Source organism: Monodelphis domestica, chromosome 7 (assembly GCF_027887165.1).
Source record: "Monodelphis domestica isolate mMonDom1 chromosome 7, mMonDom1.pri, whole genome shotgun sequence".
NCBI classification, from domain to species: domain Eukaryota; kingdom Metazoa; phylum Chordata; class Mammalia; order Didelphimorphia; family Didelphidae; genus Monodelphis; species Monodelphis domestica.
This window is the reverse complement of record NC_077233.1, coordinates 177,998,570-178,070,658: the sequence shown is the minus strand read 5'-3', so window position 1 is coordinate 178,070,658 and position 72,089 is coordinate 177,998,570.

The following is a 72,089-nucleotide window of genomic DNA, read 5'->3' as shown; positions in this document are numbered from 1 at the left end:
TGAATGAAAGGACTGAACAAAAATTTACTATTAAGTTTATGCTTTAAAGAGATCAAAGAGAGAGAAAACGGACTCATCACAAAAATATTCATAGCAGCTTTTTTAAAATTATAGAATGGGGTGGAGAGTAGGGCTGTACATCAGAGATCATAGGACTGTAAATTTAGAGTTGAAAGAGATCTTGGAGACCATGTAGGCCAGGGTTTCTTAACTTTTATTTATGTTATAGAACACTTTGGGAGTTTTATGAAGCCTTTGAATGACTACTTAGAATAATGTTTTTAAATATATAAAATAAAGTACAGATGGTTACTAAGGAAACCAAATATGTTGAAATTCAGTTACCAAAATACATCCTAAAGTCAAATTAATGGACCCTGGAAACAGATTCAGAGATGTCAGGGTCCTTAGACCCCAGGTCAAGGTTCTTAATCTAGTTAAACTCACTCATTTAAATATTTTTATTTTGTTTTTTTATTCCCAATTACATGTAGAAGCAATTTTTTACATGTTTTCTGACATTTTGTGATCCGTATTTTCTCCCTCCCTCCACTTCCATCTCCTCTCCCCAAGACAAGTTATCTGGATTAGGTTATACGTATGCTATCATGCAATACATATTCCATATTCATCATGTTGAACTCACTCATTTTAAATATAAAACAAGTAAACCCAAAACAAGTAAGTCACCAGTCCAAGCTTAAATAGCTATTAAGTTGGACTATGGATTGGACTAGAGCTCACTGAGGGCATTTTCCAACTTTCCCCTCCCCAGCTTCATGGACCTTATTAGGCGTGACTCTGGATGCTATTCTTCTACGAGGGTAGCAAGTTCTTGTGTCATGTATGTGTTTCTTTGGGATTCGTCTGGAGTTCATAACTGAGCCCTTTACTGCTTGGGATCCAGGATGTAGACTAGAGCCTGGAAAGAATCATAGTGATGAGTGAGGATTAAATGGCTTTTAGATTGAGTCACAGGCGCTTCATGATGAAGTTCTATCCTCCATCACTAGGAAGATCACAGGATGACCATGAAAGCAGAGATGAAAAGGACCAGAGAGGCTTTTAGTCTGATTCTTTTATTTTATAGATGAGAAAAATGAGATGCAAAGAACACACAGGTACTTAAGTGTCAGAGGTAGGATTTGAACCCAAGTTATTTGATTCCTTATCCAGTATTATTTCTACTGTACTAGTCTACCTCCTTAGGATAGACAGGGTAAAGTCCCTGGACAGAACCAGGCTACTGGCATTGTTATCATGCCCTCTTTCTGATGCTGAATGAGGGATCATTTGGGCTTGAAGGTTTTCATTAGCTCTTCTTGGGTTTTCTTTTCTCTTCTGCCCATTCTATTTGCAGTAATAAAACATTCCTCTGCAAATTCTTGCTCAGTAGGAATAAGAGGAGAAAGTAATACCCCCTTGAATGAGTGAATGAATGAATGAATGAATGAATGAATGAATGAAGCATTCATTAAAGTACTTAATGTATCTATAGCATTATACTGAACATTGGAGATATAAATTTTTAAATGTAAGAGAATCTCTGCCCTGAAAGAGCTCACATTCTAATGGGGGAAACAACACATATTGGAGGATTTAATGGCAAGTCAAGTGGAAAGGTCCCATGCTCTTTAGACTACATCAACAAAGTAGATGGTAATGCCCCTTCTTTAATGTCATTTCCATTGATAAAGAAATTCTCTCAGGAGGCAGCTAGGTCGCTCAGTGGATTGAGAGCCAGGCCTAGAGAGGGGAGGTTCTAGGTTCAAATCTAACCTCAGACACATCCCAGCTGTGTGACCCTGGGCAAGTCACTTAACCCCCACTGCCTAGCCCTTACCACTCTTCTGCCTTGGAACCAAAACAGAGAATTGATTCCAAGACAGAAAGTAAAGGGTTAAAAAATTCTCTCAGCATCTGATGTTGAATCATTTCATGGCCACAACACCTTTGGTGATGAGAATTTTCTTTTCTGATATATCAGTAGATGTAGATTGTCCCAGTATTCTGAATGGAGAGGAGAAGTTGGGAAGCAGGGGAAAATCTGCACTATAGAAGCTCCCGACTCAGGTCCTTCACATAAGGGCTTGCCTCAGCCATATGTCCCTGCCACTCTCTTTTTCAAAATTTTCTTCTGTCATAGAATCAATGTTGTATGTTGGTTCCAAAGCAGAATAGTGGTAAGGGCTAGGCAATGGGGGCTAAGTGACTTGCCCAGGGACACATAGCTAGGAATTATCTGAGGCCAGATTTGAACCCAGTACCTCCCATCTCTAAGTCTGGCTTTCAATCTATAGAGCCCCCTAGCTATTCCATTGATGCTCTCTTTCAAGGTGCCCTTTAAAAATGGGAAGAAAATCATAAGATCCCAAATTTCAAACTAATCTATATAATCCAGACCTCTTATTTTACAGATGAGGAAATATAGACCCAAAGAAAGTAAAGAGCTTTGCCCAAGGTCAGTCATATAATAAATGGCAGTCAGGCTTTGTACCTGCCTCCTGAATCTCCAAATCTAGAGATCATTCCATTATAATATTCTGCCTTCCAACTTAAAAAATCCATAGAAAATTAATGCAACTAGAGGGCTTACATCTGCAGTCACTAGAGCTGGGTAGAATATAATCAACTGTTATTTCATAGTTCTAGAAAGTGTCACATTAAAGTTGGGGCCCGGTAAGGCCATGTAAAACAATCACAGCCAGAACCTCAACTAATATGCTGCTAAAATACTCAGGGGAGAACATTGGGAAGACCGATTCCACCGTTCACAGCTTGAAAACAGAGAGTTCTTGATGGTCAGAAAAATTACCTGAAAAAATGACTGCTTGGAGTTGTGGAAAATGGTGCAATAGGACCCCTGAGTGCAGGCTGCTCAGGAGGAACACAATTCACCATCAGATCACACACAGCAGCAAGAAGGAACTGAGTTTTCTCAAGATGGGCAGTCATAACATTTGAAGTAAGCAAGGACATGGGAGAGCAGCAAGTTCCCCTTCATGCTTTCTATATAGAAAAATAAATTTCAGACAATTGAAGTATTTTGCCCAAAATTACAATCTAACCCCAGTGAGCAGAACCAAAGAGCTCTGGAACCCCTTTTCATGTTAATAATTTTACCAACATTTTACCAAATGATGACAACTTATTTTGTAAAACCTCATATCATCAGACCTGATCCTTAATGGAATATATTTATTTTAGGTTGGTGTCCATTTTACTAAAATCTGGGCTATGGCTTGCAGAAACCTAAATGGCAAGTAATATAGAGTGTGAATTATTATCAAAATAACACAGTTAATATTGCAAGAATTTGCTTGTGAATAGATAGATCTGTGAAAGATCTCCTATGCCTCTCCTCCCACCCTCTCAGTTGAGAACTTTGCCTATTATTTTCCAGAAAATATTGAGGTCATTTGCCTTGAGCTCTCTCTTCTCCTTTCAGATCACTCATATACTTTCTGACACTATCTCCTCCACCCATAAAACATCAAGATTCCTTACTGTTTCTGCAAGCCATAGCCCAGATTTTAGTAAAATGGACACCAACCTAAAATAAATATGTTCCATTAAGGATCAGGTCTGATGATATGAGGTTTTATAAAATGAGTTGTCATCATTTGGTAAAATTATTAACAAAACACTCTATGGGATCCCATTCTATCCCCTCTCCTTCAACAGAAAGGGGAGAACATTGGGAAGACCAATTCCACCATTCACAGCTTGAAAACAGAGAGTTCTTGATGGTCAGAAAAATTACCTGAAAAAATGACTGCTTGGAGTTGTGGAAAATGTGCCCCCTCTGTCCTTCCTTTTTATCACTAATCTTCAGTCTCTTGTTTACTTGTTCCTTCCCTGTTGACTACAAATATCTTCATTTCTCATCCTCAAAAAGCCCTCAATTGATCCTTCCATCCACCATTGTCATATCTTTCTTGACCTTTGTGGCCAAACTCCTTGAAAAAGGTGCCTCCACTTTTTCTCATCCACTTCTTAACTTTCTTACATTCCAGGTCCAAATTTCATCATTCCAGTGAAATTGATCTCTGAACTGCCAAATCCAATGTCCTTTTCTCAGTTCTCTTTCTTGGCCTCTGTAGCCTTTGACACTGTTGATCACTCTCTTCTCTTTGATACTTTCTTCTCTCTAGCTTTTCAAAACATCACTCTTTGTTTTCCTCTTACCTATCAGTTTTCTTGGTTATATCATGCCCTCTCACCATAATTGTCCCAAGGGTTCTATCCTTCAACCTCTACTCTCCTCCCTCTATCCTACTTCAGTTGGTGATCTCATCAGCTTTCATGGATTTAATTAGCATCTCTATTCCGATTATTCTGAAATCTACTTGTCCTACCCTAATCTCTCTGCTATTCTCCAGTCTCACATTTCCCACTGCCTTTCAGATTTCTCAAACTGGGGGTTTAGTAGACTCCTTAAACTCAACCTTCACAAAACTGAACTCATTTTTCCCTAAACCACACACCCTCAACTTTCCCCTTACCGTTGTCCCAGTTCTTCAGGCTCACAACCTAGATGTCATCCTTGACTCCTCAATACCTCTCACCTGCCATAACCAATCTGTTGCCATGGTCTTTCAATTTCAGTTTGGCAACCTCTCTGAAATAATCTCCCTTCTCTCCTCTGGTCCCACCACCATCCTGATGTAGCCCCTCATCAACTCATGCAAGGATTATTGCAATGACCTGCTGGTTCATTTGTCTGCCTCAGGTCTGTCCTCTCTGCAATCCATCCTCAATTCAGTTGCCAAAGTGATTTTCAAGCATATGTCTAACCCTGTCAGTCACCTACTCACTAAGCACCAGGGACGCCCTATCACCTCCAGGATCAAATTCAAAATCCTCTGTTTGGCATTCAAAGCCTTTTATATATAATCTTGACATCCCCCTCCTACCCTTTCAGTTTTCTTATCCCTTATTCTCCACAGCGTACTCTTTAATCCAGTGACACTGATTCCATGGCTGTTCCACAAACAAGACACTCCACCTTCTGGCTCAAGACATTTCATCTGGTTGACCCTCATGTCTGAAATGCTCTCCCTCCTCATCTCTACCTACTGGATTCCTTAAAATCCAAATTAAAGTTCTCTCTTCTACAGGAAGCTTTTCATAATTTTAGTGTCCTTTGAGAGCCAGACCCAAAAATTGGGTTCAAATCTGACCTCAGACAATTCCTAGCCCTGTGACCCTGGGCAAGTCTCTTAATCCTAGCCCTTGCTACTGCTCTTTTGCCTCCAAACCAATACACTATATTGATTCTATGACAGAAGGGAAGGGTTTAAAAATTTTCTAGTGCCTTCTCTTTTAAAAGCATTTTCTATTTTCCTGTATATAGCTTATTTGTAAATATTTGCTTGCTTCTTGGATTAGAATATAAGCTCCTTGAGGGAAGGAGCTGTCTTTTCCTTCTTTTTATATCCTGAAGGCTTAGTACAGTGCTTGGCACAAAGTAGGTACTTAATAAATGCTTTTTGTTTGTTTTTAAACAAACTTGTACGTTCTGTATTAGTATCACTTCTAAGACAGAAGAGCAACAAGGGCTAGGCAATTCAGGTTAAGTGACTTGCCCAACATCACACAGCTAAGAAGTGTATGAAGTCATATTTGAACCCAAGTCTTCCTGACCTTGGGCCTGGAAATAAAATACTTATTGATTGACTGGCTTATCCCAACCAAATTTGGAAAACCATTTAAGACCATTCAAAATGATTAACATTATTAACTCCTTCTTGATGCAAGTAGAATCAGGGAGGCAGTATGGCATAGTAGAAAAAGTACTATGTTGGCAATCAAAAGTGCTCAGTTCAAATCCCAGCTCTTACAATTAACTATTTGGGTGACTTTTAGTAGCTTCTTTAGTGGCAGCAAAAGTAGTGGATGGATCATTGGACTTGAAATTAGGAAGACTAGTGTTCAAATTCTGTCCTAGACATTTCATACCTGTATGACCCTGGGCAAGTTACTTCTAATTCCTATGGCCTTTGATTCTCTCATCTCTAAAATGAAGAGGTTGCCCTAAAAGATTTCCAAGGTCCTTTTTATGGCTAAATCTGTGACACAATAAATACAAAATTATCTTACCCAGTAGAAACTAGTTTAATATCACTCAAAGGACAGTTCTTGAAACATAAATACATCTGAAAGTCAGCATGGAACCATGGAAAGCATGCTGGCTTCAAAATTGAAGGACTTGAATTTCAATGCCCTCTCTGTTCTTTATACCTGTGTGACAAGTCAACTCACTTAGCCTCTTTGGTCCTCAGTTTTCTTATCTGTAAAATGAGGAGATCGGACATAGATGTTTAAGGTCCCTAACAGCCTTATGAATCTATGATCCGTGTACCTTATAATGTGTTTGGAATTATACTCATAAGCAATAGGTTACTTGAGAAACTAGGTGGTACAATGAATAAAGTACCAGACCTGGAGTCAGAAAGACTCATCTCCCTGAGTTCAAATCTAGTCACAGATATTTATTAGCTATGTGATCCTGGGCAAGTCACTTAACTTTGTTTGCCTCCATTTCCTCATTGGTAAAATAGGCTGGAGAAGGGAATGGCAAACCACTCCAGTATCTTTCCCAAGAATACCCCAAATGGGATCCCAGAGAATCAGACCCCACACAAAACAACTGAAACTTTATATTCATATTCTAAGAGTTCTTTTTAAAAAATATTGAATTTTATTTGTTTTGGGAGGTCCTCAATAATTCTCCTCTTTTGAAACAAGTCTAATTTGAGCATTTTAAGACAAATAAGTGCCTATCTCTGTATTGGCCACCCACAATGTGTTTATGCCATTGTTTCAAGTAACTAAGTTCAATAGATGTGTTCATGGTTAAGGTCTTTTTTGGATTCTGACTGCCATCCCCTATTTTAGTGATCCCTTCTAGTTTTGTGTCATTTGCAAATTTTATAAGGATGTGATCTATACCTTTATCAGAGTCACAGATAAAAATTATGAGCTGCACATGACAAAACCTAGATTCCTGAGGCTTTTTAATAGAAACCACCTTCCGAGGTGATATTGAACCATTAATGACTGCTCCCTACAACCACCTACTCAAAGAGTTGCAAGTTCTCCTAATTGTAACTCTATGGCCGTGGGTGAGTCATTTCCTCTATGTTCCATTTCAGTTTTCCTACCTCTAAAATGACAAGTAAGGACTAGATAATTTATTTAAATTCCTTTCTTTCTCTTAATCTATAATCCTGTGGGAAAGTAAATTGCCCACTTTATTTCCTTGATTTTATCCCAGGTTTAAAATTCATCAGTACATGATAATAAGGAGAATATGGTACTATATAGTAGGCTTTGTGAATACTGTTTTAAAGACTTTTTTTAAATTGCCTATGATTCTTAGTTAACTTTGTACTTCCCATTTCCAAGGGCCCTCAAGGATTCTATGTGTGCTTACGGCAAGATATGTAAATCTATACTAATAATTAGGCTGATTAAAAGAATACATGAAATGTCTTAATAAAGTAGCAAGCATTGAAACTAACGACTAATTTTAAGCAGCGTATGACATTAACCTATGCTCCCCAAACTATGTTAGGATTTTCACAGTATAGCACTTTCCACAGGCATACAAATGGTGTCCAATTTATTTTAAATGGCATTCCCGCACACAACGTCGGTGACATAATTAAGAAATGTATTCAGCCCATTACTAATTTAACAGTTCAGCGTTATCATCAGAAAGCTGTGTGTGGCCCACGGTGTCACAACCAAATTTATGCATTGTAAATACAAATATATTTTATTCATAGAAAAGTCTTGCAACTTCAATTATGCAATGAGTATTTATTTGGAATTCATTCTTTTTCTAGTTTGATAGCCATCATTAATTCATGTGCAACTGATTAAGCCTGCTGAAGAGCTTTAGCGAACATCTTAAAAGACAAAATCGATTTGTAGGGGTCTCCATTTTTCACTGCCTTCCACATGGAGAGAACTATCTCTGTCATAGATAACATCACTACTGATCATCTGAAAAATCATGAAGTAGGCTAGACGTGACATACACTCTCCACCTTCATCTTCCAGCACTTTTTATTCCTCCCAAAACTTTCTTCCCATCCAAGGTGTCCAGTGACCTCTGGCTACCACAGACAATGAAATGACACATTAATTATTATCAATCTCAACTCAGATATTACCTTCTGAAGGAAGCCTTTGGTTCCTCCAGCTATGAGTAGCTTCTCTCATCATTTACCTTTCATCTACATTTGCCCCTTTAGAATGTAAGTTTTCTGAGGGTAGGGATTGTTTTTCTATACTGATTACTTAGCACACTTCCTCACACAGAGTAGGATAGAAATAGAGGCTGAACCTGAAATTTCATTGCTATAGGGAATTCCTGGTTGAGGAAACTCCCTTAACCGACACAAATAGGGCATTTCTCTGCATCTTAGCATCTTCAAGGGTTGCACTGAGAGCTTTAGGGACTTGCCAAGGTCACATAGCCAATAGTTGTCAAAAGCAAGACTGTAATTCAGGTGTTCCTGGCTATAAGGTCTACCCTCTCTGTCCTATACCAGGCTGCTCTCTCAGCACATAGTAGATAATAAATACTTATTAACTGATTCAATATGTCCCTAAAATAAATCCTAAGTGCCAAGGGCAGTGTCTTGTACCTTCCCCTCCCTGACATTAGCTGAGTAGAGGAATATAGAAACTCCATCCCCCAATGCAGATCAATTTAGAGTATTTTTTAAAGCATGAGGGGGACACTGGGTAGCTCAGTGGATTGAGAATCAGGTCTAGAGACAGAAGTTCCAGGGTTCAATCTGAACTCAGACACGTCCCAGCTGTGTGACCCCATTGCCTAGTCCTTACCACTTTTCTGCTGGGAACCAATACACAGTTTTGATTCCAAGAGGGAAAGTGAGAGTTTTTAAAATAAATAAATAAAGGATGAGAATTGTCTAGAGCAAAAGAGGGGAGACTTGCTCATAATCACACAGTAAGGATATATTAAGAGGCAAGATCTGAACTTAGATCTTGCTGACACCTAGCCCACATTTCCTTTTGGGTGTTTAATAAGAATTTATTGAATTCAGTTGAATAGGAGAATTTCGGTCATTATTCTTTAGGAGAGAATGTGGGGCAAAGGGCGTCTCATTTATTTGCTGTGATTATTGTTCAATCATTTTCAGTTATATCCATCTCTGTCTTCCTAGAAACCACGGGATAGTGGGAGATGTGGCATGGGTAGGATTATAGACAGGCAGCTCAATGGCTCAGTGGATAAAGCCCTGGGCCTGGAGTCAGTGAGTTCAAATCCAGCCTCAGACACTTACTAGCTGTGTGACTCTGAGCAAGTCACTTAACCTCTAATTGCCTTAATCCACTGGAGAAGGAAATAGCAAACCGTTCCAGTATCATTGCCTGGAATACTCCAAGGACAGTATTGACATGTATGGTCCATGGGGTCACAAAGAGTTTGATATAACCAAATGGTTGAACAAGAGTAATAGATAATCACAAAAGATTTTGTTTATACAAACTGGGTCATAGACAACAATTCTCACAACGACCCAATGAGATTTATTATTATTATTATTATTATTACTATTATTATCCCCATTTTATAGATGAAGAAACAAAGTTCAACAGAAGTGAAGTGACTTGCTTAGGGTCACATAGCTAATATCAAGTCTTACTGATATCACAACCAGAACACAATCCATTGTACCATCTAGTTTCCTAAATATAAAAGAAGCATTCATTTACATCATAAAGGGACCTCTGAGGCCATCTCAGTCCAATAACCCCATTTAAAAGATGAGATAATAGGCATCAGAGGTTTGAACCCAGGTCTTCTGACTCTAGAGTCAGTGTTCTATTCACTAGTTAGATTGCATCTGAAAAAAACATGTTGATTTCTGTTAGAATGATCAAACTATTTTTCTTCTTTCTAGTTAAAAAGAATCTAGTATTTCACCCAAGTAATTTGTTAATAAGCTCAGAAAAGCCAGCAATCTTTAAAGAATTCATCCAAGTTTTTTTTTTTTATGCTCTCTTCTCTCTTTCTCTTTCTCTTTCTCTCTCTGCTCTGTGTCTCTGTCTTTCTATCTCTGTCTCTCCATCTCTAATTCTGTTTTTCTCTTGGTCTCTGTCTCTGTTTCTCTCTCTCTCCCTCCCCCACCTTTCTCTGTCTCTCTGTCTGTCTCTCTTTCTCTCTTTGTCTTTCTGTGTCTCTCCCTCTCTTCTCTGTCTCTGTCTCTCTGTCTGTCTCTCTCTTTCTCTCTGTCTCTTTCTTCCTCTCCCCCTCTATTTCCTAGAAGCTTTCAGGCCACCTAGTCCAAGTTCCTTTTGGTTGATTTCTCTCTTCACCAATGTTCAGTAACTATTTATTGCAATGTGTTTACGAGAAATGGGTGTGTTTTTTTCCAAGGTGCCAAGAGCCCTAAGCTTTATTTGTTTATTGCTCCTCTGTGCACTGGTACACGTCTCTTAGATTCAACTGCCAGTGTAAGGGATTAAGGGGCTAAGTGAGTCTGACTAGAGCAGGAATCTTTCAAATGTTTTCCTCTGGCTCAACTCTTTTACAGGCAATTTTTATTTAACAAACAAAAAAAAAAGTCCCTTGATACAACACAGTAACAAAACAATTACATCTCTCAGGCGCCACTCAATCTCTCTGTACCATCTTGTGAGAAAAATTAAGGTGTTCCTTTCATTTAAGAAGGGGGGGAAAGTCAAGATGAGCCATTAGACAGTAACCTTATTTCTCTCTCTTGTTATTTGTTACCCAGAATTCATTCAAATGTGCTGATGTTAAACCTTCCCTGAGCTGGCCCACCACCCTAAAGCTCCCACGATGACAGCATACCCTGCTTACAGGGAAATCAGTTGAATTACCTAAAAATCACTTTTGCCACATGTGGTTCTGTTCCAGCCCCAGGTGACAGCTGGATGCAGCCTTCTCTTAACTCAATAAGACCCTAGAGCAAGGAATATGTTCACACTCAGAGCTGGGGCAATGAGGAGCATTCCAATCAACTCAGTAATCAAGAAGGCAGGTTAGTAAAATGGAAAGCAGATCAGTCTGAGAATCAGGAAACCCAAGTTTAATGTCAATGGCTTCCAGATACTTTGCTCTTCAGAGTCTCAGTCTCCGCTACCACATAAGGAGGAGATTGGAAGAGATGACTTCTAGATCTAGCATTGTATACATGGCATCCCAATGATGCAAAGAATTAAAAAATTAAAACAACAGAACTACACCCCAAAAAAGGCTGAAGTTCTAAATCCTGTGATTCTCCCAGTTCTCATCATTAACAATATAGCAAAGGATAGTTACCTGTTGCAGAAAGAACCTCATGATTAAAAATCATAGAATTACATAACTTGAGAATTAGAAGGGACTTTAATGGCTATCTAGTCCAACTCTTCACAAAAGGTAATCTCCCAAACATCAACATTGCACCATTATAATTCCATCATTAATACCATTATAATTCAACCCTTTGAATTTGGTCCCTTTAAAGCCCTTTCAAAAGTCCCCTTCAAAAAAGCAAAATATTTATAGAAACACTTTCTGCAATAAAAAATGGAGTGGAAACAAAATCTATGACTATTGATTGAAGAATGGTTAAACAAAATGTTATGTATAAATTATTACATAAACTTGGAATATCACCACACCATAAAAACCAATATGAAGACTACACAGAATCATAGATAGGGTATGAACTGATGAAAAGTGAAGGAAACAGAACCAGGAAATAAACAAAATGAATACGAAAATGTAATATAAAGAACTATAACAACAACAACCAAAAGATGAATAATTATAAAAATCAAGCTAGGTTCCAGAACAGAGTTGAGAAAGTCAACCTCCCTTCCTTTACTCCAGAGTTGGGAGTATAGGGAAGTGTAGTCATTATGTATACTGTCAAAGGGAAGTGATATATTAGTTTTGCTTAAAACAATTTTTCTTTATTTTTAAATTAATTATTGTAAATCACGACTAATTAACATAGGGGGTGTATATATTCAGAAACAAATGTGTTGTTAAAATGTTTTGATGTTGACCAAAAAAAGAGAGAGAGAGAAGTCAAACTGTACAACAGATTAGGTTTACAGGCTATAAAAGCAAATAAACATAGCATAAAGTTCAATAAAATTAAAGAACCCAATTACTGGAATAGGATTCATTATTTAATAAAAATTGCTAGAGAAATGGAACTGCAATCTGGCATAAATCAGGTTTAGACCTATACCTCATGACATACACTAAGATGAGTTTCATAGGGGTACATACCCTTAACATAAAAGGTCATGTTAAAAACAAAGGAGAACACTGAAGGAATGATCTTCAGATCTATGGCTAGGGAAAGAGTTCATAATAAATGATGGAAAGGCTCATATAAAACAAAATGGAAATTTTTAACAATGTAAAACTATAAAATTTTCTGCAGACACAAATTTAATGTAGTCAAAATTAGAAAGGAAATGGGTAACTGAGGGAAGATCTTTTCGGAATGTTTCTCTCATACATATGTGTCTATAAAAATATTCATAGACATATAATATATTACATATTTATATGTTAGTATGGAAAGTTTTTAATTATTCATTGCCCCTGATTGTTCCCCATTAGAAAAGACATCATTTGATAAAAAGATATATGTGTAAATAAAACTATTTCTTACTTCTATTTATCAATTCTTTCTCTGGCAGATATATATGTTATCCTTCAAAGAATATTTCTGTTATTGTAGATAATGTTATCTCAGTTCTTCTTATTTCACTCTTTATAATTCCATGAAAATCTTTCCATGATTTTCCAAAATTATATTTAGCATTTCAACACAATCAGATACCATGACTTGTTTAGTCATTCCTCAGTTGATGGGCATCCCTTCAATTTCCAGTTCTTTACCACAACAAAGAGATCTGCTACAAATATTTTAGAACATATAGTTTCTTTTTTTTTTCCCCTTGGTCATCTTAGGAACTAAACCTAATAGTGCTATTACTAGGTCAAAACGTATGCACAATTTTATAACTCTGCATAATTCTAGCATAATTCTAGACTGTTCTCCAAAATGGCTGAATCTGTTCACAGTTTCACCAACAATATAATAGTAACCCTGTTTCCCCACATCCCCTCCAACATTTGTCATTTTGCACTTTTATCATTTTAGCCAACCTGACATATGGGAGGTGCTATCTCAGAGTTGTTTTGATTTGCATTTCTCTACTTAATAATAATTTAAAGGGGGCAACTAGTTGGCTCAGTGGGTTGAGAGCCAAGTCTAGAGATGGGAGGTTCTGGGTTCAAATATGACCTCTCACATTTCCTACCTGTGTGGTATAATCCTTTCATTGCCTTGGCTTTACCACTCTTCTACTTTGGAACCAGTACATAGTACTGATTCTAAGATGGAAGACAAGGGTTTAAAAAAATTATTTAAGGAATTTTTATATAGTTTTATACATTTTAGCTTTGATTTCTTCTTCTAAAAATTACATGTTCATATATTTTTACCATCTATCAATTGGGAAATGGTATATATCCTTATATTTTTGACAATGCTTTCTATATATGTTAGATATGAGACCTCTATCCAAGAAACTGTCTATAAAAATTTTCCCCCACCTACTTCTTTCCTTCTAATTTTGACTGTTAGTTTTATTTGTATAAAACTTCTCAAATTTACATATTCAAAATTTTCCATTTTCCATTTAACAATGCTTTCTATTTCTTGTTTATTCATAAATTCTTCTCCTATCCATAAATGACAGTTAATTTGTTTCCTGCTCTTCTCATTTTCCTTATAATGGTTTACTATATGCCTAGGTCATGTGCCCATTTTAATCTTATCTTTATAAGTGGCCTACAATATTAGCCTCTATCTAATTTCTGCTAAACTTTCCAAAAAATTTTTTTATGAAATATTAAATTCTTATTTAAAAAACTTGGATTTTTACCTTTTTCAAATATAAAAAATATATAACTTAATCTTTTAGAACTCCGTCTGTATGTCTATTCTGTTCCATTGATCTACTTTTTTTTATTATTTCTTGGATAGTACCAGATAGTTTTAATAATTACTACTTTTTAATATAGTTCCAAAGCTGGTAGTGCTAACCTCTTTCTTTAACATTTTTTCATTAGTTCTTTTGACATTTGTGACTTTTAATTTTTCCTAATGAATTTTTAATTTTTTTCTGGTACAATAAAATAATTAGGGATAGTTTAATTGCGATGGCATTAATATATCAAATTATATAGTGCAGCTAATTATATCTAATAATATAATTAAATGCCTATATTTCTTAAGTGTATAATACAAAATATATAAACATATGATATATTTACATATATAATCAGTCCCATAAACATGTAATTGACAATTTATTAAACTGAGTCATACTCCAATAGATAAATGGTCAAAGAATGTGAACAGTTTTCAAAAGATGAAATTTAAGCTATCAATAACCAAAGGGGAAAATGTTCCAAAGCACAAATAATTAGGATAATGCAAATTAAAACAACTTTGAAGTTCTACCTCATACCTATTAGACTAAAAAAAAAAGCAATAAAACAGGAAAATTACCAATTTTGAAGAGGCTCTGGGGAAATAGGTATTGCTGCAAATTACCCAGTCATTCAGGAAAACAAATTGAAACTAGACCCAAAAGGTTATTAGAATACATATACTTTTTATCCAAGCTTTACCACTATTAGCTTTATTCCCCAAAGAAAGAAAAAATAACTTATATGTACAAAATTTGTTTATAGTAGTTTTGTTTGTTCTTTGTTGTTTTTGTTTTGTTTTTTGGAGATTGCCAAAATGGAAACTAAAGGAGTATCCACTGACTATGGAAAGGTTAAGTAAATTGTGTTTATGAATGTAATAGAATATTATTATATCATAAGACATGACAAAATGGAAAGTTTTGGGGAAAACAAAGACTTTTTGGAATGGATTACAGAATGATTAAGAATTAGAAAGGTCTATATATACAATATAATAGAGAATAAAATTTGAAAGATTTTAGAACTGATCAACATGATGATAAAACATGAGTATAATAGAATGAAAATGAAATATACCAATAATCTGCTAGAGAATTGGTGAACTAAGAATGCAGAAAGAGTCATGCATTTCTGACTTGACCAAAGTAGGAATTTATTTTGCTTGGCTATATGTATGTATTAAGTGTTTTCTTTTTCTTTTCTTTTTTCTCAGTGGAGGTGGAGAGGTGTCAGAGGGAGGTCCATATTAATAAAAAGGGAAAAAAAGTTGTTAACTATAATTATGAGTAGCAATATTACCAAAGACATCCAATTTGTGGAAAATTTACCCCTAAAAGCAAATTTATCTAATGCATTATGAATATTGATATTTAAGACATTATCAATATCTATGTATATTTTATTTTATATAAGATTCTTTTATATGATATAAAAGTTTTAATTTTTAAATAAAATATTTTAAAAGAAATTAATATGTTCTAAAAACAAAGGGCATTAATAAAAAGAAAAAATGAAAATGAAAGGGGTATGTGGTTAATAATAATTCTTTTAAAGTTTTTATCAGCTAATTTCCTTATTAATCAGTTAACAACTAAGCTAGAATTAGATGACAGCCCTCTAGGAGAAAGAATGAAAACGAGAATGGTTTGGGGGAGTTGAGAAGCATGGGAGAGTGGAATCCATGTATCTAGTTGAACAGAAAAGTTTCAAAGAAGGAAGGGAAAAAGAACAATTGACAGTTGGAATTTCTACCTGCCCTCCTCACCCCAAATAAACTTCACCTCTTTTACTTAACTAACAATCTGGTCAAGGATTGTCTCTGTTTCTTCAAGTCCCAAAAGAATTAACTTGCAGTTAATGTTTTATTTATTTACTTATTGGTCTGTTTATTTATTTTGGTTGGGGAGTGGTGGTGGAAGGTAAGGGCCAATACAGAATTTTAATTCAGCTCGGTACTATGTGTGTCTAATGGAGATACTGATTCTTGGGCAACCACTAAATAGTCAATGGGACTATGATGAGAAGGAAAGAAAAAAATGTATCCCTTTCACCATCTCTTTCCTTCTGCTCATCCCCTAATCCCAGCAATATTGCCTTCCCACCTCTACTCCATTTTATTTAACTAACCAGAAACCTGGTCACACTAGAGAGGTTTTTATTTTCCAAATACAAATAATTCTACATATCTGAGAACTGAATTATAGGCTATGAACTCTGAAAAAAAAATTTATTTGAACTTTAAAGACTTCTCATCACCTCTTTACCCATTTGTACTACCTTCCCTTGAACTCTTTACAAGTGTTCCCAATCAATCAGCAAGCAATGGTTTGTGAGGTTCACAGTGCTATGGGGTAAATGAAAGAAACATAATTCATTCATGCATAATATTCCTACATTATTAAATTGGATCTGAAGTACAAAAAATGCCAGAATTACAAAAATGAATATAAAGTATAATTGGATAATTAAAGATACAAAAAGAACAGAGGACTCCAAGGAGAGAAAGGGAAGCAGAATATTAACACATGCAGGAAAGAGTAACAGTTGTATTTATTAAAGCTACGAAATATGAGTCAGCCCTCTCAAGGAGCTTACAATCTAACTACAGTAATGGGTTGGTGTAATAAAAGAGAGAGTATTATGGAGTACAGGGTCATTTTGAACCACAAAGATCTTTCCCAGGGTCCACCTCACCATTGTGGTATGGAATATCACAAAATGATTGTTGGGAATAACCATACTTTGACCTTTTGATTGTAGCACCTCATATTTTGTTTCACTGCTAATAAAAATGTTCACTGGAAATCACTTTTGGTGAAGAATTTTTACTTATCCTTGGAACTTTATCTTGGAAGATTTTTACAACAACCCTGTAAGGTAGGTCCAACAGAAATTATTATTGCTATTTTACAGAGGAGTACCTGGCATGATTCAAATTCAGGTCTTTCATCTTTCCAAGATCAATGTTTTGGAGTCTACCGCTGTCTCTTAAGATAACTTTGCTGTTTTTTTCCTTGTTTACAGCACTTCTTTTCCCCAGCATTGGGTGAAAGACCCTTCAGTTACTGGGTCAAAGTGACAGTTATGAGCAGCAACTTTCATTTTTCAAACTCCAAGGGGAAATTACTACGTCTCAATAGCCTACCTTCAAATAGTATGGGTAGATGTCACATGATTATAGACAATTTACTGATTGTTCCTTAAGGGTTTTTAAGTTGATGGCAGTTCTATGAAAATTTCTTGTTCCAGGTCATTAAGACCCAGTTGTGAAAAGAATAGACAGGTCTATGTTTCTGTTTCTTTTCTTAAACTATCATAGAATAGTAAGAAGGAATTATTCTGCCTCAAAATTCTGCACCATTTACTAGAAGCTAGCATTTCACTCCATTCCCAAAGGACTGTTAATTAATTGAAGAAAACTCTAGTTAATCATGGAACTGTATTGGTTGCAAATCCAAAATTAGCAAATTGGCTGCAAACACATAGTTTTCTACTAATTGAGGAAGTTCATTCACCCAGGTAACTATCTCCTTCAGGAATTTAACACAAATCCTTAAATTCACTAGACAATGGAGTGTGTCCTAGGAAATACTATGTCAAGATCCATCCAAACTTTGCTGTGAAACTTCTAACATTCATGAAGGAAGAACTCAAATCCATTGCTTTCTAAAAGTCCCTAATCACTGAAAAAGCTGATGGGCTGCCTGGAGGAAGTAAAATAGTATACTGGTGGAGAGATACTAGTGAGTCTCCTGCCATTATAGATCTTCAAAGAGAGGCTGGATAATGCCTTAGGATGAAACTGAATTGAATAATTGCTAAGGTACCTTCTGACTCTGCAATTCTATTATCCCCCGACATTTTTTTTTTGATGCTCATAGTAGAGGCTTAAAAGATTCTATCAAAGAAATGTGTGTGTGTGTGTGTGTGTGCAAAAGAAGATAGATTTTGAGGGGAGAGTGAAGGATAATCAATGTATTATCTACATGCTCCCATGGTATCCATTCAATGTCAAGAAAAAGCAAAAAAAGGCAGCCAACTTGTTGAGTAGATCCTGCCCAAGGTAAACTTAAGGGATGGCCTGGACAGTAGTTGCACATTGTACAAGATAAGCAGACAAGTATGGGCTTGATCTTCATCACTAAAAGGATGAGATTGTACATCCATTGAAGTGTTTGAATGAGCATTCCTCCCACCTCAGCAAATTGAACAAAGCGGGGGGAGGGAGGGACCCAGAAAATTTGTTAGACACAAATGGAGTTGCATGGTAGCAGAAAAGCATCAGAGATGGAATAAGAAAACCTGAGTTCGAAAAACATGGAAAAACCTATATGAAATTGTGAAAAGTGAAATGAGCCAACAACAAAATTATTGTTTGAAGAATGACTTATGTAGGTCCAACTCCAGAGAAAGAATTAATAAATAAAACCAAGCAATATAATTTTATATATTACATATATATGTTTTTGTTAGATAATGCCTTCTCTAACAGGGGGGAGGGAAAGAGAGAGGGAAAGACTGGGTATTGTAATGTAACAAATAAAAAAAAAGGGATTAAAATTAAAAATTGGGCTTCAAATAATACTAAGTTTTCTATATCTCCATTTCTTCATCCTTAGAATTAAGGAGTGTGACAAGATGACCTTCCCAGCTCTAAATTGAGGATCCAGTGGTCCTGTAACAATTCTAGTGAAAGTGATATTTTCATTTAATTGACTCTTTTGTACACCCCAATCTCTCCTCTTGGCCTTCAAACTTGTAGTACCTTTTCCTGCCCTTCAGCATCTATCCCTTGGTGATCAAATACCTTGCACATTAATCACATTCTAAGAATTAAGAATTTCACACAGCTATCTAGAAGTCAGAGGTATAGTCAGAGGTATGACTGCTAGAATAGGATTCAGAAGAATCAATTCTGACTCTGCTACGGATTCATGATGTAGCTTTGAATACGTTATTTAGCTTCCCAGGGGTTCAGATTCCACTTCTGTAAAATGAGGGAGTTGGGCTCATTGGAGGTCGTTCCACAAAAACAAAGCAGCCACTAATCTATCAATTAGGTTTTAGAGACAAGTTTTGTGAAAACTAGATAACCTTAAGAAGCCTGTGAGAGTTTATGACTTGCCCAGTTCTAGGGCCCCTCACAGCTTTAAAGTTCAATGATCCTAAGATGCTATTTCTTGGATGTTTGTTCTCAAAGACAGAAATAGCCAATGAGGTAATGTTTCTTGGTAGTTCTTAGTTGAGTCACATTTTTCCTTCCACTCATTTGCTTCCACCTCTGATTTTTGCAATCAGGGTATAAACATTTTTTCCCACTCAATCTTATCTCTGTGATTATGTTAAATGATCACTTTCAGATGCTCACAACTTGTTGACCATGAAAGGTAAGTGTCTAAATTATGCATAAAATCAATTTTGTCACATACTTTTCCATGCACATGGCCCTTCAATGCAAAGTAGAAAATTCATTGATCTTAAAATTATACCATATACTATGTGCAGAACAACAATTACATGCTATAGAATGTGTGGAATTAAAAATGGGCACTGAATATGAGAGTTTGACCAAAAAAAAAAGGAAACCTTTCCTTCTTGAAAATAATTTGTCGTGTAGTAAGCACATGTAGAACAGAGAACTATATATATGCAGTTAAAAACCTGGGAATCCCAAATCATCTTTGCAGAGTCTCTTGGAGAAAAGAACTTTCAATAAAATAGTGTATCTCTCAGATGACTTTAGAGGAAAAATATCAGTGATTACATTGTTCACCCCTATAAAGAAGGTAGAAATGTGGTCTGTGCTTGGATCATCATGTTCAATACTTAAATAATAACAGGTATCCACAGAGAAAACAACAGTGAGTACAACTTGTCATTTTAGTTTTTGGACAAAATGGAGAAAATCTCAGTATCATTTATTCTAGGTAAAGAATACATCAAAAATGTTATGACTATGTAGATGTGGTGCCTATGCAGAATAGGCAATTAGCTAGATGGCCATCTGAAAAAACTGCTGAAGCAATGCAATGATCCGGGACAATTCTGAGGGACTTATGAGAAAGAACTCTATCCACAACCAGAGAAAGAACCCTGGGAGTAGAAACACAGATGAAAAACAACTGCTCGATCACCTAGGTTGATGGGGATATGATTAGGGATGTAGTCTCTAAACAATCACCCTGGTGCAAATAGCAATAATAGTGAAATAGGTCTTGATCAATGACACATGTAAAACCCAGTGGAATTAATCATTGGCTACAGGGGGGAGGGAGGGAGAAGAACATAAATCATGTAACCATGAGAAAATATTCTAAAATTAATTAAATAAAATTTTTCAATTAAAAAAAAAGGTGAAAAGACTGCTGAGAAAAAGTTTCATCACCAGCTATTCATACTGGCTAAAATCCTGAATATTAACTTTATTTCTTAAGGATTTTCCTAAGGAGCTTAGCACTTTAAATTGGTCAAGGAATTAGAAGAGAAATTCCATATCTCTGTAGAAAGGTCACCAGTGTTGACCTGAGTTTAAGCCCTGTCTCTGATCCATCATTGCTATATAGCCACAGTCAAGTCAATTAACCTTGAAGTACACCCAGACATCATCCTAAAATCATCATTTGCAAACTATCATTCTACATAGATGGAGTCAGTTTCCACACTGGGAGATTAATACAAGGATAAAATTATGGATCTGGACCAAGTTGGAAGCAGGGGAAGGCACTAGAAGCAAGAGTAGCCTAAGAGTCAGAAGACCTGAATTCAAATCCCAACTGAAACATTTGGTAAATGAGGAATCAGAGGTACATCTTTTAATCTCTCTAAGTCTCAGTTTCCTTATCTGTGAAATGAGGGTAATATTTGCATTTTCTTTTCACAAAGTTGTAAGAAAAGCACTGCAAATGCTAGATAAGTGAGTGATCATCTTGGAAAAGGAAAAAAAGAAATAGGAATTCATATATTAGTTAACCATAGTGAGTATATAATAAATGTCTATTGATTGATTCATTGATTACCACTCATCATCACTTAACTCATAGCAGCTTCAATAGATTATGGGTCTAGAAGCAGGGAGGGGCCTCATACACTATCTACTCTAATTTCCTCATTTTTCAGATGAGGAACCTGAGGCCCAGGGCAATTAAGTAACTTGCCCAAGATCACAAAGGTTAGTAAGCTCCAATGATGAGATCTGAACTCAGCCCCTCTGATTCCAAAGCCAGTGGTTTTCCCACACTGCCTCTATTGAGGTGACTTTTAGGGACAAAAGAAAAGAAAAGAAAAGAAAAATTAATTTCAAAAAAGGAAGTATGGGGAGGGTTTGGAGAAGTCCAGGAAAGCTGTAAAAGTGGGGGCTTCAACATCAAGCAAACATTATAAGGTAAAAGGGTAAGAAGAACCAAGAAGTCTCTAAAACCAGAAGTAAATTCTCCCCAAAGTAAGCTTCTCTAACTTCACAATTTTGCCTTGGCCTAGCCTTTTACAGACAAAATCACAAAGATGAGCACCAATATGGACATGTACATACCAATTTCAGAGGATATTTTCATTATTAAATTAAAGAGAAGAGGTTAGAACTTTTAAAAATTACTGTAAACTCAAGGCTCACAGAAGATACCAAATAAGGCCTGCTACCTGTTAGATGATAATGGATTATAATGGATTAAATAACTAAACCAACTACTTACATTTTAATGAAATGAGACAAAAAAAAAACATTACATATTACATCTGAACAAAATAAAAACAAACAAAAGAAATTGTTCTGTGACCCCTTCCAAATAGATTATGTCTTGAATGGGAAGTGAGAAAGTAGATGGCTATTACATATAGCTTTCTGTAGAAGTCTAGCTATGAAATTTTGGAGAGATAAAAATCTTAAGGAGATGACCCAGTGAAAAGAAGGTTTGTTTTTTTGTTTGGTTTGATTTTTAATGGCTAGAGGAGTCTTAAACATGTTTATAGATGACAGGAAAGAAGCCAATAAATCAGGATATTTTGAAAATTAGAGAGAAAGAACAACCAATGGGAGAAATCAGAAAGTAAACGAACCCAAGAAATGGGTAGTAGGGTTAGCCTTGGTGAGTAAAAGGACCTTATCTCATCTTTTGAACAAGAGCAAAGGAGGAGAGAATGGATGAAGATAAAGAGAAGTTTTGAAATATGAAATATAGATGAGGGTGATTGCAATTAATGACCTCAATTCTCTCAGTAAAGAAAAAAAATTCTGCTAAAAAGTAGTGATATTGTGGTAATGTTGGAGACTTGAAAAGAGGAGAGAAGGTTTGGAATAGACACAGTGACAATTTTAAAAATTCAGTCAGTATTTAAAAAGCTGTATTGCCTGTGGTTTTGTATGTATTGATATTATAATCTTCCTATGAATCTATAATCATGAAGTAGAAGGGACTTTCTTCTTCTCTTGTGTGTAATTCATTTCCTATATGACACAAAGGAAAGAGCAATGACTTTGGAGACAGAGGAACTAAGTTCTAGTCACGTCTCTGATACTTATGATCTTAGAGAGTTCTGACAAGTTACTTTATCTCCCTTGACCTTCATTTCCTTCATCTATAAAATGAGGGAGTTGGCTGGCCTGGCTTATCTCTGGGTTCTCTTCTAGACTGAGAGCTATGAAGTTCTCTTAAATTCTCCAAGAGAATTTAATTTATTTCTTCTGGATCTTTTTTTTTTCTATTTCATGGATGCTAAAGCAGATGGAATAGATCTGTTCATTCATCATATTATTCACTCTTGCTATTTGGTCAACCCAATTTCTTTTCCTATGATATAGTCCTTGACTCACAACTTAAAAAAAAATTTTAACATGTAAACACAATGTGTGATCATTATTTTCTGACACTTTTTCAATCCATGTTCTCTTCTTCTCTCCCATCCCTCCCACTCCCCAAGAAAGCAGGTAATATGATATAAGTTATGCAAGTATTATACAATACCTATTTTCATGTTCATCTTGTGAAAGAAGACACACATACCACTTACTTTTAGAGAAAAATTCATGGAGTGAATTTTGGTGAAGTGAAGAATAATATGCTTCAGTCTGCATGCAGACTTCATTCAGCTCCTTCTATGGCAATGGATAACTTTCTTCATCATGAGTTCCTTAGAGTTGTCCTGGATCTACCATTGCTGATAAGAGTTAAATCATTTACAGTTAGTTATCATACATTATTGATGTTACCGTATACAATGTTCTCCTAATGCTGCTCACTTCATTTGGCATTAGTTCATGTAAGTCTTACCAGGGTTTTGTTTGTTGGTTTTTTTTTGTGTGTGATTATCCTGTTTGTCATTTCTTATTGCATAATACTTTTCCATTATATTCATATACCACAACTTATTCAGCCATCATGAATTACTGGACAGACCCATACCTTTAATAGCACTTCTTGCACAGAAGTCTTGGTTGTTAATTTGCTGGAGTCCCCCTATGTTCACCATGAATGTTTCTCACTTGCTCTTTGGGTCACCCACATTTTAAAAATTCTTTTAAAATTCTGGGGTTTTGTGATTTGCACTTCAATGACATTCTTAGGAGAATATTGCCTAAATTACTGATTTTTGTGTCAGAAAGAATCTCGGGATCATTGGAATCACTGTCCACTTCATAAAATGAAATCCAGATTACTTTTTTCTCTTCCTTTCCAATTAAGGGCTGTATCACTGGCTATATGTAATTTCTACCAACATCTATATGTACTATAGGACTAAATAGAATGATCACCTAAGTTTCATAGCATGATCTCAACAGTTATTTCACCCATTTTTTCTCTGTAGATTATTAAGTTGAACTCTTCTGAGTAGACAGAGATCTCAGTAATTTTCTGGGCCTTCATTTAGTCAATACAATTTTATCTACCCGTAGGAGCATTTGGAAAAACCCTCATCACCTATAAGGAATCCTTTCCTTCTAAACACTGTGTTGGACAGTGTCAGATAATTTTTGGTGAGAAAATCTATTCTGATAGTATTTTGCCTAGACAAAATTATCTCTGCAGGGGAAGCTATCAGGGAATATTTTATGATCTTAACATAATCAATAAGAAATAATTTGTTGGGAGACAACTAATAAAATCATTCTACTCTAACAAGATCAAATGAATTTTGGGAATTGTTGTCAATACATATGATCTTATTTTGTCAACTTGTTTTATATCGCTTCGCATGTCTTTCTTTCCTTGTTTCTGTTTATTGAATATATACCAAATCTTGATAAACAGTTATGTCCAAGAGCTTAACCATACATGCTTGCTGTCCATTCCTCACGTAACATTGCCAGAGCAATGTGCCCTGCAAAGTACAGAATATTAGATGTAGTATTTGTAGATCCAAAATTCGTTCATTTTCTCACTTCATTCTTTAGCCTGGATATTTATATAAACTTTCACCACTTCCAAGGAGAGAGTTTTCATTAGAACACCTGTACTCCTTCAGTTTGCAAAAGGGAGAATTGTGGTCATTTTTTTCTGAAAGTTATGAGTAAAATAGTATGATCATGAGGCTGTAAATTCAGGACTGGGAGAGACCTTAGGAATTATCTGTTCCAATTTTATAGATGAAGAGGATGAGACAAAAGAAGGGTTATCATCTAGTTAATAAGTCAAACAACTACAAATTTGAACTCAGGATCTCTGACTCCAAAAACAATGCCCTCCTCAGTGTACCATGATGTCTTCCCCAGACTTTGAAGCTAATCTTTCTCAAAAAGATCAAAAATAACCTGGAGCATAAATGACAACATTTTTAATTAAATCATTCTTCTAGATGTGCATAAAAGAGCTTCTTCACTGAAACATTAAGCTATTATTTAACAAATAGATAAGTAGGGCTGACCTATTTAAGAGTTTCAAAGGGACCTCATTCTAATAAGGATATAACCAAAAAAGCAGCATGTCTAACTTGATGTATGGCCCAGAAAAAATGTTGGCAGTTAAGAGGTTAAAAAACAGCAGAATCCTGCAACCTGATGACAAAAGGAAATATATCTGTAATAATTGTCTTAGGTTACTCCCATTAACAAATCAGATAGATTGTGTGTCTTATAATTTATCTAACTGACTTAGAAAATTAAGTTATTCATGCTGAAGAATGTGTCAGCCTTCTAGATATCTGTCAAGATCAGGGCCCAACAGGCCTCAGTTTCTGCATAAAGATTATCTAATCTCCTGTCATTTGTAAAAAGCTGTTGTGTTGTTGCTCATTAAAGATCTGTTTTACCCAAGCCATTTTCAAAGATCTGAATATCATTATAGCTTTTTTTTAATCCCTCTTTCAAGGGCCATATCTCAACAAGGCACTGCAAGCCCTTATTTCTTCATCTACCCTAAATTTTCTCATTGGAAATGGGCATTAATCATGTCAGGCCATCCCCCATGTTGATAAATACCTTAGGCAATGTTTTAGAACATGATTGTTGGTTATGGCTCAATTATTTATACAATTTCAATCAGAAAATTTGATAAAGGATATTGTCAAGTTATCTTCTATTCCTATTTTTCCCCTTAAGCATTTGTGGTAAAAAAAAAAAAAGTTTGCCCCTTTGCTGAATGTTGGAGTTTTTCAGAAATAATGCTCCTTTTATAATAATGAAAAATATATTAAACTAGGTCAAACTATTCAAACCCATTGTTTTTTCCTCAGACCAAAGGGACACCAGGGGATGATGACTTGAAGGGCAAGACAGTTTTTCTTTATAATATTCACAAGAAATGTTCAAGTTTATGAATGTTCCACCTAGAGAATCTTACTGCTGATGGCTCTCTGGAGTAAACATTGGAAAACCCTGTTCCATATGTGCTTCCTTTCATCCTAAAAGAAAGACCATTCTCTCAGAAGTCCAATAGAACAGTTCCCCCTTCTCCCATCTCCCAGGGCAAACTGAGAAGAAGAAGTGATAGCACAATATAATGTAAGAGGGAGAGGATCTTTGTTCAAATAATGATCTTGCCACCTACTACCCATGTGATTTTGCACTTACCCTCTCTGAACCTCAACTGCCTTCTGGTTTGAAATCTGTGATCCTAAACTGGAGGTCTCATCTAGGACTTGTGATGATACAGGCAGAGAATAGAGATAACCCCAAACATGCTAGCAATGAGTACCTCCAGAGGCTGGTCAAGTCAAGAATTTTTTCTAAGCCCAGGAGAAAGCAGCTAGGTGAGTCTACCTAATAGGGAGATTCCAGAGAAGCAATATTCTAGCAAGAAAATCAAGATCAGGGACACAAAAGTCTTTGACCTTTTCACCAGTTATAGAGACACTTTGCCTTTACTAGGGCCTATTGAAGGGTAAACATTCTGACAGAACTTATTGAACAAACTACTTTGAGCAGAAAGAAGAAATTGAATTTATTCTATATTTTTTTTCTTACTCTTTTATTTTTTTATTTTATTGGTCATTTCATTGGTATTGGGAAACCAGGGTAAGGAAAACCGATCTACCAATGAAGATTAATAGACGTTATTCAACTTACACAATTGTATAAGTTACTAAAATGTTAAGTGATTTGCCCATGGTCAAATATATGTCAAAGATTGAACTTGAAGCCCTGTATCTTGACTGTAATGACTTGCCTTCCTATGCATTAGGCCACAATGTCTCTCTACTTATTTCTATCTCATTTAAAAGTTTTACTGGTATTTGATGTTATTTTTTTTCATCTTTCATTTTCAAAGGGGGGCAATCACATCATAGGTTGATGTTGTGAATTCTAGTTTTACTCCACTCTGCTTAGTCTTTAGAATTCTAGCAACCAGGCATGTATACACCCCCACTTAAGGATTAAATGTGGGGAGAATGGCCTATGACCAACATGTGCTAGCAAGTGACAAATCAGAAACATCTGACAGACCCCCTGGGCTGCCCTAAGTAAAGCTTAAGCTACCATTGGTACATGTGAGACACAGGAAGGAATGTAAAGAACTGCCTATTTATTTCAAGTCACTTCCTCTCTCTCTTGCTCTCTTGGTGATGTTGGGCTCTTGTGGTGGCATTGGGAGCTTGCTCTGGGACATTGGGAGCTCTGGGCAGCATTTTGGCATGCTTGTGGGTTTTGGTTCTGTAGCGTGGTTTAGGTGAGGCATCTTCCCTGAGCAACCTTGGTAAGTGGTAAGGTTCATCCTTTCCTTGACCTCCTCCTAAAAAGCACTATCCTCCTAGGCAGCCCCTCATCTCGGCAGAGGCCTTGTGGCTGGAAGCTGAGCTAGATTTAATCTTCTCAGAAGGCCCCTTGGCTGAGGCCTCTGCACTTCCCTTGGCTTAGGCTAGGCCGGAGAAATTCTATACACTTTCCTCTCTCTCTTCTTCTTAATTTCTTCCTTCTATTGTAATTAAACCACCATAAAAATCCCAAACTGACCTGAGTATTTTATTGGGATTGAATTTTTAAATCCCTGGCAACCACTAAATAATATATTCAGTCAACAACCCAAATTTTACCCTTAACAATGTCTTTGTGGGAGTCAGATTTAAGTGTGGTAGAATTGTACAATGTACTGTTTATACTGTTGATACTATTTCTTGCCTGTGTCTATTAATGTGGTGAACAACTGAAATGTGAGGGAACCACTGAGCCAAACCAGGGATACTACCATTTAAAAAAAAACTCAAGATTTGAACCTAAAGTCAATGGGGATCCAGAAATTATTTGAATGCTAAATGATTAATTACTTTCAATTTCCCTTCATACTGGAACTTTCATCCATGAATTTATATTTTACCAATTCATACTTCTTGCCTTTACCCTTTTTGGAATAACAGGTTTTATAAACACTACCTTCTGAGAAAAAGTGCACTTTCTTTAAAATTGCTAAAAGCAGGAAAAGTATATGGATGGGGGGGGGAGTTCTTTTGGGAGAAGGAAGTAGGTGATAATTCTTCTTTTCTTCTATTTTAAACCTTTAACTTCCATCTTAGAATCAACATTGTGTATTGGTTCCAAGACAGAAGAACAGTAAGGGCTAGGCAATGCAAAATAAGTTACTCGCCAAAGGTCACACAGCTAGGAAGTATCAGAAGTAAAATTTGAACCCAGAATCTCCCATCTCTAGACCTGCCTCTCAATCCACTGAGTCACCTAGCTGCTCTGCCTTTAATGACTTTCAAAGACAAAGTGAGCATCTCTGCCTCACTTAAATACCCTTAAGCAGTAAATCTCCCCCTAACTTACCAGATTGGAAGTCTGTTGTTCACCCTCAATTTAGTTTAACTTATCTGCTGGAAAGGTTTTACCAAAGTGTGGTCACTATACATATACCACAGCTTCTTGGAGTCATAGTTGAGAGTTGAGTGAAAGACAAACACCAAAGATGGATCAGCAAACCCTGGCACTGGAGGTGCTATTGTTATTTGAGTACATATTTTGTCTCCCCTAAAAAGTAGTAAGATTCAAAAGGATGAGGGCTACGTTTTAGTCTTCTTTTTATCCCTATCAGTGCCTAATATAGGGCTTTACACAAAGAAATATTCACCAAATGTTGTTGAATGGAATTGTTGACTTATTAATGACTCTATGATTACTTAGATATTTTTTCACAGCATGAAGCAGTAGCTCTGAACCTGATTAAGAAATGAAGATTCTGATCTGGGTTGAAGATGAGATACACATATAGCCCAAATGATTTAAAATGCAGCAATAAACAAGTACATGAATCTGAAAATACCAAGACAAGAAGAACTGAAAGTTGGCCAAGTCAACTTGTCAAGTTTTGAAATAGTCTCTGCTTTAAAAATACAGTCTGAATGTCTGCATATCGTGTTCTTGATGAAATGTTCCATGCCTTTGAACATGTTGTGCCTCTTTTGACTTACTAAAATGCCCTCCCTCCTCACCTCTCCTTCTTCCATTTCCGCCATCCTTCAAAGCACAGCTCAAGTACTCAGTCCCACTTAAGCCTTTCTCTAATAGTCCCAGTTATTCATTCTCTTCTTGTCCTGAAATTGCTATATATTATTTGGTATAGACATTGTAAAAACTCATGGGATACATATGCCGTCCTTCTCTCATCCCAGCAGATGATAGCTCCTTCAGGGCAAAAAGTGCTGGTTATCTTTGTGATCTTAGCACCTAGTACTGTTCCCTGCACATAGTATTAATATCTACTTATTATTTTTATTATTATTTGTCAAATTGAATTGAATTCTTTATGAGGGGACATGGCTGGAGACTGTTGGTGAACATTATTTGGATAGGTGACAAGAGATAAGAATCTTTACTTCATCACAGAAACAGTTCTCAAAATTTTGTTTTCAAGATCCTTTTGTAATCTTGAGTTTTTTGAAGAACCATCCAAAGCCAAAGTTTTATTTATGTTCATCATACCTATTGATATTTACTATATTAAAAATTAAAATGTTTTCATATTACTATAAAATAATATTTTACCTCATGGAGCCCCTGAAAGGAGCCATGAAGAGTATCTGGACCACATTTTTAGGCACCACTACATGAGAGAATTTTTTTAGTGTTTCTTGCTTTTCTAATTCTCCATCTTAGCTCACAGTCTCATGCTGTACATAATACTTCAATAATTTAAGGATCCATGATTTTGTCAATTTGGAAAATCCAGCCTCTAATGGGGTCCCTAATGGAGTTATCAAGTCCATCAACCAACTCTGGCCAACTCTTTACAAGTTTCTGTGGCTACTATTTAAATAGACTTATTCATTTAGTGCCATATAACCTATCAAACTACCAAGACAATATCTTATTTTGTTGTTCAGTCATGTACAATTCTTTATGACCTCCCATTTGGGGTTTTCTTGGCAAAGATGCTAGAATGGTTTACCATTTCCTTCTCTGACTTATTTATAGATGCAGAAACTGAGGCAAGCAGAATTAAGTATCTCTCTTTCCTCAGGTAACACAGATAGTAAGTATCTGAGACCAAATTTCAATTTAGGTCATCCTAATTCCAGGACTGGCACTCTATCTATTGTGGCATGTAGCTGCCCTCGATTTTTATACAAGTATATGTTATATTTTATACAGTAAGACATACTGGTAACAACATTTATTTGGAGAAATAGGTTTAAAATAACAAGAAAAATTAGAAAGAATGCATGAATAGAGGGAAAATAGTACTTTTAGACTTCAAAGGACGTTATAAAACAATAATCATCAAAACTAATAAAAAGGTCAGTGGAACAAAGTATATAATATGTAATAAAAAAAAACACCAAGCAGTAACCCAGCATATGATAAACCTGAGGGAAAAAAATAATAACCTAGCATTGCTGGGGAAACCAGAAAGCATTTTTCAACAATTAGGTTTAGACCAACAAGTAATACAACATACCACAATAAATCAAAACAAACATGACCTAAACGTAAAAAGTTAGAACACTAAAAAACATACAAGAGAACAAAATCAACTACATTTCATAATTATAGCCAGGCAGAGAATTCTTAACCAAATAAGACAAGGAGATCATAAAAGATAAATCTCAGTCACATAAAATTGAAAAGATTTTTTGATAACAAAATAAATGCATGTACAATAAGAAGGGACATTACCATTTTGGGGGGAAAAAACATATTTCTTACCATCAAATATGATGACAAAGACATATAAAGAATTAACACAAATAGTTAAGACCAAGAACCATTTTCTAGTGTATAAATGGTACAAGCATATTATTAATCTTCAACTGAAGAATTATGAACTGATAAAAACCTTATAAAATATTTCTCCAAATCTCTAAATAGAAAGAAAAATTTTCAAAACAACTCTAAACTTTTATATCTTACCCAGACAATGACAAATTTGACAAATACAAAATTACTATGTTTGAACTGTTGTGGAAAGGCCAGTATACTAATACACTGTTGATGAGGCTATATATTCCAACCATTGTAGAAAGCAATTTGAAATTATCTTTAAAAATAAATAAAATGACCTACCCTTTGACCAAAATACTGCTCTTTGGTACATGAAATATAAAGGACATCAAATAGGAAGTTTCAATATGCACTAGAATATTCACATAAACACTTTTTTTCCTAGTAGCAAAGTGGAAAAAAGTAGATGCTCATAAACATTTTTTCATTACCATAAAAGCTTGTTTTTGTTTGCTCCATCTCCATCTCCTTAATCCTTCTCTCTGGGTGAAGTACAGCTCTTGGCCAAGATTTTGCAAACAGATTGTAGCGTATAAATATAAGGGAATATTATTTGTCATAATACACAACCAATATAAGGAATTTGGAGGGGTATAGAATGCTTATATGAATACTTTCTGTCAAGTAAGCAGAAACAGGATAATAGCAAACACAATCACTACAATGAACTTGGGAAGAACAACAAAACAAAATTGAACATTGTGTAATTCTAATGATTAAGGAAGACCCTGGAGAGAGCTGTGGGAATGTTTCACCCTTCATTTCAGAAGTGAAAGATTTTGTGTATGGAATATTGCATATACTGTTAGACATGGTCAATGAGTTAGTTTTTGGAACTGCTAAATTTGTTTCTTTTTTCTTTGTTATAAGGGATGGCTCACTGGAAAGGCTAGGAGGAATATATTTGGAAATGAATATGATGTAACAATAAAAGGCATCAATAATTTTTAAGAGTTGCTTTAGCTAAGAACTTCATTACCTTCTGACTGACTTGATTATTATATTAACCTGTTCTAATTGAGGTAGACTGGTCCTCAGACAACAGAAAAACAAACCATTTGGGGACTATCTTTTTAAGGATTTTCTAGTTTGGTGGGACCTGCCAGACTCTGAGATACAAAAATTTTTGGAATCCCAAGTTACTTACATGCAATGAAAGAACATTGTGTTAAATTTATGGTTGGACTGAATAATATTTTAGTTGGTCGCCAGCGATTTAATTAGTAAATCCCAAATGAATTATTCAAGTCAGAATGGAATTTATGGTAGTTTTTTTGTTTGTTTTGTTTGGGTTTTTTTTTTTACATTAAAGAGGGAAGATATTAAGGAAGAGATAAAGAGAAGAAACAGAGAGAGAGACAGCTGCTCCAGCCTCCTCTGAGCCAGGCAGGGGTTCAGAGGCCCCAGTCAAGAGAAAAGAGTCTCAAGATGATGGACTTCTCCAGAGGCTGGTGCCTCCAGAAAGGCCAAGGGAAAGGGAGTCAGCCTTTACACTTACCACATGTCAGTTCAAAGGAACAGGGTCACCAAGAAAAACAGGTCCAGTCAACACTCTTCTGAATGAAGAATTATTCTCCTCTCCAGTAGAGCTGCCAGTAGAACTCCAGCAGAAGTGGAAGTCCAAGTCGAACTTCCAGAAGAACTCCCAGAAGAACTGCCTTCAAGCTCTTGTCACTCTCTTTTAAAGACCTTTTTTATTGTGTCATTTACCTTAATCTTTATGTCTACCAATCACAGTCAACACTCAACTCTAGGACCATCCAGAAGACAGTCAGTCGAGATTCTGATTCACCATCCACTCTTTCACATGTGGGTCACAGACCTCCCAGTCAGTGTATGAGATGGGTGTTTGCACCATTGGTGATTAAATCCAAAATGGGCAGATCTCTATACTCAACTTTAAGTTCTGTGCTTACATTTTGGGGATTAAATCCAAAAATAGACAGGGGATTACAATTTAATCTTCACAGTCAAGGATGAGCTAAATCCTTCATTGTTATAATCAGGGGAGAGCCAAATCCAATCTCCACAATTGTCAAGGGACTTTGGTTCTAAATACTAAGCAAAAACAAGGAAATGAAATTTATTTTTAATTTAAAGTCATATAATTTGGGATTATAGAATCATAAGATTTAGAATTGGAAGGAACCTGCAGATTCCCCTAATTCTTATGTCAGAAAAGAGAGGGCACAATTAAATGTGACTTGTTCAAGGTCATATAGTGAACAAATTGATAATCTATACCAGATGACCAAAGCTCCAAGATTCTCATCCCATACAATTACTCAGGTTAAAAATACACAGAATGCCAGAAAGACTTTATTGTACTCAACAAACTCAACTCAAAGAAATGTCAAAAATATCTGAGTATATAATTCATCAAATAATTATGAGGGCTTAGTGAATAAAGTGCTAGGTTGGGAGTCAAAAAGATTCATCTTCATGAGTTCAAATCTGGCCTCAGAAATTTACTTATTATATGAACTTGGGCAAGTAAAAATGTTGTTTGCTTCAGTTTCTTCATCTATAAAATTATCTAGAGAAGTAAATGCCAACTTACTCCAGTGTCTTTGCCAAGGAAACCCCCCAAATGAGGTCACAAAGAGTCAGACATGACTGAAGCAATGGAACAACAAAACTTGTAGTCCTAAATCTTCCAAAAAAAACTTATACAATCTTTTCAATTTCTAGTGTGAAGATTGGATTTGGCTCTCTCCTGATTGTAACAATGAAGGTACTTAGCTCTTCCTTGATAGTGACAATAAAATTGTAATCCCTGGTCTATTTTTAGATTTTAATACCCAAAGTGTTAACTCAGTATTTAAAGTAGATCTACCATTTTAACCACAAGAAGGTGTGAAGTAACCACAAAAAAGGTGTGAACACCCATTTCATGCATTAAATGGGAAGTCTGTGACCCAAATATGAAAGAGTGGGCAGTCCTTGAGAAGAACGTCTGCTGTGATTGGTAGACGTAAAAATTTAGAAGTGACACAAGAGAAAAATGTCTTTAAATAGAGGAAACAGAGACACACAAAGATGAATTGAGAGATCTTCAGTCACTCTGAGTTGGACTGGATAGAACAGTCATTTGGGCTTTGTGGAAGAGGCATGAAGAAAGAGAGGATTTTCAGGACAAACCAGGCATGCAGACCAAGGTGAAGGATCTGTCTGTCAATCAAGGTGAAGATTCCAAACAGAATGTTCCCAGGAGAGGCAGTTGAAGCTGGCCAGGGGGAGGAACTGATTCTCTCTCTGGGGTTATTGACCAAGAGAGAAACCTCTTCTCTGGGTTCTTGACCAAAAGAGACTGGCTTTTCCTGCAAATCCTCTCTTTCTTCATGCCTCTTCCACAGCTTGGAGTGAAGAGTCACTCAGAGGAGAGACTAGAAGACAGACACTCAGACTTGGAGTGAAGACACTTGGCTGTGGAACTGGACCCCTGGAGGAACTCCTGCAGGAGACCTCAAACTGCTTTCCTTGTAGATGATCAAGGTGGTAAATTAAAGGCTGACTTAGTTTCCTTGCCCTCTCTGGAGGTGTGAACCTCTGGGAAAGGCCCATCATCTTGAGACTCCTTTCCCATGCCTGGGGTTTAGAATTTCTACCTGGTTCTGAGGAAGCCAGAGCTTGCTCTGTGCTCTCTCTCTCTCTCTCTCTCTCTCTCTCTCTCTCTCTCTCTCTCTCTCTCTCTCTCTCTCTCTCTCTCTCTCTCTCTCTCTCTCTCTCTCTCTCTCTCCCCCCCCCATGTGTGTGTGTGTGTGTGTGTGTGTGTGTGTGTGTATGTGTGTGTGTGTGTCTGTCTCTCTCTGTCTCTCTCTGTCTCTGTCTCTCTCTCTCTGTCTCTGTTTCTGTTTCTCTCTCTGTCTCTGTCTCTCTCTCTCTTATTTTCTCTCTTTCTTAATATCTTTCCTCTATTGTAAATAAACTATCATAAATTTCATTTACTTGAATAATTCATTTTGGGATTTAGAAATTAAATCCCTGGAGACCACCAATTAAATATATTCAGAGTCCAAACATAATAAATTATTTTATTTTATTTATTTTATTTTTTTAACCCTTACCTTCCCGTCTTGGAGTCAATGCTGTGTATTGGCTCCAAGGCAGAAGAGTGGTAAGGGCTAGGCAATGGGGGTCAAGTGACTTGCCCAGGGTCACACAGCTTAAACATAATAAATTTAACACTAGTGTGGACAGGAAAGCTGAGAATCAAGCTTTTGTATTTCTGCCCACTGAGATTGAGCAGCCATCATTTGGAATGTGAGGGGAGGGGGAGTGACAGTTGGAGTGAGAGAAGAGGATTGTGGAAGAAATTGTTGTAAAAGAAAGGGTCTTTGCCCTCTGTACTCTGTTGAGTGAGAAGCAACTCCTTTGAGCTCTAGATCCCAAACTGTGGGAAAAGCCTTGCCTCCATTTCTCTTACCCAGAAGAAGAGAGAAGATTCCTGAATGTTTGAGAGTATCCACTAAAGGAAGAACCAAACAACAACTGCTGCTGAAAGGGGCTGATCCCTTAAACTTCAAGGGATCATCCTGAAGATCCTTTCCATTCCTTGACCTTCCCAAGAAGGACATTTGCCATCTTTTTAGTTAAGATAGAGACAGTGACTTGAAAAGAAGACGATAGATAAGCTGAAGCTAAGCCAAATGGCTCAGCTGAAGAAGCAGCAAAAAAAAAAAAAAAACCTGTAGGGTCTCCTATTCCAACATACCTATTCCCTTTCTTCTATTACTAGAATTATTAAACCACTTTATAAAATAGAAATTCACTGTCAGATTCAAATTGAAGGAAGAACAAATAAAGAGAGGATGGTAGGCTAGGCTAGCCATTAGCCTTGGCTAAACAACGAAAGCCAGCAAAGACAGTCTGCCTGCCAGACAAGGAGGACTTCTGGGGTTTCAAATATCAGTCAAGCCTTGAAGAAGTAAACTCCTTTATTCCCCAGAGACCCTGACCTTGTCATCCTTAACCTAATATTACCCGGGGGTACCTTGTGGGTTGAATGTGAGGGAATTACAAAGATCATCTCTCAACCCAGAGAGTACCTATACCTTTATTTTACCAGCCCTCCAAATTCTTTGGTCCCTTCACCTCCTCCAGTCCTTATTACAAACCCTTCCTTAATCCCCGTACCTCAATCCATACACTAGTACTACCCCAGGTTTTAAGCAACTACATCTATTCCCACCAGGAAAAGACACTAGAGGTTGCTAGAATCCAGCAACCATGCTAACTGTAACCTTTACCTTCCCCATGACTTATTCAGACTTCCTAAATTACTGGCTCTTTTTATCACATTGGTATCACCAATAAAAGCATCCTCATTAACCGGTTCAGTTTTAAAGTTATCAACATCATGGGCTCCTCTATTATCATAGGGGAAATGGGTGATTTGGAGCATGGAGGTAAAAGTCAAGCCTTCTACAACACCAAGAAATACCCCTCAGATTCTCCTAGTGTTACAGGGAACAACTAGACATAGAAAAGATGATTTCACTGGCACTCTTGCTGGGGTATTCAGAGGAGCCAGAGAAGAGGAACTGAACAAGGACATTATTGGTCACACTAGTCCTCTATATATATGTTGTTGTTCAATTGTTGCAGTCATGTCCGACTCTCTGTGACCCCGTGATGGGTTTTCTTGTCAAAAATACTGGAGTGGTTTGCTATTTTCTGCTGTTTTTTTCTCCAGCTCATTTTACAGAAGGGGAAACCGAGATAAACCAGGTTAAATGATTTCTCCAGGGTCATATAGCTGGTAAGTGTTTAAAGCCAGATCTGAACTCAGGTATTCCTGACTCTAGGCTCAGTACTCTATTCATTGTGCCACCTAGCTGGCTTTTGCATCTGCACATCCATCGCGTACAAGACCACCTACACATCCATAGTGGCAGAATTGGAGGAGCTAGCAAAGAGAAAGTTTTCTTTCAGATCTATTCAGGAGTTACTCATCTGAGCTGTGTGTCTGCTAAGTTTTCTCTCAGTAATACTTCATCCCTAGAGGAAAGGGCTCAGCAGTGGGCATTGAGACGTGGCACAGTATCTCTTAATTGAAAAGCCATGATCACCGTCATCAAATACTTTCTGACTAGCCAGTTTTAGCCCCTGATGACAGGTGTCTGCTGCTACCTTACCTCCAGGCGGCCCAGAGTCAAGCCTGAGGCTGCCAGAGGTTGCACAGCCCCAGCCTCTCCACTTTAATCCTTTCCCTCTGCTCCTCTCCTCTTTTGAAGGCAGCTGTGTTTGTGGAGCTTTCCTGAGGGAAACTTCAACTTGAAAGAGCCTCTTAATAACCTTGTCCAGATCTACACACAGGAAATTAAACCATTCTGCAAATTCAGCACATATCCATCTTTCAGAAGCCAACATTCTGACAAATGGGCATTGTAGACATTTGCAGCTTAACTTGTTCTACTTTGAGTCTGAAAACTTGTCTTCTAAATATTTTGATAGGTGTATTTTACTGCAACTAGTTTCTTTTGTAATTCTCTGAACTTTTATTTTATGCATCTAAAACTTTTCTGAGAAGGGGTGCAGATTGTCAAAAGGATCTATGTCACACACAAAAACATTCAAAACCCTTGTTTTGGGCTCTGAAGTAGGCGGGGTGTACAATTTGTGCTTAAATTCTATTCAGAGCTCTGAACATTCACAGAAATCTCAGATACCAGCCATGCGGGTTCAGGATCTCAATGAGAAACTTCATTACTGAGACAATGTATCAGAGAATGTTAACCTAGTATGTGAGCAGCACTGTGACATGTTATGGGAGACACAAAAATGGTCCCTAAAAGCATGCTTGCTCAAAGTAAGCTAAAGAGAAATCCTGGTTGAAAGTCAGTAGAGTGTAAATAGTCAAGAATGTAGGGCTGATCACAATCAGCACCTCCACATATTGGTAACAACGCTCTGATGCCTCTTTTGCTCCCCTTGACACCTCAGATGTTCATCCATCAGCTGGCATCTATACATCCCTGTCATCATCACCAGCACCTTCAATCCATTCCCCAGACAACCTTCCCATCTCTCACTGAGTCATCTGTTTTATAAGCTGTTGAGAGAGGAGTAGGATTACTTGCAGCTCTGCCAAATGGATCTGTTAACTTCTATCTAAACACAAATAAAAGCTTGATTAAGGGCTCTTGACTCAGAATTTATTCCATTTCATCATACATAATAGAGGTTACCTTTCCCACTAATATTTATGACTGCTTGTTAAGCATTCTCTTCATGGAAATGACTCTGGGAATGGATGTTCAGAGGGAATCTGGTGTGGGAGTGTTTCATTTCTGAAGCTTTAGGACTCAAGGAAAGGATCTCCATTCCCCTGTCTTCTCTGAGGATCTCGGCTATCCTCATGGCCTCTCCTTCACTTGACTGCCCAAAACCCACAAATCCTTTCCTTCTTTTTTTCCTAATACACCATGGTGTTATCCAGCTAGCTATGTCTCATCAAGGCTAGACAGAGGACTAAGTGCACACTTTGGACTATTCATCATACTCAACAAGAATTAAATAAGCCATGAGAAAGTGCAAGGCGCTATGCTAGGCAAAAAAGAAAAAAATAGAAAGAAAAAAACACTTCACATGTTCCCAGCTTTCAAGACCACATGTTCCACTATAAGAATAAAGTATTTATGCAAATAACTACGAAATAAGTAAAAAAAAAAATATGTGAGAGAAAAAAATAGATGAAAGACCTATTTCCCCCTAAGGAAAGGGAGATTTGGGAAGAAGTCTTTGAGGGGGTCACCTCAAGAAGGAAAGGATTTCAGCACATAGAGATATAAAAAGGAGACATTTTTAATTATGCAGAATACTGCACAATTCAGGAAAAGAACAGGATGAAGCCATGCTCTTTGTGGTGGCAAAAAATTAGAAAATGAGGGGATGCCCTTCAATTGGGAAATGGCTGAACAAAGTGTAGTATATGTTGGTGATGGAATACTATTGTGCTAAAAGGAATAATAAAGTGGAGGAATTCCATGGAGACTGGAACAACCTCCAGGAAGTGATGCAGAGCGAAAGGAGCAGAACCAGGAAAACATTGTACACAGAGACTGATACACTGTAGTATAATCGAATGTAATGGACTTCTCCATTAGTGGCAATGCAGTGATCCTGAACAACCCAGAGGGATGTATGAGAAAGTACACCATCCACATTCAGAGGAAGAACTGTGGGAGTAAAAACACCAAAGCAAAAACAACTGCTTGATCACTTGGGTCGGTGGGGATATGATCAGTGATATAGACTCTAAATGATTTCCATATCAATAATATGGAAATAAATCTTGATTAATAGTGGGGTGAGGGGAGGGAAAGAACATGATTCTTGTAAACATGAAAAAATATTCTAATTAAGTAATTAAATAAAAATCATCCCCCTGCCCCCCAGAAAAAAAGAACAGGATTAGATGACAGAAAGAACAGTCCATTTTGGCTTGAGTTTAATGCCTACAAAGAGGGATGTGAAGAAAAACTCAAAAGGAGGTTTGAATTGCTTTGAATGCTAAACCAGGAAGTTTGTATTATTTTTGTGAGAGGGTTTTTGAGTAAGGGAATAAAGTGAATCTGTGACTTGAGGCAAATACATTGGCAGAAATGTGAAGGATAAAGTAGAGAAGGGAAAGAAAGGAGGCAGGAAGACCAGTCAAAGATATTACAAAAGTACAACTAAGATAACAAGGGCTTGAGCCCTTAAGGCTCTCAAAATAGGTTGGCAGTGGGAATAGAGAAGATATTTCAAACATAAGCAAACATAGATTGGAGGTAGTCATAACCTTGCCCAAATTAAAACTAAAATCTTTCCTATTTATATCCTTGTTTTTGACTTTTTTTATTTGTTTTATTTTTCCAAACAAGGTCTTGATTTTAAAAAATGTTATTTTGTACCTCATGAAATACTAGAAACTAGAAACTGGAGATGAGAATTTTTACTGTACTTTGGCAAAATTCTTTGGCCACCTGCAGAGCAAAATTAAATTCTACAAAATTTATTTATTTATACATAAAAGAGAGGACCACTATTGTCAGAAGTTCTTTACCTGATAATATGAATCTTGATAAACTCATCTACTCTTGTTCTAAGGTAGGACATGAGAGTTAAATAGATATTATCAGGAAATGTATAGAAATAGATAGATACATACGAACATATATACATACATACATACGTATGGTGGTACCTTGGGTAGAAATAGTAAAGAGTTGCTATTGCTATAGATATAGTTAGAGAGACTCTATATAGATAAGCAGGCAATAAGATGGCAGAGTTCTGCACCTGGAGCCAGGAAGACTCATTTTTATGAGTTCAAGTTTGACTCACCTAACTCTATTTGCCTCAATTTCTTCATCTGTAAAATGAACTGAAGTAGGAAATGGAAACCACTCCAATATCTTTGCCAAGAAAATCCCAAGTGGAGTCACAGAAAGTCAGATACAATTAAACAACAACTGAACAACAACAATATATAGATTTGTATGATGGTAACTTGAACAAAAATAGTTCTGTTGATATATAGAATAAGAGAGGGAGAGAGAGACAGAGAGACAGAGAGAGAGAGAGAGAGAGAGAGAGAGAGAGAGAGAGAGAGAGAGAGAGAGAGAGAGAGAGAGAGAGAGAGAGAGAATCAAGGCTCTCACTGTTCCAGGCCATTTTTTTACAGTGCTACCAAAGAAATTTTCCTTAAATATTAAACAAAATTTATTAAATTAAATACTAAAACTCCTCTGTTTAGCCTTTACACCACTTTATAACCTAGATCTTACTCATATATCCAGCCTCACTGGGTATTATTCTGTTCCATGCACCTTATTATCCAGTCAAATTGGCCTTCTCTCTATTCCTCACGTATGGTACTCCATATTCTATCTCCTTGCTTTTGCACTAATCATCCCTCATGACTGAAATGCCCACCTTGCTCACCTCTGCCTCAGAGAGGCTCTTCTTTTGCAAGATGTAACTCAATGGACCCCGCTGGGTATATTTCCCAAGGAAATTAGGGGAAAAAAGGAAAAGAACCCATATGTTCCAAAATATTTGTGATGGCAGAGTAATAGAAATTGAGGGGATGTCCATCAATTGAGGAATGGCTAACCAAATTGTAGTATCTTACTGTGCCTTATGAAATGATGAGCAGATTAATTTTTTCAATCCTGGAAAGAACTATATGAGATAATGAAGAGTGATATGAGTAGAACCAAGTAAACATTATATATACAGATTTAATTTTGGAATAATAACTTGTGGTGTTCCGTTCCAGATAATGAATGGAGAAATGGAAACACAAAAGACATAGTGTATATTTTTTTTGCCAGATGTTGCCTTCTGTAATATAGAGAAGGGAAGGAAAGGCTGAATAAAATAATTAATTTTTTTTTAAAAATAAGATGCAGTTTAAGCATTTCCTTATAGCTACTACTGCCTTCCTTGCCTCTCAAAGTTTTGTTGTTATCAATTTTCACGTATGTACAAACTTGTGTTTAACTATTTCTACTTATTTTTATCTATTCATTTTATATTTATACTGTATATATTTACATATGTATATATTGTCATGCCCATTAGAATGTAAGGTTCTTCCTGCAAGAAGGTATGATCTCATATTTTGCATAAATATTTGCAGTATCTAGTGTTATAACTGGCACACAGTAGGAACTCAATAAATTCTTGTTCACTGATTAATTTTCCAATGATCATGGAATCATTACTTTTAGGACCAGATGTATGAAGAAGAAGATATTTTATTTGGGAAGATAAAGTTGGAAAAAGCAGTTTGACCTCATCAAACTACAGACAAAATCTGGGAGGCAACATAATTTTGAAGGTATTCAGGGATCAATTTTCAAGATTCCTTAAATAGAAGTTAAGACATATGAATAGAAAATATCACAGTGTCCTTACCCCCAAACAGGTTACCCGCAACTCCAAGAAGAAATGCCTATTTTCTCATGTCTATAATCTTTATTGGTAATATTCTTTTTTTTTTAAACCCTTACTTTCTATCTTGGAATCAATACTGTGTGTTGGTTCAAAGGCAGAAGAGTGTTAAGGGCTAGGCAATGGGGGTTAAATGACTTGCCCAGGATCATACAGATATAAAGTGTCTGAGGTCAAATTTGAACCCAGGACCTCATATCGATAATACTCTTTTTTTTTTAAACCCTTACTTTCTGTCTTGGAATCAATACTGTGTATTGGCTCCAAGGCAGAAGAGCGGTAAGGGCTAGGCAATGGGGGTCAAGTGACTTGCCCAGGGTCACACAGCTGGGAAGTATCTGAGGCCAGATTTGAACCTAGGACCTCCCATCTCTAGGCCTGGCTCTCAATCCACTGAGCTACCCAGCTGCCCCCTTGATAATGCTCTTGATGGAAATATCAAAAGGGTTGTATCACTAGGTCATAGGGTATGCACAGCTTAATTATTCTGTGGGAACAGTTCCAAAGAGAACAATTCATACAACCACTGTAAAGCAAACAACTTTGAAAGACTTATGAAATCTGGTTAATTCAAAGACCAATCATGATTCCAGGGGAAGGGAAGGGAATAAGCATTTATTAAGTGCCTACTATGTGCCAAGCAATATGCATACTATAAATAATCTCATTTTATCCTCATAACAATCCTGTGATCTAGTTGCTATTATTTCCCCCATTACTGTTTGGTAAATTGGATCAGACAGAGGTTAAGGGACTTGCTCAGGGTTACACCACTAACATCTGAAACCAAATTTAAACTAAGTTCTTCCTGACTTCAAGCCTATTGCTTTATCCTCTACACCAACAGAGATTTGATCAACACATAGTGAACAGGGAATCATAGTTTGGGACATGACCAATAAAGGAGTTTTCTTTGCTTAATGATAACATATTTGTTACAAGGATTTCATTTCTCTCTCTCTCTCTTTTTTTTAGTTGGTAAAGGCTAAAAAGTGAAATGGAGAAAAAATAAAAACTTGTTAGTAAAAAAAAAGGAAAATATGTTTACAGCAAAAAAAAAGGTATTATGAAAAAGGAATGGGTAGACTTCTATAGATTTCCTATAGAAGGCCATATCTTCAATCACATACTTTTTAGAGTTTTAAAGAATACAAAAGCCCTTTTTGTTTATAAGTTGTTAAATACAGACAAAAAGGCAATTTTATTTAGCTCAGAAGAGCAAAAGGTTTTCTTCTTCCTGGACAGCTCTCCTTTAAAAGGCATGTCCAGGGGGCAGTTAGGTGGCTCAGTGGATTGAGAGTCAGGCCCAGAGATGGGAGGTCCTGGGTTCAAATCTGGTCTCAGACACTTCCTAGCTATGTGACCCTGAGCAAGTCACTTAACCCCCATTGCCTAGCCCTTACCACTCTTCTGCCTTGGAACCAATACACATATTGATTCCAAGATGGAAGGTAAGGTTGTAAAGAAAAAAATATATATGTCCAGTGCAATCCATCAGAATCATACATTTCTCCTTGACTGATGCAATCACAAAAAAATAATTTTTGAATGAACAAAATGTTGATAAGATCAAGAAAATAATATAAATAGGCATATGTTCAGTACAAGTTTTTGCCTCAATAATGGAGGATGTCAACTGTAAAAGATAGGATTCCATCTAGATCCCATTTAAAAAGGGATTCCCTATAAGACAAAATTTTCCCCAGATGCTCCTTTCTGCAGAAAACATCATAATGATTTTATCAGATCCCAGAGAAGCACACAGTCTCCTCACTGAGATCCATGCACAATCAAAAGTTACTGCCTTATTAGTCATCACAGGATAAACTAAGAGGGTGAAGAATGCCTATTGCTTAGATATAACATACAGTCATATGAGTTATTCTATTCAGACATACAGACATCTTAGACAGGTACTATGGACAGACAATGAGGTAGACCCAGAAATGAATAAAAAGAAAGCAATAGATAAGATTGCATTTGGGAAACACTTCCAAAGATGCCGACCTTCTCGTGACTCAAAAAAAAAATCATTCTTTTAATATTCATATTCCCCCCACCAATGTTATATGTCTGGGAACATGAAACACTCTGATATCTGGAAAATAAGAATTGAAGGTGACTCACAGAAATCTGAATGGTGGGTGCAATCAGGCTGAAGCAGCAAAATCATGTGAGTCCTATTGGGACTTGTTGAATATGCCATAAAACTGCTTCCCCTTCAGATCCTTCAGAACCATGATCTGTATCTTGGTTAGAGAATACAGCGTTTTTGCATAGCTATTCCTGCCCCATTTGTGATTTTCCCATACTCCACAAACTGGAAGAAGTCTGTTTCACTTGGTACTTTGCATCTCACCCAGACCTAATCAAGGACATGCCCCATCTTGAGAAGAACAGGGTAACGTCCCCTCACAGATCTTTCTGCCTCCCTTAGATCTCGGGCAGTAGGCAAGGGTAAATTGAGACCTGTAATGTTAACAGTGTTGGGTCTACCTGGGACATATGAAAACTCACTCCGTATATTACCCAGCTAGTATGAATCAGAACAATCAAACCCGCACTTTCATGATTTTAAGGGCAGCTCTTTATCCACTACACAACATTTCCTCTTCACATATTGGGCAATTAATAAGCAGTGGTTGAATTGAATTGAATTTTAGCTGAAAGAGAAGTTTATCATCTATTCTGCCTTTTGTAGAATATTTTATTTATAGATCTATGCCACTTCTGCCAATTCTCTCTTTTTAACATGGATTATATCTATTTCCTTTATCCTGAATAAGATAGCCCTAAGCACAAAACTTCAAAAGTTATGATACTTCATGCCAGTACCTTAAAGAACCCTATGACACCTTTGTACTCTTAAAACATGGGAAAGCATCCATTTTCTCACCTCATCCTCAGCTCAGTCTTGTCAGGTTATTTGACTAATTATAATTTTCTTCCTTCTTACAGATGAGTTATCAATTATCCACTGAGATTAAGTGATTTATTAAGAATTAAGTCTAAAACCCAGGTCTACCTACTCCTAGACCCATGCTACTTCTCCCAAACTCGGCCACCTTCCCATGCTGCTCCTTTGTCTGTTATGTTTTGTCTATCTTTATGAGGATAATGACGATGTAACTATAATATAAGAATATATATTAGATAGAATGTATGTATGTTTGTAGTGCTGTACTTACTTCCATATTCCTATCCCTTGAATCTTTTACAATACAAACCAGAAAATGTTTTCCTTCTTTCCTTTCTATATTTCTTTTTTCTGCTTTGAAATAGTAACTACTTTTGCTATTACAGATTTCTCAAAGTAAAATAGGCTTTATCCTCAGCAGGACAGACAGGATTAAAAGCAAAGCTGGTTTCTCCTGGACTGGAGGTAGTAGAGGCTTTCAGTATGTCTCCAGCCCCACAGGGAAATAGCAGTCAGCCTGGGGTTTTTGAAGCTGCCTGATCCTTCTCCCCTAGTCTAATGGTTCTTAAGCTCCAAACCCAAAACTGAAAAGGAAATCCTAAATGTAAATGCCACCTTGTGAACATTTGCAAGTCATTGTATTCTTGTTCTATATTTCCTTGTCAAAAATACATACATATTTATTATAATTTTTAAAAATGTATAACAAATTCTATGTATTATAGTATTGTGATATCACATATTATTATATTGTAATATGTAAATATCAAAATAAATAGTAAAAAACACAAGGCTCAATCTCATTTAAATATGTCTGGAAATCTAAGAAATGAAATAGTTAAATAAAGGGAAATGGAACTTTCTCACTTATTTCTAATTCTGGGTACATCATTCTTTAGGAGACAGAAGAGAATATCTCAAAGATTAAAGGAAGTTAACCAGTGGTGAAGGTAGACTGAAATACAGAGGTTTACATAATTCCATCCTCACTGTTTTGGAATGAATACCAAGGGATAAAGGGGAAGGGGAAAGAGGGTCAGGAGGGGAAGTATGCAAATACAAACTGTCAATGATCAAAACTAAGGAAACAACAGGTGATCACTTTATACATTGTCAGAATCAACATTCCAGGGTTATGTCTTCTCCAGAAGAGATGAAGAAAACGTTTAAATGAAGTTTCCCCAAACTAAAGAGAAAGTTTAAAGGCTCCTGTCATTTGTCTGTATGTTGGCAGTCTGCCAAAACATTAAGCAGACAAAAGAAATAGCCCCTAAGAAAAAGGACCTTCATGAAAGCTGGCAAGGTAGAAAAGATGAAGAAAATTCAGTGGAATTCTTTTATAATAACAGTGTCAGAGAAGATGAAGAATGTCTATTGTCTAGACTATGCTATGTAGTTGGATGGACAGACCACAGAGCTGGCCCATCAGAACCTATATCTTAGAAAGACACTGCAAATGGACAATGAGCTGAGCCTGGAATTAAATAGAAAGAGGAAAGTGAGCTAAACTGCCTTTAGGAAACTGGATAGTTCTTTTAATGACCCCAAGCTTCTTCTTGAAACAAAAGTTTATGTTTTAAGTATCAAAATTGAGAAAGATGTAAAGAATGCAAACTCACTCAGTGCTTACTTTTGGTTATGTAAAATTATATAAAATAATTATCTATATTATATACATATATAATTACATATTCTTATATAAAAGTAATGGATTTAAGATAGGATTCATTGAGAAAAGGCTCTGATGTTAGGAAAGAATAAAGACAAAAGGAGAAAGGGACAGCAGAAAATGAGATAGTAGCAAGGAAGCAAGAAACATGAGCTTGGACAAACTTAGGGAGAGGGTTGCAGATAGAAGTAGAGTACTAAGGTCTAGTAGAGATCACTGAGTCACATCTGACTGAACAACAAAAATGGATTCAGAGGTAGACAGAAGTTTAGAAATAATCAGTTCCCAGGGGGCAGCTGGGTAGCTCAGTGGATTGAGAGCCAGGCCTAGAGACGGGAGGTCCTAGGTTCAAATCTGGCCTCAGACACTTCCCAGCTGTGTGACCCTGGGCAAGTCACTTGACCCCCATTGCTTAGCCCTTACCACTCTTCTGCCTTGGAGTTAATACACAGTATTGATTCCAAGATGGAAGGTAAGGGTTTAAAAAAAAAAAACTAGAAGAAATAATCAGTTCCAATCCCTGAATTTCACAGATGGAGAGATTAAAGCTAAGAGGAGTTAAATTACTTGCCCATGGTCACAGAGTTACCAAATATCTGAGATAAGATTTGAACCCAGATCTTCCTGACTCTAAATTCAGACAGCCTTTATCATATCATGATAGAGCAATACTCTATTTAGATTCTTTTACAACAAGTTGAGAAAAGATAGAAAATGGCTCAAAGATGCCCACTGTCACTTATTTCTGGAAAAGTGTATATAGGTAGCACCATTTGTGAAGAGTCAGAAGATGGGAGGGTGACAAAATATTGACCCATATATGCAGAGAACCAACATGGACTGATTCTTTCTTGGGTGTTGTGAATTAGGTGTATTGTAATAGGACCAGAAGCTAGGTGGAAACAACCAAAGGGACAGTTTTACTTGATACCATATGGAAAGGAAAGAACAGTTTTCCATGCTTTTCAGATACAATCTTACTGTGTATCCTGCTGGGTTAAATAAAATCTGCTCTGTTTCTGATACCTTTTTAGCCTGAGTGCTTACCAGGGAACTGAAGACTAGTTTTGGGAGAAGTATGACCCAAATGGTGATCTTATTAAGGAGAAATCCTTGGATGAGGAAAAAATTAACCATAGAGATTTTTGAACCATGTGTAGTGGCCAGGACCCAAGTGATACATGTATTACACATTGACAGTTTTTCCTATTTTGTTTCATTTTTTGTTATAATATTGGGCCTGGGATTTCTGTACTACCTTCGGCCAGTTGAGAGTGTTCTCTTGCAAGCATGAAAATATATATAAGTCTAGAGATGCACTGAATAATTGTTCAATTTGTATTTAAACTTAGTGTCCAAAGAAGGGTAAGTATCTAGCAATGAATATGGATATTCACCAAGTTTTCTTGATTTGGGGAATGCTTATTAATAGTGGCATGGGTACCATTGCTCTTGATTCTTTGGGAAAGCTGCAGACTTTGGGTAAGATACTTAGGAGAGAGGCTGAAGACATAAGGAAGACCTCTAGGGCAAAGAAGAAATAGATGCTGACAACAGTGTTTTAGGAAAGAGAGTTCCTGGACCCATACCAATAGGGAGGCAAACCCAGGCTAGAGTGATTAGTGATCATTCCAGTTTGATATTTGATAAGTCCTGGCTTGCCAATATTAATAAAAATTAAATAAAAAAATAAAAATTCTAGATATGGACACTTGGTATATAAATATATGCATATAGTATACACACACATATACATACATACATAGTAAAGCACACAAAAATCTCACTGTTATACAACATGCCATAGGGTGATTTAGCATGACATGGTTCTATCTTGGATCCAGTTCAAGGGACATTATTTTGCTTAATACTTATATTTCTGCCCAGAAGCAATACTTAAACTTGGGATTGGTAATATATATGAAACACTGTGAAAAATCATGCTAGCATATATTATGTTCCTATAGCATACACAGTATTGTGGTAAGTGTTATTTGGGAGATGTAACAGGAGCAGAAACCTAAAGAGCTGACTGAAACCTTGGAGTCTTCCCAGTTCCCCAAAGGGATATCAGGGAGAAAACAGTTGATTTTTCCTTTTCTAAAAAGTGATGTTTTAGAAGTAAATATAGTACTACTTCTGCAGTCTGAGCAAGGCAAAATCTAATAATTCTATTACCTCCGTTCTTATGTACATCATCCCTTTCCTAATATAGACTAATATTGTATTCAGTTTTTTGTTTGTTTGTTTTCACTGCCATATCACACTCTTGCCTCCTCCACAATCCCTGGAGATTACCTAATGCTTACTTTGTATATACAAGGTTCCCCAAAGTCTTCATTTAGTTTAAGCTTTAATAACTTCAGAAGTAGATGTGCCACAAACTTTTTTTTAAACCCATCATTTGAAAGTTTAATTAATAAAGTTTTTAGAATATTTGTTTCTCATTAAAATATAATTACTGTCATGCTATCCATTTCTGTAGCTGATTTTCAAACATTGTAGAAACTTTAATCAGCTGCTACTCACTGACTGAAAGGATTGCATTTGTTATCCTAGTCATTCGATCATCCCAAGAATGAGACTAATGGAGATAGATCAAGGACTGAGGGGATTAAGCAAGAAGACCACCTCTCCCATTCTACCAACATGAGAAAGCATCATTTAGAAACTGTTGAACACACAATGCATAAAGGCAAGATGCCTCATTTCACTAAAATAAAAATAAAAATGTTCTATTCAAAATCCAGAAAAACAAATGCAATTAGAATAAATATCAATCATTATATTTTTGAATGATTATTATCTATAGCATTTATAATTTTAATTTACACTATATGTTTATATGCTTATGTATCCATATGTACATACTTGGAAATAAATTACTAAACCTTCTGCAGCTAGCCAAGAGTTACTAAGTAAGAATAGATCCCTTTGAAAGGAGTAATGATCACCTGGGGATAATTCAAGAGGGATGCTGTGGAATGGGCCACCTTCCTATTGGGTCAGCAATCCAAAAACAACAAAATCACAGCCTCAAACTGTGATACAGACTGGTAATCAGGAAGGTATGCAAGTAGAGAGTCCTCTATGGACAACTATGACTATTTTCTGAGGTTCATGCTCAAGTCTTTGAGCCCTGCCTAGAATATGTCACAGATACAATGGCAAGACCTTCATGATACTGGCAATTACTGTGCTAAAAGTTTAGGATGCACTGGATTGAATATTGGACATTCGATGGTTCTCAACATTGGACTTGCTCAGTGGGTCCTTTCCTAATCCATAGCAAAAGAGGAAAAGGAGGGCAAAACCTTATCTGTCTAATAAGATGCTGCCTGTCTAGAGGGCTGACCCCAAAGGACTCTGGGATTCACTTTTCCACAGCTCATGCTTGTGAGGCAATAAAACTTATACTAAGATGGCCATTTGTAATGTGGTTGGTGCTGTATTTCCTAAAAGGTCAGGTCTAGAAGTAAACAAAGTATTCCACCTGTGGTCTGAAGAGAGCAAAGTACAACAGAATATCAACTGCTTCACTAATATCATACACAAACTCTGAATTTATTTTGTTTGTTACCATACAACACTAATACCTCTCTTGCCATTGTATTTATTTTATAAATGCTCATTATACATTTACATATATACCTATATGCTAATGTATTTATATATATGTAAATCTACATTTTTGTATTTATGTATGTGTATATGAGAAACAAAGAAAAGCGGTTCAATATTGACCAGATAGCACTGAATTTGGAGTCAGAAGACCTGGCTCTAACTATGTTTTTATATACTTACAGAGGCACATGTTACCCTGATAAGAAATAAGATTCTTAAGATCATTTTTGCCTTTGCTTCCCTAATGCCTAGCCTAATGCCCAGAAAAGAATGATTAATAAATGCATTTTGATTGACTGTACAATATTACCTGAAAGCACTTTGTAAAACCATTTTATCTATGAGCAAGGATAGAATAAAGTCAGCCTTAGGTGTCATCAAGGTATGAAGATAAATCTGGCCTTTAGCCCTACTTCTGGTGGGTCATTCTAAACTGGAAAACCTTTAAGAATAGATCCAAGGTTGGTCATAGCACAATGCCTATCATATAGGAGTTGCCTTCTAAATGTTTCTTGAACTAATGATAGACTGACTCCATATCTGTTGCTCAAGGGCCAGTTTAGCTAAGTTTGGAGATTCTTGATTCTTAAGATCTTCTTATAAAACTAAAGAATAGATTGGGTCAAAAATTTGTCTGGCAAAATGGCGCCAGTAAAATATGATTTATGTGGACTGTTATTAAACATTTGAAGAAGTGGGAAATCTTTTAATGTGGAATATGAACTGAGGATACAAGAAGATGAGTCAATCTAAAAGAACTGGGGTACTCTTTGTGCAAACTTCTGACACTGTCTCATTAGTTACCTCTCTAACAATGGGAGAGCATCACGTCCCTCTTGTGATTCAGCTCTGAGCATTGCAAGAGGGGCTGTAACCTACCCTGGATGAGAAAGTACCAATACTAGAAATAGGTGTGTGTACATGTGTATATGCACATCCATGTGCACATATATATGTGTGTTCATATATACCTAAGGTATCTACAATGTGCCTATATATCTTTATATATGTGCATATTTATATACACACACATATACATATGGATATGGATATACATACACACACAGAGGACCTGAAGACCCAAAGGAATAAATGATGGTCAGACATCTGTCCTGAGGCTGATAATAAATTCAAGTCATCAGAGCCCAGTTGTTGTATAAGAAGCCAAATGGTGGCATCTGTCCAGTTGCTAATGGAAATGAGGACCATGTTACAAAGTTTCCAGCAAAAGTGATATTAATTGGATTGTGAATTGGCAGAGACTGCAAAGAAGGTGAAAGTGAGCTATGGAGATTGGCTGTACCACTCTGCTCTGAGGGCAAAGATCCATAGCATGCTCTAAGCCTGTGGATGGCATAGCAATAGAGGTTTTGGGGAGGTGATGCTGGTAAACAAACTTTGATAATCGCTAAAATCAGTCTAATTAAATTATCAAAGAAGAATATTTCTTCAATGGAAACATTTCTATCCCCGGGCAGCATTAATGGTCAAATTTTATATAGGTTTCCACTCACTACTTGGCAGGTTTGGGGGTTTTGTTTTGTTTTGTCTTATTTTTGTTGTTCTTAAAGCATCAATTGGGAGCTGGACTCCACAGAGAAAGAAGGAAGTATTTTCTCCCTGTTATTGTATCTTAAAGATGGTTCCATTTTTGAATGCCACCCACACTACCTACAATGATTTTTTTGTCTTTGTTTTATTTTTTTTTAATGAAACTGAAAGAGAGACAATAGAATATTTTTGAAGAGAAAGCAAGGTTTGGAATCAGAGGACTTAGGTTCATGTTATGGATTTGCTATTTACTATCCATGTCAGCTCACACAAATCATTTAACCTCTCTAGCCTATTAACCTGTAGATTGAGGGGTGTTGGACTAAATGGGATGGAATAGAAAAAAATTATTAAATGATTATTTTGTGTGAAACACTATGCTAAGTGATGAGGATACAAAAGAAAAAAAAAGGCAAGCCAGAATCAGTTCACAAAGTGCTTACATTCTAACAGACAGAAACAATAAAGAATAATACGTATTCATAATCACCTCATGGGTTGGGAAGGGAAAGGTTCATGCTTTGCCCTTCATTAACAGTGATTGGGGGGAAGAGGGGTGTCTACCATCTCTCCCAGAGCCCAAGGACAAGCTAAAACCTCAGCTCTCCTCTATGGGTTTGCTGGAGTTGATTGGTCCTTTCCAACACTAAGCTCTGAAAGCTTGCTACAAGAATAAAGGGCTCCAATCTTCTTTCTCCTCTCTAAAATCTCATAGCCCTTTCTTTGAACTAAGACTTAGAATAAATATAGTCTTTTAAAAATTCTCCACTTTCATACCAATGTCATCTGCCCAGGAAGACTTCAGTCTTCCTGAGGGTAGCAACTATGTTCTTTGTATACCTGATGGTCCCTAGCACAGTGCTGGGCACATAGTAAGTGCTCAATGAATCTTTGTTGACTAGAGAACTAAGTTGCTAAGATATTTGTGGAAGAGGAATGAAGTTCAAATTGTATAGGGATAGCTTTGGGCTCCTAAGATATGGTTGTATGAAGATAGGACTATCGGGCACCTAGGGTGGCAGTTCTTAGTGATCTATACCAGGAAGAGAACAGAGAGGGGCAAAGAATGGAAAAGAGAGGATTTTCCATCAGTTCTTCCTGGTGAAATTGTATTCTGATTATATCTCACAAAATGGTGCTAGATGTGGCCATGATAAATGGTCATTGAAACCTTTGAGTCATTCATCATCAGAACATGCCCTGGGCTTCAGGTAATGTAAGTGAGGGAATGCTCACTAGGAAAATGAAATATTGGCCATTGCACCAACTACTAACTAAAATGTTTCATCTGGTAATCACTCTGAAGCGAGATTTATTTTCTGTTTCTCAAACTTCCTTTTAATTTAAATTAGATTTAGGGGATTTAGGGCCTGCCTTCTTGAAGATTAGCTTTTGCTATTTTCTTTTTCTTTTAACCTTACTGTGATCATTTTTGGAGCAAATGTCTCAGAAGAGAAACTTTCCAGAATGCTAAGAAGAATAACGAGGCTTTACTTCTCTTTAGGATGTGGAAGGGCACAGACCCTGAACCCATTTATAGTGGTAGCCCCCCTTCCAGCACCTTGCTCTGTTAGGCGCTCACTAGTGTTTGAATTGTCACGTTTGGCTTGATGTATTTATAGGAAGTGTTCTGAGAGCTCTTTAGATGAAATATACTCTATAAATACAAAGAATTATGATAGTCGGTATAATTGTAAGTGATGTCTAAATAGGAGACCATTACTCTGTGGCTGGTGGACATGCTTGACTGCTGAGGGAGAAAAATAGAAATGATAATGTAGAGTCCCTTGGAAAACTCTATTTAACACTCCTTTTGGAAAGAAGTATTAATTACTGCAAAGGGACGCTTGGTTGGAGGGGGTAGAAAGGGCATCTCCCTGCAACAAATAGCCTTGCATGGTGTCACATCCTGGAGACATATTTATTGCATCTTCTCTAATCTCTGGAAGACTTGATTTACTATATCCCAGAAATTCCTGTAACGTTCTCAACACCAGCTTTTCCTCCCAGAGAAACAGTATCAATTCTCTGAAAGCAGCTCTGAGATCACAATAGTCTTAACTGCAGGCATTCTCCATCTGGTGGGCTCCAGGTCTCCAGCATTAAGGAAGCCTTTGTTCTTACACTAATTTCCAAGAGCCCCCTCATTTCTTGGAGGGCTCTGTTTAGGACTCGACACAGGTATATTGTTTGTTTTGTGTATTTCAGAAGACACTTATCTGATGGCAAGTCAGACTTACTGATCTCCCCATTGGCTATACTCAGGGAAGATTTAAACTGCTTATCTTAATCTTTAGGGGGATTTGTTTAGGCAAGGTATTCAAATGAATTGAAACCAGCAGCCTGCATTTCCTCATTTCTCTGTCCTGCTTTTATTTATTCTGGCATTTAGTTAGTATCACTATACCTCCAGGCTTTTTTCTCCATAAGAGAGAAGGAGAAATCTGGATAGTTTTATTTCAGCCCAAATAGAGTAATGTCTCATTTATTTGGAGATGCTGCATTAAACATAAATGAATTTTCCATATAACTGAAACGTTTCCCTTTAGACAACAAAAGAATTTAAAGCATTTAAATATATACCTATAACCTGAACAGTCATTAAATACAAACCAGGTTCAATCTAGGAGACTTAACCATGTGGTTGTTGTTCAGTCATTTTCTGTCCTGTTCTATTCCCATGACCTCGTTTGGAATTTCCTTGGCAAAACTCTTGTGTTGATTTTCCATTTCCTTCTCCAGATCATTTTACAGGTAAGGGAACTGAGGTCAAGAATATGCAGGAGGAGGCACTGAAGAGCAATGGGATGCTCTTACCCATCAAGCCATGATGGGGAGCAACAAACTAGGACTTTGTTCTTCTCTGGTTCTAAGACTTATTAGGGTTGTGATCTTGAAGGTCTCAAAGGAAAGCTGAGCTTACTAGAGGGGAGAGTTGCTGAATATTAAACTCTAAATTTTTCTCCACTTGTGGTAGGGAAACTTAATTTCAGGAAAGTACTATACATCGAGAATACTTGTGTTAGTTTTCTGAGGCTCTTACCAGAATAGAAAAAAAAAATTTAATTGCCTATATGATGAGGTAAAAGTACAGTTTAGAATCTTTGTTGTGTGTGATAAAATTGTTATATAATTTCAAATCTTGCTAGTCTGGCACTTTAAAGAGAACAGAAGATAGCCCAATACAAAAAAAAACAAAAGCCAAAATAAGGAGAACCCTAGTGGGTAAATGTCAGGCGTTTGGAGAAGGCACAAACCATTGAACATCAAATAATTGTTATTAAGTCTAGGGCAGCTAGGTAATGGACTTCAAATCAGAAACACTCATATTTGTGAACTCAAATCTGGCCTCAGACACTTACTAACTATTTAACCCTTGAGAAGTCACTTAGCCACGTTTGCTTCAGTTCCTCATCTGGAATGCTTGAAAGTCCTTTATTTCAATGATTATTAATTTTCTCCCTTAAGGATTATACTCAGTTTTACTGGGTAGGCAATTTCTGATTGGGGTTCCAGTTTCTTTGCTGTCCAGAATGACCTCTATCAAATGTCTTGAGAAAGAAATGGCAAATCATTTCAAGATCTTTGCCAAGAAAACTCCAAATATGATCATGGAGCATCATGTCCAACTGAAACCACTCAACAAATAAAACAACCAATATTCCTTGGTTATCATTCTCAGCTGTCCTATAATGTTGGCATAATTTCATTCACCTCCTCTGGTTCTGGTCTTTGGCAGCATACTACCATGAATGATTACTTCCTTCTGTTGAGTCTTTTTGTTAGGGTAAATTGGTTTGTATCCTCTTCTTTTTTCCATTCCAACTACAATCATAAACACTTATTATAATACCTGGCTCACAGTAGGTATTTAATAAATGTTGATTGATTGATTTCTGACTACTCTTATTTCCCAGACTCTAGGTCACATACCAAGTTATCTAATTTCCCATGACTTTTTAATAAGCTTCAAAAATGTACTGAAAGAATGGAGAGGGTGGGAGGAGCAAAGGTTGATGGCTAATGATGCCATTCTTTTAACCACAACAGAAGAAACCTATTATACATTATTTTCTAAAATATATTATACCCTTCAGACTTCCGGGTAAGCATAGTACCCAGCTAAACATGGCTTACTCACTCTCCCCGACATAAACTGACATACACTGATAAGGATCACCCCAAAAGACCTTAAGAATCTTTATCAGAGGAGTGGAGGACCTGTAGAGCGGGGCACAGCGAAGGTATGTGGGATCAAGGCTTTAGCAGCCTATAAGAGGGGAAAAGGGCTTCCACACAAACAAGCAGCTCCACCCTACACAACCCTCACTTATAGGGCCAGAGCTGGGGCCAGTGCACACTGAGATGAACAAGCAAGGGGTACCTCTGAAGCTAGGAGAGGGCACTTATGCACCCTTGGGAGCTGACTAGGACAGCAGGGGGACACCCCCCCCCCTTGAAGCAGCTAGGCAGAAAAACTCAAGATGTGAGAGAGCTCAAAACTCAGGTGCCCAGAGCCAGCATGCCTTCTGGAGCCAGGGAGTAAGACAGGAGTCCTTCTGGAACAAACAGGGAGCGTTTTTTGGGTCCTTGGGAACTGACGAGGTCTGCAGGGGACCCACCCCCGAAAGTAGCTAAACCGGAAAACCAGGTGGGCAAGAGAGAGCAGACACTGAGTGCCCCCTGGAGGGAGGTACCGAGAAAAGCCACAAAGGACTGAGGAAAACCTAGAGCCTGCTCATTAATTCCATACACAAAAAAGCCTGCACAGAAGACTCTGATTTCTGACTAAAGAGGGAACTGAAAACATCCAGAACAAATGGTTAACTGTGCACAGGAGCCTCAAAATCCCACCAGGAGATCCAAAAAAGAAAGCTGTAAACCTCAAAAATTTTCATGGAGGAAAAACCCAGGCTACAGAGGAAATACTGGACAAAACTCAAACAAAGGCAAAATTGAAAAAAAATGAAAATTGTCCACAAGCCCTGGAAGAGTCTCAAATGGAGCTTATCATCAGAAAGATGGAAGCCCTCTGGAAAGAGAAGTGGGAAATGGTTCAAAAAGAAAACCAACAAATTATATTAGAGAACCAAAAAATTACAGCTGAATGCCAAAAGATTAAACCAGAAAACCAGGCCTTAAGGACCAGAATTGAGCAACTGGAAACCAATGACCTTGCAAAACAGCAAGAATTAATAAAGCAAAGTCAAAAAATTAATGAATTAGAAGAAAACATAAAATATCTTACTGACAAGGTGAGAGACCAGGAAAACAGAGGAAAGAGAGACAATTTGAGAATCATTGGTCTACCTGAAAAACCAGAGATTAACAAAAATCTCAATGCCATACTACAAGAAATCATCGAGAATTGCCTTGATATTCTCAAACAAGGGGGCAAAATAGAAATAGAAAGGGTTCATAGAACACCCTCTATGCTAAATCCCCAAAAGACAACCCCCCAGGAATGTAATTGCCAAATTCAAGAGTTTCCAAGCTAAGGAGAAAATCTTACAAGAAGCTAAGAAGAGGAACTTCAGATATAGAGGAGCCCCCTTAAGGATCACACAAGACCTAGCAGCAAATACGGTAAGAAACTGCAAAGCCTGGAACCCAATATTCAGAAAGGCAAGAGAACTGGGTCTTCAACCAAGAATCAGCTACCCATCAAAACTGACTATATACTTCCAGAAGAAAGTATGGGCATTCAAAAAAAAATAGAAGATTTCCAAGTATTTGCAAAGAAAAGACCAGAACTCAGTGGAAAGTTTGACATCCAAACACAAAGAGCAAGAGAAACATGAAAAGGGAAATATGAAAGAAAGGGAAAAGGAGAAAGTGTTTTTTTTTCTTTTATTCAAACTCTCTTCTATAAGGGCTACAATTAGATCAAATTATATATACTAACCTATGGGGGGAAAGGTTATGTGTAACTTTCAAAAATAGTATGCAATAATAGAGAAACCAGAAGAATCACTCATAGGGAAAGATCGGGACATTAACATGATTTGGAGGGGAGAAAAAAAGGCAAAAAGAAAGATAAATGGAGGGTGGAATCAATGAGGGTAATAAGATATACTTGAAGAAATAGAAATAAATTAAATTGAATAATCTTTGTCACACCAAGATACACATAGGAAGGGGAGGGGAAGAATTCTCTTATAAGGAGGAGAGGAAAAGAGTGCTAATTGGTATTACTTAAACCTTACTCTCAGTGAAATCAACTCTGAGAGGGAAGAGCATCTAGATCCATTGGAATCTTGGATTCTATCTTATCCAACAGGGTAAGAGAGAGGGGAAACTTAGGGTGCCTAGGGGGAAGGGAGCACAAAAAGGGAGGGAATTAGAGTGGGGAGGGGAAGGGAACAAAAAGGGAGGGAAGGAGAGTGGGGAGGGGAAGGGAACAAAAAGGGAGGGGTCAGAAAGGGAAACATAACAAGGGAGGGGACTAGGGGGACTGATTTAAAGTAAATCACTGGTTTAAAAGGTTATAGCAAAAGAAGAAAGGTCAGAAGTAGGGGAGGATATCAAAATGCCGGGGAATTCACAAATGACAATTATAACATTGAACGTGAATGGGATGAACTCACCCATAAAACGTAGACAAATAGCAGAATGGATTAGAATCCCGAACCCTACAATCTGTTGTCTTCAAGAAACACACATGAGGCAGGTAGATACTCACAAGGTCAGAATTGTGAATTTTAAAATCTCCATCTTGCTTGGTCTAGCACCCAAAATTGTGCACACCCACACTACACGGGCATGTGCTAGTCAATGACAAATCAGAAATAGCTAACTGCCCACCTGGGCTATTCTAAGCCAAGCTTGACTCACCATTGGCACTTGTGAGGCACAGGAAGTGAGGTAGGGAACAGCCTATGGAATTTGCTCACTTTCTGTGGACAGAGCTAGGCAGCAATTCATGCTAGGAGCTTGAGCAGGGAGGAGGCCCGCAGACAGCTTTCCTTCAGATCTGTCACGAGAGTCAAGGACTGATTCTCTTCTCTACCTTGGCCTTTGGGCCTAAACTCCCTCTGGCTCTGCCAGATGGTTGAGTTAACCTTTTTTCCTTTCCTCCTCTCTCCTTCTCTCCCTCTCCTTTTCTTACTCTCATTGTGATTAAACCACCATAAACTCCATTCTGACTTGAGTGTTTCATTTTGGGAATTTCATAAGTAAATTCCTTGGCTACCATAAATTAATATTATAACAATCTTTAAAGGTTATTTTCACCATAACAGTTTGGTAGATCTCAAAGATTTATCGAGTTCCCTCAATAAATTTCCTGAATTTCCTTGCCTTTTCACCCCACTTCCTCCCTGTCCCTTCAGCTCTGCCCCCTGTTTCTGCCCATCCCGCACCCTGGCCCTTCCCCCCACCCCTGCTCATTCTCCCATCCCCAACCTCCATGCCCTGACACCCAATAATCCTAACCCTTTCCCTTCTCTTACCTACCCCATTGAAAACGGAGCAAGAAGCCTAGAAACAGTAACACCAGATAATTTGGACATAAGTTTATTTACATTGAGGGAAGTATCCACCTAATTTAATAAAGAGGGGACACTATACACCTTTTAAATCTGACGATTTTGAAAAATTCAAGCACAATGTTCCATCATTTGAGGCAGAACCAATGTTGGTTATAGAAAAATTAGAGAATATATTCAGGAACTTTGACCCTTCTTGGTTGGATGTGGAAAATTTGTTATATACATTTCTGACAAAGAGAGAGAAAAATAATGTCATCTCTCTAGCTAATCAGAAAAGAAGTAAAGGAACACACCATTGGCCAATTGTAGCTCCACACTGGAACCCCAATGTTGCACAAGATCACACAAAACTAGCCCTGGTCAGAGAAGCATTATTAAGAGCCATGAGAGATTGCTCTGATAGACCTGAAACATGGGAAAAATTTGAATGGTCCCGACAGGAAATTGATGAGACCCCCTCCCACTTTATGGACAGACTTATTGACGTAGGAAATACATATATGGACCTTGATTTGACCAGAGAAAGGAACATTGAATATATATGCAGGTAATTCATTAGGAATTATTGTTCAGTAATAAAAGACTACTTTGAAACTAGCTGTCCCAACTGGGAGTCTATGGACCTCGAAGAACTGAGGAAAGTAGCAACCTATGTCTATAAGGGTCATACAAAAAAACCTGAGACACACAATACATCAGTGGCAGATTTAAAAAAAGAAACTTAAAGAATGATACAGGAACAATTGAAAAATAAGGGAGAGACCATGGCACCTTTGCAGGAATCCAGAGATAAATCATTAACATACCCTTTAATATGCTCTTTCTGTGGGAAGAGAAGCCATGCAATGATAGTCTGTAGGAGCTGGCTATGGAAAAATGGAAATAATAACAACTTTAGGAATAATAACTATAGGAACCACAATGCCAATCAAAATAATGACAGTGCTCCAAATGTGGAAAATGATAATACCCAACACAATGCCCAACAACAATATATAAGAAATGGAGCTTGACCATGCTACACTCAGGGTGAACACCCCCAACAGTGTGGAGGGTCCCAAAAAACTGCCCAAGCATCTTTTATGAAGGTGTGAAGGGGTTGGGGGTGAGGGCCTTGGAATCAAAGAATGACACCTTTGATTTTCCAGACTCTGATATTTTAATGCCAATAATCCCTATACCCCCCCCCAAATAGTAAGGAACTTCATGTCACTTTAAAGGTAGGAAATTCATACTATGACTGTCTTTTGGACACTGGAGGAATGCAGAGTGAAAGGAGCAGAGCCAGGAGAACATTGTACATAGAGACTGATACACTGTGGTACAATCGAACGTAATGGACTTCTCCATTAGGGGCAATGCAATGTCCCTGAACAATCCGCAGGGATCAAGGAGAAAAAAACACTACCCTCAAGCAGAGGACAAATGGTGGGAGTAAAAACACTGAGGAAAGGCAACAGCTTGACTACAGGGGCGGAGGGGATATGATTGAGGAAAGACTCTAAATGAACACCTTAATGAAAATATCAACAACATGGAAAAGAGTTCAGACTGAGGACATATGTGATATCCAGAGGAAGCACGCATCACCATTGGGAGGGGTGGTGGTGGTGGGGAGAAAATGATCTTTGTTTCTAATGAATAATGTTTGAAAATGACCAAATGAAACAATGTTTAAAAGGGAAATAAAATAAAATAAAATATATTATGTACAATTTTGCTTTTTTTTAAATTGTGGTAAATAAAAAATTGTGCTGAATAAAATATTATCTTTTTCTTGATGAGTCACAATTGTCATTATGAAATAGATGGTTGCCCTAGTCAAGATCATGATGTCTACACTGAATAAAGTATGTAGGACTGCTTACCATCGCAACTAAAGGACCCCAAACTACAATACTCTAGGATATCTTGGATGTGTTTTTTATAGTTGGTTTTTTATTTATTTATTTTTTGGTCACTAACCTCCTCATTAGATATATTTTCTGCCTGGGTATAAGCTTACTTATATCAATTTCTCCTGCCTACTAACCTCCCCTTTCTAATTTTTTAATAATTATAAAATAGCTAGATTTTATTCATTTTGGCAAGCAATTATTTAACTCCTACTTTGAGCAGAAGAGCACAGGACTAGATACTAGGTATGACCCCAAGTTTAATTAAGTTCTAGTCTTCATGGAGCATGCAATCTAATAGGAGAATATAATGCACACAATTATTGTATAAAATAATACATGAAAAATGGATTATAGTGGATATCATAAAAGGTGAGGGAAGGAAGGCATTATTGATTGATGAGATCTGAGAAGATTTCAAGTAATAGATGATTGTTGATTAGATAACTTCTTAAATAACCTCCAGTTCTAAATGTTTTCATTCTATAAACTATGTCATTTGAGTGCTAAGTCCTGGCATGACAAATCAAGTTTGCCCTGGGAGAATTTCTCAATAATAATCTCAATGGCTAATTTTGAAGCCTCCCAGGTTTTCTCTTGGAAACAACAGAATTTGACTTGTGTGGCTCCCCAAAAAGGCCCTCTGCATCAACATTTTGGCTCAGGCTAAAAAAATAAAAATAATCAGATATACATCAATTTTTATTTATCCTATCTAAAATGCCTTGTACAAAATCCTACTGCAATGCCTTATCATATCACTAAGATAACTGTGGGACCTATAACTATGCCAGTAGAATATAAGTGCCAGCAGCACTTCCTCCTGAAAAGTCTATTGATGGAATTCCAATGACAAATTAAGACTTTTCTCAAGGGACCCAATTGCCAAGCACAGAGAGAAGTTCATCACCAAAAGGCTGGCTACCAAGTGAAGACTTATTGGCCACAGCAACCCATGACACAAAACACTTAAATGCAAAGTGGAACTTAGATCTATTGCCTCCTCTTTAGCAGTAATAATAGTAGAGTAGTAGAAAGGAGGGGAGGAATGCTAAGTCTCGCAAAATATTTAAGCCATCTGTTAAAATGTAATGCTCATAATTACTTTTGCTCTCAAAGTAAGATCCTTCTCCACTAACTAGGGAGTAATTATACTTCTAAGAGGCACTGAATAATATCAATATTAAATATCCTCATTATAAATGAAATTAGAAGACAAACAGAAAGTTTGGCTTAATGGAAATAAGTCTCTCAGGTTCTCCTTGGAAACATTAATAAAGGTATTTGTAGAGTTGGTTGTATCAATCATCCGAAGACAAGTCATACCATTTCAAGTGATGCAGGATAACCTACAATCAGAGTTCATGATAAGCATTTGAAAAAAAATCACCATGAATTTTATTCATGATTTCTGGTTTCAGAGGATGAGGTGAGAGAAAAACTATATAACAAACTTGACAAGATTTTACAAATTAAATCAACATATACTTTAATACCCAATAATTTTAGTAGAATGGTAGGCAGAAGAGAGCAAAAGAATTTTGAGTTAATCTGGTTTCTTTTTCTTAGTGTAAGAAACAAAAAAGGATTTAAGACTAATAGAAGTCTGTCTCATGCCAACAGATAATAATGATTTCTTCAAGAAAAGAAGTAGGCTATATTGAGCATGGTAAGCACATACATAAAAAGAACATGAAAATGATTATATGTTATATGTATATAATTGGTTACAGGCATATTGTTCTCATTATCTGCCTTCTTTCCTAATTGCATGCTCACAGGGTCCTTCACAAATTTATGTAAATTCTTCTTAAATAGACAACATTGGTACATTATAAACTTTTTATTCTTCCCTTCTCATTCCCCAGGGCAGTTATTATAAATTTGACTTCCTTAAGTCTCCTACACAATCCCTTCTATGATCTCTCTCAACAGAGAACCTGGACTTCTTTCCTAAGAAAATGGAAGCCATCCATCACGAACTCCCTCTTCTTCCAAACTCTACTGCTCAAATCTACTTGAGGTTGCCACAATCAGCATTTCTGCTATTCAACAAGTTTTTATAAGAAGACTTCTGAGTGGCTGAAACTCAAGGACAGGTAATGGGCTAATGCTGAACTGGTGTATGAGTTCTATTAAATGAGTAATTGTAGTATTGTATTAATTCAAGAAGTGCTGCATCTCCTATGCACTCCTACACATTTCTTTCTCTTGTCACTAGCTCAATCTTCTTATTAGAAACAACTGTGGCTATCAGACTGACGTGATATCTTTAAGAGAAAAGCAACAAATCTGGAAGATACCAATCCCCAAAAGAATGGCTCATGAGTCTATCACCTGGATGTTGGGCATTACAATTAAAGTCTTAGAAAAGGGAAGAAGTCAGGACAGCAGTTCAAAAGTTAAGACTAGTACTAGCAGGGAGAAGTGGCAAAACAATAGATTTCATCTCAACATGAAGAATTAAGATATTCTTACTCAGTCTAGGCCCTATTCCCACTCTGTCTCCCTTTCTTTAGTAGAAGAATAATTCAAATGTAAAGAGAACTCCTCTTACAGCTCTTCCAAGACAAGAAGGATAAATATGTGCCTATCATAACATCCACAATTCAATAATGACATCTCTTCTAAATTCCTATCTCTCTCAAATATAAGCACATATTCACCTTTCTACCCTCAACATGATTATATTTATTTGCTTGTCTTCAATTTGGTTTCTAAACCTGTAACCATGGATGACTATAAATTAGGGAGTTGTGTGCAAGGCCTAATATTGCCTATCAGCATCTTGATTTACTTCTCTAGAGAAATCAAGAGTTGGATGATATGATTCTAAAAGCTACTCTCTGTTTTAAAGTTTTCAGATCCATGATTGATGAACTAGCTGGTTTTACAGTGGTATGAGGATTCCAATTAAAAGGCATGCAAGCCTCTAAAAGACTGAGGATGTGAGTAATAATTGGCTTTCTGGGGTAGTCTGATGAGTAATCAATCCACAAATATATAATGTGGCCTTATTATCTGCCAGGCATGACACTGGATGTTGAAGATACAAATACAAAGATTTCTTTCCTTTCAAGGAATTTTGCATAAAAATGGGGAAAACCACACATACAAAACAAATACTAGACATTTTCAATGAATCAGGCAACTCAGAGGATTAGAAAAGACTTTATGTAGAAGGTAGGATTTGAAAGAAAATTGGAGATTCTCAGAGGCTAAAAAGAGCATCCCAGATCCTGCAAAGGTATAGATGCAGGTGAGACATTGGGATACCATGTGTTGAGATCAACAAGAAAGCCAATTTGGCTAGACGATAAGAAAGTGAGCCAAGATACTAATACTGGAAAGATTAGTTGGAGCCAGGAATTGATGGATTTTAAATGCCAACTATAGGAGTTTCTATTTGATCAGATAGATAATAGGGAGCCAATAGACCCTGATGTCCTCCATATTTTTTGGTGTCACAGACCCCTTTGGCAATCAGCTGAAGCCTGAGGAGCCTGCAGTAGTTGACCATTTATAACTCTTGAGTTATAAATGCCTAGAGACATGCCTAGAGACATGGAGGATGTAATAATATGGTATCTAGCAGTGGTCCTAATAATAATTTCAAAGTAGTGTTGAATATAAATGATGTTTTGATATAGTGTAATGACTGTAATGTGATATTAAAATATCTATGATTTCCCTTAGTGATAAAGTCATAGGTATTGCCAATATTACTGTGGCTTATTGTTTATATGTAAAGCTGAAGGAAATGCTAAAACTTCAGTTAGAGGTTAACGAAAATAAAGATGTAATCCTGCCCCCCCCCAAGTTAGCATGCCCTTGAAATCTGTCCACAAACTCTTGGGGGTTCTAGTTTAAGGATCCCTGTGTTAGACTTATTTAGCAGGGAATTATAGTAACTGGCATATTATAATGCTTTAATATTTATAAAATAAACTCCAGTGGCTGCCTATTACCTACAAGATATAAAAGGGAATTCTCTGTTCTCTTTGTCTATTTTGAATTAACCACTCAAGAAAACCCTACTAAACACTTTGTTAGCCATCAAGAGAATATACAAGTCACTTACTTAGAGAGCTCCACCATTTTAACTCAATCAGTCAGAAACTTGTGAATCCTTTGATGAGAGTTTACACCTCAAAGAACAAGAAGTTAAGGCCCCTGAGGTCACCTTCCTCCAGGTGGATCTATTTTTTTTTAATATTTTAATTTATTTTTATTTTGTCAATTTCAAACATTATTCCTTGGTTACAAAAATCATATTCTATTCCTCCCTCCCCTCCCTCCACCCTTCCCATAGCCGACATGCAATTTCAAAGGGTATTACTTGTGTCCTTGATCAGAACCTATTTCCATGTTGTTGATGTTTGCACTAGGATGTTCATTTAGAATCTACATCCCCAGTCATATCCCCATTGATCCATGTAATCAAGCAGCTGTATTTCTTCTGTTTCAACTCCAATAGTTTTTCCTCTGAATGTGGATACTGTTTTTTCTCATAGATCCCTCAAAGTTGTTCGGGATCACTGCATTACCACTAATGGAGAAGTCCATTGCATTCGATTGTACTACAGTGTATCAGTCTCTGTATACAATGTTCTCCTGGTTCTGTTCCTTTTGTTCTGCATCAATTCCTGGATGTCATTCCAGTTCCCATGGAATTTATTTTATTATTCCATTGAGCACAATAGTATTCTATCACCAACAGATACAACAATTTCTTCAGCCATTCCCCAACTGAAGGGGATTCTCTCATTTTCCAATATTTTGCCACCACAAAGAGCGCAGGTATGAATATTCTTGTACAAGTCTTCTTCCATATTATCTCTTTAGCAGTGCTATGGCTGGATCAAAGGACAGACTCCTTAGCACTCCTTGGGCATAGTTCCAAATTGCCCTCCAGAATGGTTGGATCAATTCACAACTCCACCAGCAATGCATTAATGTCCCATCTTTGCTATATCCCCTCCAGCATTTATTACTTTCCTTTGCTGTCATGTTAGCCAATCTGCCAGGTGTGAAGTGATACCTCAGAGTTGTTTTGATTTGCATCTCTCTGATTATAAGAGATTTAGAACACTTTTTTCATGTGCTTATTAATAATTTTTATTTCTTTAACTGAAAATTGCCTATTCATGTCCCTTGCCCATTTATGAATTGGAGAATGGCTTGATTTTTTGTACAATTGGTTTAGCTCTTTCTAAATTTGAGTAATTAGACCTTTGTCAGAGGTTTTTGTTATGAAGATTGTTTCCCAATTTGTTGGTTCCCTTCTAATTTTGGTTGCATTTGGTTTTGTTTGTACAACTTTTTAATTTGATGTAATCAAAATTATTAATTTTACATTTTGTGATTTTTTTCTAGCTCTTGTTTAGTTTTAAAGTCTTTCCTTTCCCAGAGATCTGATATATATAATATTCCGTGTTCACCTAATTTGCTTATAGTTTCCTTCTTTATATTCATTCTGAGTTTATCTTGGTGTATGGTGTGAGATGTTAATCCAAACCTAATTTCTCCCACACTGTCTCCCAATTTTACCAGCAGTTTTATCAAATAATGGGTTTTACTCCCAAAAGCTGGGATCATTGGGCTTGTCATAGACTGTCTTGCTGAGGTCACTTACCTCAAGTCTGTTCCTCTGATCCTCCTTTCTGTCTCTTAGCCAATACCAAATTGTTTTGATGACCACTTCTCTATAGTATAATTTGAGATCTGGTGCTTCAAGGCCACCTTCCTTTGCATTTTTTTCCATGAATTCCCTGGATATCCTTGATCTTTTGTTCTTCCAAATTAACTTTGTTATGGTTTTTTCTAATTCAGTAAAAAAGTTTTTTGGTAGTTCGATGGGTATGGCAGTAAATAAATAAATAAGTTTGGGTAGGATAGACATTTTTATTATGTTAGCTCATCCTACCCATGAGCAGTTAATGTTTTTCCAATTATTTAGATCTAGTTTTAATTGTGCGGAAAGTGTTTTGTAGTTGTGTTCATATAGTTCCTGTGTTTGTCTTGGCAGGCATATTCCTAAGTATTTTATATTCTCTAGGGTGGTTTTAAATGGAATTTATCTTTCTAATTCTTGCTGCTGAGATGTGTTGGAGATATATAGGAATGCTGATGACTTATATGTGTTTATTTTATATCCTACAACTTTGCTAAAGTTTCACTTTCTCAAGACCCATCTTTTCTTCTCATCACATACCAGAAGCCGTCCTCAGCAGGGCCTGTATTGGACAAGCGAGCAGTCCTTCTCTGTGATGGCAAGGTGCGCCTGCAACAGGTCCAACAGGTGTTTGGCCTCTCTCTGGTGGAGATGCAATATGGTTCCCTCTGGATCCTCCTCTCTGCCGACGGCGAAGGCTTCATCCCACTCACGTTCTCGGCTGCCCAGGAGGTCACCATCCGTGATGGCAGCAGAGGTGGTGGGCTGGGCTCCACCACCCAGTGAGTCAGTGTCCATCCCCTGGGCAGGTGTTGGCATCTGAGCGATAGCCGCCACCCTGGGAGGCCATTCTCAAGTTAAGATGCCTGTTGGCAGTGCCACCAAGCAATGACTCTCTCTCTGTCTCTGACTTTCTGTCTCTCTGTCTGTCTCTGTCTCCTCCTCTCTGTCTGTCTGTCTCTCTCTTTCTCTCTGTCTGTCTGTCTCTCTCTGTGTCTCTCTCCCTCTCTCTGTCTCTGTCTCTCTCTCTGTCTCTCTCTCTCTGTCTCTCTCTCTCTCTGTGTCTCTCTGTTTCTCTGTCTCTCTGTCTCTCTCTGTCTCTCTCTCTCTGTCTCTCTCTCTTTCTCTCTGTCTCTTCCTCTCTGTCTCCTCCTCTCTCTCTCTCTGTCTCTCTCTCTCTCTCTCTCTGTGTCTCTCTGTTTCTTTGTGTCTCTGTCTCTGTCTCTCTCTTTCTCTTTCTCTCATTTCTGGGGAGGTCTAAGGGGCATCCAAGAGTCCTGTGCCCCACCTCCCCCCCAGCTCAGTGAGCTCTGGGCTGGGCCTGAGTTCAAAACCAGCCCCAAACACTTCCTAGCTGGTTGACCCTGTGGGGAGTCACGTGAGCATCACCTCCCTCAGTTTGTTCATCTGTAAAATGGGGATCATAACAGCATCTCCCTGCCAGGGTGGTTGTGAGGATCCAGCGAGAGTGTATTTGTAAATATTTGTATTTGTCAAAAAAAAAATGATTGATTGATTATTTCCACTAGCTTTTTGTTGATTCTCTAGGATTCTTTAAGTAGACCATCATATCTTCCCTGAAGAATGATAGTTTGGTCTCCTCATTGCCAATTTTATTACCTTCAATTTCCTTTTCTTCTCTAATTGCTACTGCTAGTGTTTCTAGTACAATGTTAAATAATAGAGGTGATAATGGGCATCCTTGTTTCACTCCTGATCTTATTGGAAATGCATCTACTTTATCCCTATTGCAGATGATGTTGGCTGATGGTTTTAGATAAATACTGTTTATTATTTTTAGGAAAGACCCTTCTATTCCTATTCCTATACTTTCTAGTGTTTTCAATAGGAATGAGTGTTGTATTTTGTCAAAGGCTTTTTCTGCATCTATTGAGATAATCATGTGATTTCTGTTGGTTTCCTTGTTGATATGGTCATTTATGTAGATGGTTTTCCTGATATTGAACCATCCTTGCATTCCTGGTATAAATCCCACCTGATCATAGTGAATAACCCTCATGATTACTTGCTTGAATCTTTTTGCAAGTATCCTATTTATGATTTTTGCATCTATGTTCATTAAGGAGATTGGTCTATAGTTTCTTTCTCTGTTTTTGACCTGCTTGGCTTTGGAATCAGTACCATATTTATGTCATAAAAGGAATTTGTTAGAACTCCCTCTTTGCTTATTATGTCAAATAATTTGTAAAGTATTGGGATTAGCTGCTATTTGAATGTTTGATGGAATTCACTTGTGAATCCATCAGGCCCTGGGGATTTTTTCTTAGGGAGTTCTTTGATGGCTTGTTCAATTTCTTTTTCTGATAAGGGATTATTTAAGAATTCTATTTCTTCTGTTATTAAAATCTAGGCAATTCATATTTTTGTAAATATTCATCCATATCACCTAGATTGGCATAGTTATTGTTATGTAATTGGGCAAAATAGTTTTTAATGATTGCCTTAATTTCCTCTATTTTGGAGGTGATGTCTCCTTTTTCATCTATGATACTGTTAATTTGGTTTTCTTCTTTCCTTTTTTATTAGATTGACCAGTGCTTTGTCTATTTTGTTTGTTTGTTTTTTCAAAATACCAGCTTCTACACTTATTTATTAGTTCAATAGTTCTTTCACTTTCTATTTTATTAATTTCTCCCTTAATTTTTAGGATCTCTAGTTTTCTTCTGGGGATTTTTAATTTGTTCACTTTCAAGTTTTTTTGATTTGTATGTACAATTCACTAACCTCTGCCCTCCCTAATTTGTTAATATATGAACTCAAGGATATAAATTTTTTCCTGAGTTCTGCTTTGGTTGCATCCAATAGATTTTGAAAGGATGTCTCATCATTGTCATTTTCTTCAATGAAATTAAAAATTGTTTCTATGATTTGTACTCTAACTAACTGATTTTGGAGAATCATATTATTTAATTTCCAATTAATTTTTGATTTGGCTCTCCATATTCCCTTACTGATTATTATTTTTATTGCATTATGATCTGAAAAGGTTGCATTTATTATTTCTGCTTTTCTGCATTTGTATGCCATGTTTTTATGACCTAGTACATAGTCAATCTTTGTGAATGTACCATGTGCTGCTGAAAAGAAGTTGTATTCCTTTTTGTCCTGATTTATTTTTCTCCATATATCTAATAACTCTAATTTTTCTAGGATTTCATCCATATCTCTTACCTCTTATTTATTTTTTTATTTAATTTATCTAAATTTGATAGTGATAGGTTCAGGTCTCACACTAGTATAGTTTTACTATCTAGTTCCTCCTTCAGTTCCACTAGTTTCTCCTTTAGACATTTGGATTCTATGCCCTTTGGTGCATACATGTTGATTAGTGATATTTCTTCATTGTCTATACTCCCATTTATCAGGATGTATTTATCTTCCTTATCCCTTTTAATCAGATCTATTTTTACTTTGGATTTGTCAGATATCATGATTGAAGCTCCTGTCTTCTTTCCATCAGTTGAGGCCCAATAGGTTTTGTTCCAATCTTTAATTCTAACTTTGTGAGTGTGTTTCTTGTAGACAACATATGGTAGAATTTTGGATTCTAATCCACTCTCCTAATTTTTGTTGTTTTATGGGTGAGTTGATCCCATTCACATTCAAACTTATGATTGTCCCTTGTGTATTCCCCAGCATTTTGATATCCTCTCCTAGTTCTGTCCTTTCTTCTTTTGCTATATCCTTTTAAAAAAGTGGTTTGCTTTTAATCAAACCCCCTAATCCCCTCCCTTAATATGCTTCCCTTTCTGGCTCCTCCCTTTTTGTTCAGTTATTATATTTTTAGGGTCTGTTAAGTTCCCTCCCCCCTTTCCCTCCCTTTTTGTTCTCCCTTCCCCCCTATTCCCCTTAGTTTTCCCTTCTCACTTTCCCTGTTGGATAAGATAGAATTCAAGACCCCAATGGATATAGATGCTCTTTCCTCTCAGAATTGATTTCACTGAGAGTAAGGTTTAAGTATTATTTATTAGCACTCTCTTCCTCGCCTTCTTATAAAAGTATTCTTCCCCTCCCCTTCTCATGTGTATCTTTGTGTGATAAAGATTATCCTATTTATTTTATTTTTTCAAGTATCTCTTGGTGACATCTTTAATTCCCCCCTCCCTTTTTATTTTTTTGCATATCATCTTATAGCACTTATTACCCCAATCTCTTCCTGTGAATGATTCTTCTAATTACTACAATAGTGAATATAATTTTTGAGTTACAAATAACATTTTCCCCATATATTAATATAAATAATTAGATCGTATTGTAGTTCTTAAAAAAAGAAAATTTGAATAAAAAATGTTTTCCCCCTTTTCCCTCTCTTTCTTATTTACCTTTTCCTGGTTATCTTGATATTTCTGTTTGGATATCAAACTTTCCACTTAGTTCTGGTCTTTTCTTTATAAATACATGGAAATCTTCTATTTTGTTGAATGTCCATACTTTCCCTTGGAAGTATATAGTCAGTTTTGATGGATAGGTGATCCTTGTTAGAAGACACAGTTCTCTTGCCTTTCTGAATATCATATTCCAAGCCTTGAGGTCCTTTACTGTGTAAGCTGCCAGATCTTGTGTAATCCTGATTGATGTTCCTTGATATCTGAATTGTCTCTTTTTTGCTTCTTGTAAAATTTTCTCCTTAGCTTGGAAGCTCTTGAATTTCGCAATTTCATTCCTGGGAGTTGTCTTTTGAGGATTTAGTTTAGAGGATGTTCTATGAACTCTTTCAATGGCTATTTTTTCCCCTTGTTTGAAAAAATCAGGGCAGTTTTCTTGGATAATTTCTTGTAATATGACGTCAAGATTTCTGTTTATTTCTGGGTTTTCAGGTAGACCAATGATTTTCAAATTATCTCTTTGTGCTCTGTTTTCCTGATCTGTCATCTTTTCAGTGAGATATTTTGTGTTTTCTTCTATTTTGTCAGTCTTTTGACTTTGCTTTATTAATTCTTGCTGTTTTGCAGGATCATTGGTTTCTAGCTGCCCAATTTTGGTCCTTAAGGCCTGGTTTCCTGTTATCTTTTGGTTTTTGGCTTTAATCTTTTGAATTTCCTTTTCGGTTTTGTCTATCCTGCTTTTCGTGACTTCCAGCTGTTTCTCCAATTGGAGTTCTTATCCTTTAAACTGTTATTTTCTCTTTGAACTATTTCCCACTTTTCATTCCAGTAGGCTTCCATTTTTATGATAAGTTCCAATTTAAATTCTTCAAGAGCTTGTGGACAATTTCCATTTTTTGTAAGGTTTTGGTGCATTTATTTGAATTTCCTCTTCTATTTTCTCTGTAGCCTGGGTTTTTCCCTCTATAAAAATTTTCCAGGGTCAGTGCCTTCTTCTTGTTTTTCTTGCTGGAGGAAGGTTGTTGCTCCTGGGCACTATTTGCCATCACTGTGGAGGTTATTCCTTCCCTTTTTAGTCAGATATCTGAGTAAGATGGGCAGGCTCTCTGTGTATGGAGTTAAGGAGCAAGGATTTTGCCTGAGGTAATCTCTGGAATCTCTGCAGCTTCTGCTGTTTGGTGCCCTTCTCTCTGCTATCTTTCCGTGAGCACCCATGGTCTGGGCTCTTTAGCCTGCTGGGATTTCAGATGTAACTGCTCTCAGGGGTAGTTCTTTGGTAGTCTTAGTCAGCTGCCAAGGACCTAGATGTGCCCCCACACT